General features: G+C 46.4%; 6 protein-coding genes across 11 annotated transcripts; 2 read left to right on the forward strand and 4 right to left on the reverse strand.

The window, feature by feature from the left end:
• Positions 1-3,466: 3,466 nt before the first annotated feature.
• Positions 3,467-26,155, reverse strand: LOC8033691 (UDP-N-acetylhexosamine pyrophosphorylase). Of its 6 annotated transcripts, none has more exons than XM_042289412.1 (13): positions 26,070-26,155; positions 24,113-24,397; positions 18,682-18,804; positions 17,126-17,289; positions 15,916-16,120; positions 15,508-15,667; positions 14,328-14,516; positions 12,344-12,537; positions 11,506-11,640; positions 10,205-10,390; positions 8,035-8,079; positions 5,890-5,962; positions 3,467-4,991 (listed from the first exon to the last, which is right to left on the reverse strand). In XM_042289412.1, the coding sequence occupies exons 2-13, from the start codon at positions 24,154-24,156 to the stop codon at positions 4,881-4,883; spliced, it is 1,629 nt and encodes a 542-aa protein (XP_042145346.1). In that variant the 5' UTR covers positions 24,157-24,397; positions 26,070-26,155; the 3' UTR covers positions 3,467-4,880. The 6 variants fall into 6 exon arrangements, with proteins under 6 accessions (XP_042145346.1, XP_042145348.1, XP_042145347.1 ...); XM_042289414.1 differs by having other exon boundaries at positions 24,293-24,397; positions 26,070-26,132; XM_042289413.1 differs by lacking the exon at positions 8,035-8,079 and having other exon boundaries at positions 26,070-26,152.
• Positions 23,053-23,595, reverse strand: LOC120839153. Its single transcript, XM_040209393.3, has one exon. The coding sequence runs from the start codon at positions 23,584-23,586 to the stop codon at positions 23,053-23,055; it is 534 nt and encodes a 177-aa protein (XP_040065327.2). The 5' UTR covers positions 23,587-23,595.
• On the forward strand, positions 25,878-46,036 carry LOC8033670 (cell cycle control protein 50A). Its single transcript, XM_029974861.4, has 8 exons — positions 25,878-26,269; positions 31,945-32,078; positions 34,149-34,283; positions 36,592-36,781; positions 38,276-38,398; positions 39,873-40,079; positions 40,655-40,820; positions 44,763-46,036. The coding sequence occupies exons 1-8, from the start codon at positions 26,227-26,229 to the stop codon at positions 44,803-44,805; spliced, it is 1,041 nt and encodes a 346-aa protein (XP_029830721.2). The 5' UTR covers positions 25,878-26,226; the 3' UTR covers positions 44,806-46,036.
• A 1,763-nt stretch (positions 46,037-47,799) lies between these two features.
• LOC115315634 (U6 snRNA-associated Sm-like protein LSm4) lies at positions 47,800-51,302 on the reverse strand. Its single transcript, XM_040500613.2, has 5 exons — positions 51,224-51,302; positions 51,066-51,107; positions 50,869-50,967; positions 49,467-49,647; positions 47,800-48,004 (listed from the first exon to the last, which is right to left on the reverse strand). Exons 1-5 carry the CDS (start codon positions 51,224-51,226, stop codon positions 47,895-47,897), a joined length of 435 nt encoding a protein of 144 aa, XP_040356547.1. The 5' UTR covers positions 51,227-51,302; the 3' UTR covers positions 47,800-47,894.
• Positions 51,303-51,382: 80 nt separating this feature from the next.
• On the forward strand, positions 51,383-64,347 carry LOC8033671 (prolyl 3-hydroxylase OGFOD1). Its single transcript, XM_029974854.4, has 11 exons — positions 51,383-51,689; positions 52,174-52,322; positions 52,394-52,440; positions 52,511-52,611; positions 53,835-53,994; positions 54,766-54,943; positions 57,072-57,185; positions 58,279-58,358; positions 59,868-60,175; positions 60,890-60,948; positions 62,079-64,347. The coding sequence occupies exons 1-11, from the start codon at positions 51,518-51,520 to the stop codon at positions 62,232-62,234; spliced, it is 1,524 nt and encodes a 507-aa protein (XP_029830714.3). The 5' UTR covers positions 51,383-51,517; the 3' UTR covers positions 62,235-64,347.
• Positions 64,348-66,402: 2,055 nt separating this feature from the next.
• On the reverse strand, positions 66,403-69,154 carry LOC8033673 (phosphopantothenoylcysteine decarboxylase). The gene has a single exon (XM_002405240.5). The coding sequence runs from the start codon at positions 69,021-69,023 to the stop codon at positions 68,427-68,429; it is 597 nt and encodes a 198-aa protein (XP_002405284.4). The 5' UTR covers positions 69,024-69,154; the 3' UTR covers positions 66,403-68,426.
• Positions 69,155-69,243: the final 89 nt, after the last annotated feature.

Consider the following 69,243-nt stretch of genomic DNA (forward strand, 5'->3'; position numbering starts at 1 on the left):
CGCTTTTTTGGTAGAAAAAGTAAGAAATTTAGTTTTCGAGATATTGATGGTCATTTGCCATTTCTCACACCATGATGATAGAGCATCTAGATCATGCTGCAGGGTGAGGCTGTCGTCTGTTGAGACGATACGCCTATATATTACGCAATCATCCGCAAAAAGTCTGACTTTTGAACAAATGGAGTTGGGAAGATCATTTGCATAAACTATGAAGAGCAGCGGGCCAAGGACCAATCCCTGAGGAACTCCACATTTTACCAAAATTTCGCGTTAGATGCTGAAACGGATTCTAAGTTCTAAGGGAGAGAAATTCCCTGTTCCAGTTACCACGAGACTGATGAATGTTTAAAGTTTAAATTTTAGTAGTGCAAAACTCGGTCAAACGCCTTTGTGAATCGACGAAAATAGCTTCCGTCTTCACCCGTGAGTGAATGTTCTTATGTATATCAGTAATGAATTCAAATAGTTGAGTTTCGCAAGATCGTTCCTTTTGGAAACCGTGCTGGCTCGGTAAAAAGAAGTTAGTATCGAGAAGGTAATTAGCGAGGTGGGTGTAGATCACATGTTCCAGAAGTTTGCAGGGTATGCTTGTTAGAGAATTTGGACGGTACTTATTAGCAAGCGAAACGTCTCCAGACTTAAAGACCGGAATAACCTTCGCGTGTTTCCAGTCTTTAGGTAATAATCCTTGATCCAAACTATGTTGAAACAAAAGCTGGAACAAATCACTGGAAAATGTCAGAGTAAGCTTTTGTAGTTTAGGCGTAATACCATCAGCTCCTGGACTATCTCGCAAATCCCGTTGGACTCAACGTGCGTTCGACCTAAAAAAAATCAAAAAATCGATCTCTCTCCACGAGCCAGTTAATCCGGCGTGAGCGCCGTTGTCAGGGTTTGTATCGCCTGCGCGTTAAAAATATGCCTCTGCGGGTCGGGGGTGGTGGCCTTGGTATTCCTTGGGCGCCGCCGGCCAGTGTTTGCCCTGCCCAGTGGCGGCTGTTTCAGGGGGGCAAAACACATGCCTTGCCCCCCTACTCCGAGAACTTGGGGGGGGGGGGGGGGCAAGCGCCCCCCTTATCCCCCCGGTTGGTACGCCCATGGGTGCACCCTAAAAATAGAATCCTTGGGAGACCTTTTACGAGCAGCAAGTTTACGAGCACACTCACAAAAGTGTAAAGCATGCGCAACATTTGACGGCATTCTGAAAAAAAAAAAAAAGAAGAAACACTGAATTTAGACGAGTTCTTTTGGTTTGGGTTTGCTATCGGAGCGCATCTTCGCGCAAGTGGTCCTGCTACTCGTGACCAAAGCACGCGCGACTACCTCCTCGTTTTCCTTGTAAAGGCTTTGTAGAAGGCTTCTTGGGTTCACCTGCATCATGTAAAAAAAGTGCGTGGCAGCGCACGTGAGTTGCGCGCTTTGGTCACGTGGAACGCAGGGCCGCTGGCGCGGAGAAGCGTCTTGAAAGGAAACCGAAACTTTGCTTTTTAACGCTGTAAAATGCTTCCAGTGCCTTTTATTTTTTAAGTGCGCGGATTTAGCGGTTTTCAAGGATGCCCAGAATGCTTCTACTTGAAACTATGCCTTTAGATTTACCCATTAAAAAGTTAAAATCTCGAAAATAATGAAGAACCTAACACCGGACGTTATTCATTTCCCCGCCCTTGTATGCAAGAGATACATATCCTACATCAATCTCTTATCTACGTGATGCATGCTTTCCACTAGAGTGATTTGGCTCGCGTTCAGACAATACGTTTCGGCCAGTATTCGTGGTACCGCCGTCTTTTCCCAAACCACAATCATCACATTAAAGGGATACTTCAACGAAATTTGAAATATTCTCGTCGTATTCAAAAATAGGTTGAATATGATCCACAATATTCGTAAAAGACAATCGCACGTTTGTATCTTGAGCCAGGTGGCTGTATTTTTCGTTATAAACGGCCCACTCTGGCAAGCGCTCGGAGAAGGCCCAGCGGAGACAACGTGACATCCAACGCAATCGTGACGTAGGTCGTCTCAAGACGAGCAAAGCTACGGCGGGGCTGACGTCGGGAGGATGGCCTAGTCGTTCCAGCCACCGAAGCGGCTGCTTTTGTACGAATTTTGAGTGACGGGTTAATCTTCTATAATCTTGTAGGGGGACAATAACGACTTCTGCGACACACAAAAGGCATTCTCGGGAAGAGGGGAGTTCCCCCTTCCCCTCTTCTTTCGCCGTGGTCGGAGACGAGACAACCTCCGTCACTAGCTGTCAAGGTTCCTAGACGAGCATTACAAACGAGGCGTTAGCGACATCCACCAGGCGCTCTTTTCTAATCGTTTAATTCATTTTAAAATTCCTTTTTGTGACTTTTTTAACAAGATAATGGTATGTTCGATGTGATACTGCTCCTTTGAACACATATAGACCAAAAAATGAGCGCCGAAATTTCGTTATAGTATCCCTTTAAAGGGATACTACAACGGAATTCCGGCGCTTACTTTTCGTTCTATTCGTGTTCAAGGGACCAGTATCACATATGTGGCACACCAATCTCTCGTTGAAAAAGACACGAAAAATGATTAGCGAAAAGCATCTGGTGGAGTCGCTAACGCCTTGTTTGTAATGCCCGCCTAGGAACCTTGACAGGTAGTGACGACGACTGTCTCGCCTCTGCCCTTACACGAGAGGGGAAAGAGGAACTCCCTTCTCCCCGAGACTTTCTTTTGTGTGTCCGAGACGTTGCTATTGTCCTATACAAAATTACAGAAGATAAACCCGTCACTCAATATTCGTACAAAAGCAGCCTTGGGGTTAGTTGTGGTGGCCCGATTGCTGGCGTGCTTCGGCCGCTTCGCTGGCTGGAAGGACTAGGACATCCTCTCGACGTCGGCCTCGACGTCAGCCTCGACGCAGCTTTGCTGGTTCCGAGACGAACTACGTCACGATTGCGGCGGATGTGACATGCTCTCCGCTGGCTGCTTTCCGAGCGTTTGCCAGAGTAGTCTGTTTATTACGAGAAATACAGCCATGAAACTCAAAATACAAACGTGCGATTGTCATTTACGTATAGACGCTTTACACACGCGCCAAATTACAGCCGCCATTGCTGACCTTCTCTTGTCTTACCGAGATGCCGAGCAACTGAAACGGTAGTTGACGATCCTCTACAAAGGTCGATGCTTTAGAAAAGGACACAGATGAATCTTATAGGGCAATAACCTGGCCTGCTATGGTAATGATGAAGTGAAATAAGCGAAATAGGAGGAAACAAAAACTAAAGGTCAGTTATGGCGGCGTCCATGCACAGCTGCTGCAAAGCGTCTATATTGTGGATCATATTCAGCCTATTTGTGAACACGACGAATATATTTCAAATTTCGTTGAAGTATCCCTTTAAATCCGGCCATCCGAAATCCGACTTGGAAAATATAACACTCTGTGATCCGTGGCCAAGTTCAAGAAAACAGAAGCCAAAGCTTTTTCCAGATATATTTATTTTGTACGAGGCAGTGAAAAATGTAAAATATTTCTCAAACTAGCCTAACTTTCCACTTTGGGCGACAAAGGCCGCCATATTAGCTACAGGGATTTCGTGACGACCTACAGTGCACACCGGAAAAATAATCCTGCACGACACATAAATGCATGGAAATTGCACAAAACAGGGAAAGCAGTGCCACCGTCAGCATCAAAAAATTAAAAACAAAACTTACAAAAACGAGTAGAACTTTAATTAAAAACGGTCTGGCAGCCCGAATGCCCGACCAAGTGACACAATACATCCCCCAAGAATCTTATATAACCAATGACAATTTTTACATACTCTAAAAAGAAGAAAAAGATGCATAACAGATACCATTACACCACCCTCAAAACATGCGCGAAAATAGCTGTAGAACCACCCGAAAGCTTAGGTTTTTGCCAGATGTAAGATGCAGTGCAGCTCGAAAGGACTGCGAGAACAAGCAAATCGTCTTCAAGCCCCCAGGAATCCCACTGTAGTACCGAAAACTTCCCAACCAGGCATAACAAGAGAAACATGGTCTCGGAACTCCTTCACAGAAAAAACGTCCGGCAGTCGAGAGTCGATACATCGCTCGTCGAGGATGAGTATAGATTGATCTCGGCGAAGCGAGAAGTTGGGAGTAAAGCTATAAAATATACAGAAGAGATGGAGAAACTCGCACGAAAAACAAAACGACTCGCGTATCCACCTTACAGCAACACACACAAACAGCAAGTCGTTGCTGTATCTACCGAAGTCGCTCACCAAATGAGGAGGCAGAGGCAACGGTTGGTTCCTGGCGACATGGTCGAGCACATTTCACCCGCTCGTAATTCAACGGTCGGTGACCAGGCTAGGAATCCAGCAGGTGCCCCACGGCTCGTGGCACGACGTGTTGACAAAAGGCAGAAAGCTTGCACTCGAGGCCGGTATGTTTAGCGGGTTCTTAACCTCTCACCGATTATAGTGAAGATCGTCGTAATCTCAGAACCTCATCGTTTGATAGAACTCCACTGCAAACGGTAACGAACGGCTGTAGGTGTGCCCTGCGTAAGGCAAAACGTGTGGGTCTTTTTCGTGCAAAGCATTAACTCGAAGTTGAGTTAACGTAGCTCTAAGAGCTCACGGCAACCCTACGTTCGGCTGCAGGCGTGTGCCGGCTTTAAAAAAACGCCCCGTTCTGGAAGCGGTGCACCCTTTTTTTCCCCTATGTACAGCTGCCATATTTACAGTGCTACGGCGTTCCCGGGTCCCTGGAACCATCTGGCAAGGACGCCCTTGTGCTGCATGGCAGTACTCGGGCGCCTCTACATGAAAAAAAAGAAGACGTCGAAGGAATGTTCCGGAGAAAAACGTAAATGGATTTCGATGGCCGGTCTCGAAGACTCAGTCTTTTCGGCTTCCGTTCTCGCCGTTTGCGAAGATGGACTCCTCGTCGGGACACTGGAGAAGCGTAGGGGGAGTGAACTTTTTGTCCTTGACGTACTCCTCGAGTCCCTGCGAGAAATGTAGCGTTTAGACGGATACCAGTTTCCACGCTGTGAACGTCAAATAGTCTTCTTAATTTCTTGTGTCGTTTTCCCGTTTGTCACTAAACAAAATGAACCTTAATCCACCTTGATTCGATTCTAAACCCGCTTCATCGCCACAAATGTTTATAAAGGCCCGTTCACACTCTTGCGACCGAGTACGACTGAGAGAGACGAGATCTCTTACAACTTCTTAAATGTTTCTAGAATGAGGGAACACACTGACATTGTGGCGCCATCTATGCGGTGACCCTAGAACTGCATTTCACAAAAGCGAAAGTTTTGCAGGATTTCCGAGGTCAAATGTGCGTAATACCCATAGAAAGGCTCGTTTATAACATTGACAAAAGTTTTTCGAGCCAAAAAAAGAAAGGATATTGCGCGAGAAATGAAAAAAAATATGCCGGACCGCCGAGTTTACACTGCTTCCCAATAGATGGCGCCAGTGTGTTTTCTGGTTTAAGAAGTTTTAAGGAACCCAGGTTTAAGAGGTCGCAAGCAGTTGCAAGAGTGTGAACGGGCCTTAAGGCCGCTGAGATTGTGCCCACTGAGATGTTGAACCTTGTTTGGAACATTACCAGAGGGTCGCAAATAACAGGCAATGGCAACATTCAACATCCCAGCTTAAAGTCACGTTTTTTTTTTTTTATTTTAGTTTAATTTTTACCTCATGTTGCAATCAGAACTGCTTTTACTGCAACCCTGTTTTATTCCCGACAAAAAAAAAGTCAATGTCCCAACCAAGGATGCTTCCATCGTCTCAGTCTTTTGTGAGAAACTCTCACACTTATTTCTCAGCAAAGCATGCAAGTGAATGAGTGTTTGCCCACGAACTCGAAGGGTGATCGCCAAACTGTTTTACTCACCTCGCCGTCATAAGTGATAAGGGGCGAGATCTCACACACCACGGGGTTTTCATACTTGAGGTCCTCTTTTTGGCTGCGTGAAGGGAGAAAACAGAAACCAAGAAATTAGCACAAACCAGATTTCAGTTAGCACTTGTAAAGCTCCTGCCTCCGCACTTTTGGCACACTAAATGCTTCGCACAACAAGAGTTCTCAACCCTGCCCTGGCCCGAGAACGTAGCACAGAATTCTTTGCAGTTAACACGGATTTTGAAACAAATTCAACTGTGCAGCATTGTGGAGCGCACACAGAGATAACCCGTCACTGCTGGCTACAGAATAACCTTGGCAAAATATGAAGTGCAGGAAAGGTAAGTGCATTGTTCAAATCTTCACTTCCCATTTTTGGGACAAAGCATTATTTGCACTTCATTCGCAATCAATTAATAATGTGCGAATAGTGGACTTCGTGTTCCAAGCAAATGTGAAGCGAGTAGTGGTTTCTTGGCCGAGCAATGTCAACTCAAATATTGAATAGTAGTTTCTCCAAGCCTTTCACTACTGTTGCACCATGCTTAAATGAAATCCCAGCTAAACTTGCGAAGGTTCTTTCCAAGCTTCCACTTTTCCATTTTAAGCTAATTTTAATCTATATTTATGCACTTTGACCTTAGAAAGTCCCATGCCTTAGGCTAGCAAGTAAACAACAGGTTTGGCATAAAATAAAACCGCTACACCTATTTGAGTTGATTTACAAATTTTGCTATGTGCAAATACTCATTCCTCAATCTCGAACTTAAAAAAAAAAAAAAGAATCATGAATGATGAATGCAGGTATGCGTTCATCATTCTGCCTAACACACTCTTGCATAACAGTCACAGTTCAATGTTGAACATTTTACTGCAATGCAGATATCAACATTCACAATTTGTTTGTTTCTTGTAAAATACATGAGGCACGCGCGTGCACCATCCCGTTCTGAACGTGTGCTTTTCTCCCAAACATGCAACTCTGATATTATTACTTTTCTAAGTGTACAGGGTGTCACAAAAAAAAAAATTTACAAGGTTTTCTTTTTTTTTTTTTTTTACCACAAAAATTAACTAGGCATCGCCAAACGCTCATTCTCCATCCAAAGGTCGCACTAGAGGTCACAACCAGATGCCAGCTTCAGTTTCAGTATAAAGTTGTGAGTGATTTTCTCAAATTTTCAATGGGAAATTGGCAGCCGGCGGAATTTTCGAATACATGGGGCTTTATGGCACCAGAAACCGAACACGGGCTCCATTTTCCCATTGAAATTTTCAGAAAATCACTCTTAACTTTTGAATAAGGTATCGGATCAAGCTGAAACTTTGGCATCTAATTGTGACCTCTAGCGCTACCGTTGGGCGGAGAATGAGCGTTTGGCGATGCCTAGTTTATTTTTGCGGTGAAAAACCCTGTGAAGTTTTTTCTTTTTTTTGTGACACCGTGTAGATCGCGGCGGGTTACCCCCCTGAGTGCGCTTCATACCGAGCACCGGTGCACTGCGGAGAAGCAGCACCCACGAAGCTTGCTTCCGCAGGTGTTGCTTCTCCGCAGTGCACCCATGCTCGGTTAAGAAGTGCACTCAACGGGGCTAACCCGCCGCGACCAACACTTCGAAAGATACGAATATCGCAGTTCCTCTGGAAGCGAATGTCGAATAGCGTATTATTCGAAACTACTACTCGAAATTTTGAATATTCGCACAACACTAAGTTTTTTATATGATGGCCACCTTTTCTCCTCGCACGTTGCAAAAAAGACGACACGTCTGCATTCAGTAGTATTCCGCACATAACACGTGTGATACACTGCCAGGTCCAGAGAACTGCTCTAGACAACCTGGCATAAATGGGTTTCCGATTCCGCTTCCCTGAGATGCCGAAAATCCCTATGCCAAAGGCCTTATTATACGCTTTAGTCGCATGACTAGACAGGTTCCCGGTTCTGCTCATGTGAGGCTTCATGTTGCAAAACTGTGTAAGATTACTAGTGAAGTTATGCAGCAAGAAATGCTACCACCTGACTAGAAACATAAGAAAACTAATGCCAATACTAAGGTTTTAGAAGGTATGCAGCCCGGGAAGTAAAAATTGTTTCACAATGACTTCGACTAAAGAAGGAGGAGCCCCTGTTACCTCTTGTGATCGCCGTGTCCGTTCTCCGTCGACTTTTCCGCAGAGCTGACGTGGGGAAGGGTTCGTGCAAGGCAAGGCATGCGTGTCACTACACTGCACATTCATGCAACAGTGGCAGAGCTATGGCAAGGCTCAACAAATTTATACTAGATCCAAGCATGTCCATACAGATATCCAATCTGTGCATCAGGCATGGCCATGCTCTCTAAAGCGGATCCCTAAACATATTTATACGAGTCTTTCCTAAGTAAATCTGCATTGTGTAGCTTGTCGCAAAGTACACAAACACGAAAAGCCAATCATTTGCAACCTTTCTTCAATAAATGATTGATTGGTAATAGAAAACTAAATTAAGAGTTCGGGGAAAACTCCTCCCACTTTAGCAGAACAAACGCTGGAGAGGAGGTCGCCTCCTTTCAGCATTTGCTCTGTTTAATAGGAAGGAAGTGGGAGAAGCTTACCCCTGAACTCCTGACCTGTCACCGACTATCAATACAAATAAGTATGCGGGTTCTTTTCATAGAGCATTATAGAAACATGCCTTATATCAGTGCTTGACAATACAGAAAAGTTCAGGAAGCACTGCTCAACAGAATTGCCAGCTTCTGAATCGGGGTTGGAGGAAATGATCGCAGATTTCTTTAAATGGCATGCACACTTCTGTTGTGCTCGGTTGCCCTGGTTACGCTTGTTTTATTTCGCGTGGAGTTTGGACTTTGTAATTGTGCACCGCACAATGGCATGCCCCTGACGCGTGCGTCGAGTTTCCCCTCATTGCATTGGCACGCGCGTCGAGTTTCAGCGCTTTGCACCGGCGCGCTAGGAGAGTAGCGGTCGACACGGGGGAGCCTCTGGGTTAGCTCGACACAATCGCAAAGCTTGCCCACTTTTACAGGTCGACATTCTTAGGTTACTACTACAAGTAGGCACCCAATTTTAAGTAACAGTTCTAAAAAAAAGTTAATCTTTTTTTTTCAATTAGTATTATAGTTTTCCACAGCAGTAAAAGCATGTGCCAAATAAATTGCTCCATGAGAATTGCTTTCCGCCTCATCTAAGGTTTAAAAAAAAGCACTATCGATTGTTAGATGGTTATGTATAATACATTATATTACCATGGTGCCCTGAAGAATGTATCGATAATATTCTACCTACTTTAACTATTTTAGCTGTTAGTTATGTGGTTAGTAGCAAACTGTTCAAGAAATATTTTGCTTCTGTTATTAGTGGCCATTCATTGCGATACACTGCAATTATTTGTGCTTTCATGCACCTACCAGTGTGTATGTATGATGCCTATAAGCTAGCATAGGCCTCGTAGTTAACGACTGCACAAGCACAAAGAACTTCATACATAATTTTTTCATCAGTGTCACTACGAAAATCACAATCATGGCATTACAGCCAGGGTCGGCAAGAGAAAAGCAGAAGCACGAAGAGGATTCATCGAAGGAATGTCTCGTTGAATTATTTGAGAAAAATTACCTTTGCAAACACAAGATGCAAACATCACACACACAAGCATGCATTGCACTATAGTGTCAGTAAGGTCTCAATACTAGTTACGGAAAAATTGTTAACTATGCATTATTCTTAAAATTATCAGTCAGACAGATTAAGAACATACTAATTTGAAATCATGAGACTGCTTTCATCTCCGTAACAAAGCAGAGGAGTCTTTCAAAACTCCATCTAGAACCTCAAACTTTCAATGGAAGATTGCCAGTTTGAAATCGAGAACAGAATCGTTCCAACGATCCCAGCTCTTTTGCTCGCACCACCAGAATAAAAACATAAACTCTAGGGAAAAGGCATTGAGGTTCCATCAAAACACCACTCAGCTCCTTCACTTCAAATCTCCACATTACCAAAGGAACACATACTGGTTTACACCAAGAAACTTTCCATGAACTTTCAGCATTCAGCACTAAGACAAACTAAATTTCAAAACAGCCCATGCAGAAACATCAACATTCCTTAGTTGCTGGGAACAAACTATTCCGCAGACGACAGCTTCGAAGCAACGCTGTCAAACCTCATGCAAAACACACAGGAATCAAGACAGTGTTCACGTGCCATCTTTTTCCATCTTTCCAGGAGTGCAAGGTACCAACGACAGTTCGAAAAAACAAACAAAAAACAATTGAGTAATAAAAAGAAAACTGCATACCTTGGGATCAAAGAGATGGGACAGCCGTCGTCGTCCACAAACTTTCCGCCCGCCCCAAGCACGTAGCGTCGGTGCAGTCCGTACAGAGCGTGGCGGGCAGTCGTGGGAGTGTCCTTCTCGGCGCCGTCCGCGTTCTTGAGCGGCGAAAATTCGTCCTCTCGCAGCACCTCCCAGACGTGGAAGTTACTGCCATGTAACAAACGTTGCAGTGACTACCATCAGAAAATGTTGTACAGCTTCACCAAATCTCTTAGAATCCTTTGAAATAAAAAAGGTGAGAGACGTTTACGAATCTCTGTAATGCGAAACTAGAGCACAGCTATTGAGGAAGAGGAGGGGAGGGTGCGGAGGGGAGGGTATGCCCCACCTTCTCTCTTCCTCCTTTTTTTCTTGCCGCTGTTTTCGTTCATGAGTGGGGTGACACGAAGTCGTGACGTCCTTTACCCCGCTAAATTTAGCGGGGAAACTGAATTGGTGTTGAGGTCATGGGACGTCAATTTCCCCGTTAAATATAGCGGAAAAATTTCCCCATTACATTTACCAAGAAAATTTCCTGCTAAATTTAGCGGCAAAATTCCTCCACTAAATTTAGCAGGGAAACGTCCCATAGTACAACGTGCGCGGTTACGCCGACGGAGACGCCACTCAACCCGGAAACTGGCGCCTAAGAGCTGCGCTCTAAAATTAAATAAATAGGAAGAGAATATTCTGGAGGGAAAGCTGGCAATAAGCCAGCTCTCCTGTGGTACTTCTTGGCAATCCAAAAAAAAATCAGCTTACTTCTCACTCTGCACTCTTACATAGAGCTGTATTCCATACAATAATCAAAAAGGAATTTAAACAGAACTCTAACTCCCCCAACATAACACCCTTATTTAAAAAAAAAAAAAAGTGTAGTACAGTTTCTGAATGCTCAAGGCGACTTATATAGCAGTGTGCACAATATTTTTTTTAAGAAAGTGTCAAATAGCTTTGTACTGTCCTAACAACACCATTTCCTCAAAGAGGGTAATAGGAACTTTCACAGCGCTGAATACGACTGAAATAATCCAGAAGTAAACTCAAATAGCTCTCTACCTTTCTAACAACACCCTCTCTTTAGAGAGAAGAGTCAAAACTTTTACACCGCTTGAGACCACTTCCATAGCCGTGCATGAATGGAACAGTTCAATAGGAAGTCAAATAAATGACATTCTAACCCCTCAAAAGCTCCCTTTGAGGGGTTAGAAGTATTGCAAGTTTCCTCAAACAAAACTTTCCCTTGTTAATGACTTCAGGATGAATGTCTTGGCCGCACTCACTCTGCATACTCAAACACATCAAAGACGAACATCTCGAGCTTGACGCCATTGGGCTTTTCGGGGCGAACAATGTCGCCCTGGTCGTTCACGTGCGGAATCTTCTTCTTGGCCACGTGGTACTGAAGGCTGCTCCCGCTGGGGTTGCAGAAGACAAAAGGGCACCACGTCAGAAGTACGTACTCAAAATGATTGTACATAACCACAAGCTTATTTTTTCTCACGTGAAAGACTGATTCGGATTGTATGTGACAGCTGCCTTGAGCTTTACTATCATTACAACCACGATTTGTTATTTCGGAAATCTCTTTTGACACCTTTGCCTTGCCTTCATGTTTCACAGAATGTTGTAACTGGTTTGATACAGTTTGGTTCATCTCTGTGCTCAGTTAACTTCCATGCTTGGTTGCAGTTTTGTAGATCTTTTATTTGTATTAAAATCTGCCTGCCACTCAATGCCCTTGCATTTTCTAGAACTTGGGCACTGTAGAACTGCACTGTATCATTTTACGCAAACATTAGTGCCAAAGTTGCAATCTAGAGAAACTAGGTCCCGTAACAAGCCCTTAATCTTTCACTGTTTCTCCATGTGTATTTTTTTATGTGTAAATAAATGTTGACAAACAAAATACTAAATTTCAATTCATCCGAGATTAAAAAGAGGGTGTTAAAGAAATTCAACATTTACACAGTGCCAGTTTCATGCCTGCTGACTTTTCTTCATGGGCATCAGTTTGAACTCAGAGAATTGATGAAGCCGCACAGTGTAACGCGAACCAAAGAGACAGATCTTGCCGTCGAAAAAACGGAAAGGGAAAAAAACGAAAGGGCACAGACGTACGCGGAGACTCGCTTGAGGAAGTCCAAGGTGAAGAAATGGTTGCAGATGGAGCCCGCGTTGAACGTGAGCCGCCCGTCGGCGTTCCTCCGCTGCGCCGTCCGCAGCGACACCTCGCTGTACTCGACCACCCGGAAGCGGCCCTTCACTCGACACACCACGCCCACGGCCTCCGTCGGAAACGCCTTCTCCACAACCTGCCAAGCAACCGCGACCATTCGGGGCTTCAAACAGTCCTTTTGTGTTTAGTTTACGATTCTTAAAGGGGTTGTGAAATGATTTTTCAACATCTTTCGCTTTCCTCCTCAACTCACAAACCGTGCAACGTACCAAACAATTCAAGAAGAGAGAAGGGATGAACTCCCCTCTTGCTCGAACCCTCATTTGTGTACCCGGACATCGCCATTCTCCCCCTAGAAGATTAGCCCGTCGCTCAAACTTCGGACAAAAGTTGCTTTGCCCACCCTGTTTGTCCCTAGGCTGACAGTGCTGTGGAAAGCTACAAGCTCATTGGGCCAGCCACACTTCTATCATTTGCCACGTGATCATGCTCCCTGGCGCATACCCACGTGCAGAGAACGCGGTCAGGTGATGAAAGGGAGGCGGCTGACTGGTCGGGCAAGCGCGTAGCCCCTACCGCACTGTCAGGTTAGGGGTGAACAGAGTCGCATAGTGACGCAGTCCTCGCGTCCAATGCGTGAGCTGAGCCTGCGGATGTATCACAATAAAAAGGCAAAGAGCCGGTGGAAAGGCAGAGAGCTTTCGAAGGAAAGGAGGTATGAAATAGTCCGCTATGTTTTCAAAATTTCGTAACGAAAAGCAGGCTTTTGACTGTCTACCTTCTTTCTTTTAGCCTACTAAACATTAAGCTATTAGTGAAATCCCAATCTAAATTCAATTATCCCAGCCCAAAATTTGTTAATTAAGGCCTGTTCACGCAATCGCCTTACTTGCTTAGGACAGAGTTCTCACTGTCTCTTACGATGAGAGAACACGCTGGCATGTTGGCGCCACCTATGAGGTAGCCCTGCAACTGCATTTCACGAAAGCAAAGCCTCTGCACTATTTGCAAGATCAAATGTAAGTACTCAAATAAATACGAAGAATGACGCGCTAAAAAAACAAAAAGGAAATGTAACTGCGAGAGTTCCACGGCTACCCAATCGATGGAGCCAGTGTGATCCCTCATTGTCAAGAGCTTTGAAAAGGTTCTGAGGCACACGGTCGTAAGAAGTTGCAAGTAGTATGTGAACCAGCTTATAAGCTTTGAACAGTCCTCTTGTGCATAAGTCACTGCTCTTTCTGCTAGGGTTGGCCGGCGCAAAGTTCAAAAGGCATTCGGGATAGTCGGTGACCAGTGGCGTATCAACTTGTTTTTGAGTGGGGGGCAAACCAGCCCTCCCCCCCAGGGCCGAGGGCAGTGCCCCCGGTATCCCTTGGGCCTAGGGAGCCAAATTCTCATCACAAATCCTCCTTGGAGTAAAGCAACGACTCTTTGCATATGCATGACAATTCCGAAAAATAGCGTATGCTAAAATAGCGTGCGAAAAGTGCAAAACATAGTTAGCGTTCGGTGCATGCGCAGTGGCGACGACGCTATTCTTTGCATACGCAAAGCTTTAGCATTCACTATTCTCGAACTGTCTGTTAACGCACTCAATCATTTACAAGGTCAGGAGGAAGGGGGCCAAAATTCCACTCCGACTTTGCGCATCCCCCAGCGGGGCACCGTCGGGTTGTGGCTCTGTGCGCAGGCACGATCGCAAACCGTACGGCTTTCGCACAGGCGCGGTTGCAAGCCCCACGGCCTCGAAAATGTGGGCACAAATAAGGACAACTCCTTGAGCTCCTGTCATGCTGCGCCATCTCACGGTGTTTTGCAGAAACGGGAGCGGGTCTTCGACCCACTTGCTCCGCGGTGAGGCAACGCGTTCCGACTAACCGCGACAGGGTGAATGCAGAGACACGATGATGCACAGCGACGTACCTTGGCGGCGCAGTCCGCCTCATTGGAGACGCAGTATCCGACGAAGGTGGGGTCGGCCATCTTGACCAAGATGTTGTCGACGCAGTAGACGTGAATGTAGCGCACCCCGCGTCGCTCCATGTCCGCCAGGATGCCCTTGCGCTGCAGGACGCTGTACAGGCCGCCGTTCCCGTCAGGAGACATCGCCACCTGTGGGTGACGATTCAAAACATTTTCACACAATGTATAAAGAATGTGTATTCTGCTGAGAATACAAAAGGGGCAGAACGCGGCTTCTTCAAAAGTTTCGAGATTATTGACTGTACTTTGGACGGCCAAGCTGTAAAGTTAGAGTTCAAAATGAACGATCAGCTCAGTTTGGTGGTCAGATTGAGTGTGCCTCTGTGTGCCACCGAAAAATGTGTCTCAGATGTCCTATGAAAGGCTCTGTTGCCAAGTGCTATCGACTTGATGAAAAATCATGCGCTTCGTTTGGGGTTGAGTCCCTCGTTAAAAGCACAGGTATATGCGCATGCTTTCAAACGATGATGCAATGTGTGCTTTGCCGCAGCACGTGGATGCGCTGCGGCAAAGCAAAAAAAAATCTAAAATTGCAACGCCTACTACGTGACTGTCGCCTCACTGCTGTATACCACTGCACAATGACAAGCACACTTAACGATGCTAGCTATCCAACCAGAACAGACAATGAACACGAGAAAAATTGCGAAACTTCCGAGTACTGTCAATGTTTGATACAAAGATCAAATCAAATAGAATGTTATATGGGCGACAATCGAGTTTTAAAAATTCCCACCAGCCTACAATAACGATCTGGCCGTGTAACGGAGCTTTATTTATTATATTTTCAGTATGAACAAAGCGAAAACCAGTTTTGGAGCAACGCTGGCGCGAATTCATCCCATTTTGGCAAAATGTAGCGGGATGTAGCGGAGTAAGCGCTGTGGCGCAAAAGGTGCAGGGATCGCATCGCTGCCGTAAATATGTTTTGCCGCCGCACACTGTACACTGTTTTGTAATATGCCCACATACTTACAATTATTAGGTATCTTCGTTACCTTCCTTTTTAAGGTCAAGCGACGGCTCCCTGTTAACACCATAGTGCCCCGGAGAATGGAAGTTCGGGCACGCTTCGACGCCTAGCGGCGGCTCATCGTGCAACTCAGGTCGCGTCACTCGCCTTGCAGGGCGTCTCAAGGATGATCTTGCCACTGAAGGTGAAGGCGGGCATCATGTTCTGCTCAAACACCACCAGGCTGTCCTCCTGAAGGCCGAAGAAGTCGTGCTTGGCAAAGAACTCCAGGGTCGGCTCCTTGGTGTGCTCGCTCGTCATGATGTACCTGAACATGGAACGAGAAAGAGAGAGTGATCAGTCACAGTCGCAGCTTCGCTGTTACATGACAGCTATAATGTAGTTGCACGAAGCGCCACCAAAGGCAAAGGGGCGAAAGTGTGACCCAAACAGTTGGAGAGGAGTGGAAAAGGCAACACATTTGGTCATGGTCGAACACAAAGGCGTGTAAAGAGCTACGTCTAGGTGTGGAGCGTGTAGAGGCGGTCCAATAAAGCGTCGGTGCGGGGAACTCACCAGGGCACGTTGCCGCGCTTGCCAGTCACTTCCTCGGCGAGCTGCGCGAGTCTGTAGAGGCGCTCCCCCTGCAGCTGATAGAGGGTCTTGTGGGAGGGCAGCCCCACGTCGTACATGCCCTTGGGGTACGGCACCCCGAGGCGCGTGCCCTGGCCCCCGGCGAGCAGCAGCGCCGCCACCTTGCCCTCCGACACCAGGCGCAGGCCTGCGCAGGCGCGACGGCGTCAGTCGCGGGGCAAACAAACTGCCACAAGGGTTGGTTCTATCTACGGCATGTACCCCCAAAATTTATTTACGCCATTTTCATCGTGGCAAAAATGGGCTATGCATCGCCGAATGCACAAATGTAGTATCAGTGGTCCAAAGCAGCTGCCGATGTTCCATAAATAATCGTTATATCGGTCAAAAGTTATAGGTAATTTTCTGAAAATTTTAATGGGTAAATGGGGCCTGGTTTCGGTGACTGGCGTCATTCAGCTCTATGTATTGGAGAGGTCCATCAGCCGCTAATTTTCCGATAGAAAATTTTAGAAAATTGTTTATGACTTTTGAATAAGGTAACAGTTAGTTCTCAAATTTTGGCATCTAGTGTGGACTGCTAGGGTTACACTTGAGCGGAAAATGAGCAATCGGTAATGCATATTTTATTTTGGCAACGAAGAAAACCCGGTAAGTTTTCTTGAGGGACACCCTGTACTATGCTGCCGCAAGTTTTCTGTCGTCCCATTTCCCGTCACAGCTGTTTCCCGGTCCTATTTGCTCCCGCAAGTGTTACGTGGTACTATCCTATAACTGCCGCGAGTGTTACATAGTGCCATTTCCTGTGGCACCACCGCAAAGTGCACGTTAAAGACCTCAGGCTAGCAATTGTACCGCAACGGCTAAATTGCTCATCTACTGCCGAGACACCAGACGCCCACTACGGCAGACTACCTTCCGGCTGTATAAACACACACACAACAATTTGCTATTTTGCTGTGGTAAGTGTTGCACAAACACAGTTGGTGCTTACAGTGTTACATGTTCCCATTTACTGCTCCGAGTGTTATATGATCTCGTTTGCTGGCTGCTGCATTCTACGATCTCATTCGCTGTGACAAGGTGTTTTCTAGTCTCACCTGTTGCTGCACACGTTACATGTTCCCGCTTGGGTCCACGCTCATGACATAATGCCGCTTGCACGGCACGTGCACACAGGCGGAGCACCAACCTTCATTCCGGTAAGCCTCTAGCTTCTCCCGAGAGCAGCGCGACACCGAGCCCTGCTGTTCGGCAGGGATGGGCTCCAGGAGGTCGTCCAGGCTCTCCGGGTCGCTGGAGCCTGAGTTGGTCGCCTGCTTGAACGCCTTCGAAGTCCGCTCAAAGTCTATGTACCTGCAAGCGTCATGCCACTCTCGGAAACGGTGCAACCGCACATACGCGGGAGCTACTCCTCCGAGACCAGTCCTTGACCTCGCTGCCATCGACCGGTGCCGAAAACCTTTCTACGAAAACAAGATGGTTTTTTGGGTCCTCATCTTACTATAGCCTGTTACAGGCTTAGAATAGTAGAACCAACCCCTTCCACAAAGCACTCTGCTCTCCATGATTGCTGGTCTCCTCCTTTCCAGCGTTTGCTCTGCCACAGTGGAAAGAGTGGAAGGCTTTGTGGAAGGACCTTATAAGGGTGATTGACATTGAGGTTACGTGACAGTGAGTGGCCCCTCACCTTTTTTGTGCTTCCGATGGCCCCACCCCTGAAAGATAGCAAACCTCTATTTTTCGGTTGATTTGCCCTTTTCTTTTAAACACCGAAAAATAGCCCGCTCAATCGTGGTGTTCAGATCAATGATGACCGAGGTGTAAACGCAGTCAGTCAGCTGTGGCAGGATATAAGCGAACATCACTGACTGGGAAGTACGGTCCTCTTTCCTTTTTTGTCCCTCGTCACGATAACAAGTTTGGCAGGAAAACATGATCTAAAAATAGCCTTTGCTCAACTTTTCTCAAATGTACACCGAAAGATAGTCCATTCCTTATTTTCACCCGATTTGCTCTCGATTTTAGGTGGGCTATCTCTAGGGATATTACCGTAGACTCATTTCCTCCCAACCTGTTCTTTCCATACGTAACTGGGCTGACCCCTGGGAGGATGTTTTGGCAAGGTTCGTGCCCCGAAACAACCTTAAGGATGTTAAATTAACCTGAGACTGGGGTAGAGAAGAAACATCAAAAACGTAGAAGAGACAGAAAATAGACAGGACGACGTCTCAATTCTCTTCTACGCTTTGATGTTTCTTCTCTACCCCAGTCTCAGGTTAATTCAACATGGTTATTATTCACCAGCTCGCCTGCACCCTTACAATTTTTTCTATAACCTTAAGGAATCTGGAAAACTTCAGCGAGGCGCTGAGGATTCATTTAGACCACCCGGAGATCCTTGACACAACTGAAATCTCAGTTGCATGGCGCCTACGGTGCAAGAAGCCCACGTCCACACAGCGGGTGCTTCGGCCGAAATATTGGCACAGTGACTGGCGGGGGCGTTGGAACGGGGGGTGGGGGCAGCAATCACCCGCTCCTGCCAACAGCATTTCTAGAGACGAACGGGTAAATGCGGGCCTTTTCGTCACGTAATTAAGCTCAGATTTATGGGCACTTTTTTTGTGGGAATGAAGGTGCCAACATTAACGAGACATCGCCGTAATTCGGGGAAAGGAGGGGCAAAATCCCCCTCTCGCCCATCTGCCAAAAACCTCGAGCAGAACATGGCATATGCAAACTAACCTCAGGTCGGTCATCAGCTGGCAACGTTCGTCGTCGTCCAGCTGCGGCCAGAACTGCAGGAGGTGCTCTTGCCCGTGGGCATTGAGCGTAGCTCGCATGTCCTCCAGCTCCTCATTTGTGAACCTAAAATGAGACACGAGCAAAAACACGTCCTGACCTTGGCACGTATCTCGTCCTCTGGCTGCTTTGAAGGAGCCTAAACCCTTTTGTTTATTTGAGCGAGGTCACGCGAGATAGCGACGGCTCTGTTTGCCTTCGGCTGCTGGCTACGTGGAGTACCACTCCTCCGCTTGTGCGGAAACGATGCGTCATTAGAATAGAGCAATCCTAGTTTTAAAAATAATGTGCTTAAAAAAACAAATGCGCGTTTTCGATGAGCGAGGTTGCTACTTGGTGCGTGAAAACAAGCTAAATTGGTGGGTCCGACGTTCAGAAAGAGAGTTTGGACTCGATAGGTTGCTCTATTGCTACTATTTTTCGAAATATGCGGACATGGAATTTGTGTGGTAATCGTAACGTGAAACGATACTTACAAAAATCTGGTGGTTATCCACATTGGAGAAATGCGACTGGGTAATGCACAAGTGGGGATCGAGTTCCATCTGTTTTGCTTTCCCTCTTTATGTTACATTGTCTTAGAGGGGGTTGAAGACCTAACAAACCTGCCAATATGCCTAAAACCGGCACCTGACATTTTTCTTCGGTGGTAATTGTTTCTCGGGAAGTTTCTTCTTCAAGTTCTTCCTGCCAGAACATGCCCCTTGGATTAATAAAAATCTATTTTGCCTTTATTTGACGTGAACGTAGAAGACCCCGCTTTTACAGGAACATTGACTACTACATCAATTTGAATTATGCTACATTCCGGCTTCCAATCCGAGAAGCTACTCCTTTTCTTCTCGTTAACCTAGAAACGATATGGATCCACAGAAGTGGCACTCGTGTCTGTATCAGAACCATAAACAAACTATGCAGAAATCTACCGAAACTAACGAGCAACAGCTGTGCGTCTGTCGTGTGAACACGTGGGGAAAACAGTTTTGTTTTTCTGCGTTGACAGCTGTAACGGTCACGCCACCAAAGATGGAATATCCGCTTTGTATCCCAGATCCGTGTCCGCCTTGCCCCAACAAGCTAAATTCATCGCTACGACAGACGTAACTCCATCACGTATGGAACAACGTCGGGCGCGACACAAACAACACGTAACTGGGAATGTTGTCTCCGACAAAAGGAGGCGTCGTGGCTTTTGACAGGGGAAGTGGGCCGCTTGCGGCAACGAGAAGAGGAGCTTGTGGACTTCTTTTATCTACACTAGCGAGGCACTTTCTCGAGTGCCACAAAAACGTCTTGGCATAGATTAGAAGACTCGATCCACTGCCACTTATTTCTTACTTTTTAAATATGTCGTCGTTAACAGATGTGTGAGGGTGAAACTCGAGGCTTGTTTGAACGAGAAGCGCTTCACAGGAAACAATTGAGACTAAAACAATTTTTTCAGGTGATTATATTTTTTTGTGATATAAATGTATAATTGTTAAAAAAAAACAAGCTGATACACTTTAGGGATACCCAAAAAATATGTTTTTTTTTTTGTTTTGTTTTTTTCACACAACAACTGGTGGTTGAAAATATATTCGAAATTGTTTTCCGTGAACAAGACTGACGAAGATAGCAATTTGTTTTGTATCCTTCTCCTCGTCTTTCAATCTTAGATTTTTTTTTCTTGATTTTTTGTGAGCTAAGCAACTCGGCAAATGAAACCTGCATACGCGTCTGCGAAGCGCAAAACAAAGGAATGCCTGCGTTACCTTTCGCCTGCTAAAATCAGATATCTGTTAAAATCTGATCGTCTGTAAATACTTGATCGTCTGCTCAAAAAATTTCGTCTGCCAAAAACGAAAACAGAAAAAGACTGTTTTAAAACAGCTATTTTCACAAACAGACGTCTGAAAACAGCTCTTCGCGCATCATAACAATATGAAGTTCAGTATTTGCAGCCCCCAACAAACTTTTAGAAAATACACTCCAACTAGGCGTTGGTTTCACGTGAGCGCAGGACTAGCGATATCAGATCAAAAAGCACACCGAAAGAGGGTACGTGGAGCAACGCCCACTGCGCTACTACCCGTAGCGCTGAACACGACTCACGGTCTTGGAGTTCGCCAGTCGTCGTCGTCAACGATGATTCCGGCAGTTCCAACGGTTTCGGGCACAACCGACGCAGTTGCCGAATGTACGCGCTCAAAGCGCCGTCCCCGCACCACGTACAAACTCATCGTTCACGTCCGCACGGCAGTACGAACTCGCACTTGCGGCCAGGGTGCTGTAAGCTTGCGATCGGCCCAGATTTCCGACGGAGAAAAAAAAATTATCTGTCGGTTCCGCTGATCGCCCACTCAAACGCGACTCGTGCCTTAGTTGAAAGATTGTGACACGCTGCTATGTTATCGCAAGACGACGCTGATCGAAGTTATTGCACTCCCAGTGAATTATGTTTTGTTGTTTCTTGGCGCTGAGCTGATACGTGTGTGGGGCGCGGAAACAAGGCGAGAGGCAGACGAGGCAGACGCCGCGCGTACTAGTGGATCGATGGAAGCGTAAAGAAAGAAGCAATCTCATTGAGTGGACAACAGCTCCTTCTCCTTTGACTTGAAGTTTTACGGTAGCTTGCGCCATCTTGTCTTCGTAGTACAAACTAAAGACACTTATTTCTGTAAAGACCAGATGTTTATAACGGAAGAACGTAATATTATAATTCATTATGTAGTTAGGAGAATTAGGTAGATATCGGCCTTCAAACTTCGAATCCTAGTTATCGGCCCGTCGGCGTTAGTTTCGGTTCTGCATTCGAAGCCGCATCAGCAGCGCACTTTTTTTCTGACTCAGAAAAAAAGCGCGCTGAACAAAAAATGACTAGAGTGCACGACATTCTAGTTAGCTTCCTCGTTCACTGCGGAAAGTAAGTGACGAGGAATAAAACAAGAAGCGACAGCCAGTTAGGAAGGAAAAGTAAATATGCTGGATACGACAAAAGAGCGTGTCTGTCTTCCTTTTCTTTTCATCCATCTTGTCTGCTACTAGATACCCCGCTCGTGCGCGGTCTGAATGCCACCGAAACCTAAAAAAACCTGTCTTTGAGCAGAAATTGCAAAGACCTCGGCGCTTCGGCGAGAACCCAAGGTAGTCCGGTTCTAGTTCCGGAAGGCTTTTACTGCCCAGACAGCGGAGGCCGAACGTATACTGCCATTTTAAATTCCAGACCACTTTCCACCGACCCAGATAAAACTCTTAAAAAAAAATGCTTCAGTCAATTTAAGTTGCATTCACAACCAAGTGTGCGAACCAATGCACTAGCTCCGAACAACGTTGCATCAGCTCAGCAGTCGGCTCCTTCGAGAAGTTCTGATTCGGATAATCCGATAATTCGAATAATTTGATAGCGACTACCAATGTTGACAACCCAACTTCATTTATTGGTGGGACTGGGTAGTTACCGAGCGCCATTTTTGTGACTGCCGATGTTGTCAAAATTGTGTTGATCAAAAGTGTGCATATAAGGCGGGTGGAATGTAAACAAGTTGAATCTCTCATTTGGCGAGAAAAGCAGATCGTGTACCTGTTCATTTCTGCTATCACGAAGTGAACAAACAAAAAGGATTGCCCGCCTTTATTTCTGTTTCAAGAAAGAAAAAGAAAAAAAAAACGCAGTATAGGAAGAAAAAAAAAATGGCTAGCTTTCTCTCATTACCATACTGTGTGCCGTGCGTTCGCGCGCGCCAGGGGTATGCGGTACAGATTGCATCGTCTGCACGTCGTCTAGCTTGACGTCGTCTGCTCGTTTCACTACCATTTACCAGCGCTACGAATATACATTAAAAACAATTATTGCACAACGTACAGCATATAAAACGTCGCCTAATGTTTGTAGGCTACGATACTGTCAACAAGTAGAAATTTGTATTTTATAAATATTGTTTTAATGGGTGCTCGTAACTGTGCAAAGCACAAATCGCCTATATGCACACTGGGAGAAAGTGTACGTCCAGCTCATGATATTCACGTTCGATGTCGAATGCAAACGGTATTACCCTAGGATCGATGTTCGCGTCACTGCAGTGGATGACTAAAACTATGCTAGAGCCGCCACATATTGGCGAGGAACAGATCTGGATGAAGCGGCATATAACTAAGGACGCGATATTACCCGTGCGTATTTGCTCGGATACAGTGTTATCATAAAGTTCACATCAGTTTTCAGATAAAAAAAAAAAAAATCTGTCCACAACACAAGACCTCCTCTCTTGTTATGCACCGCTTCTACAACGTTTTCAGAACTCGGCACTAAACAGAAAGATAAGGAAGGCTATCTCACCGTTCGCTGTTAGCTGACGACATGGTAGAACCAGCGAAAGTGACGGATTGTCCGAACCGTTCAAAAACACGTCGGTCTAGAACGAACAGTGTGAACGCTGGAGATGACTTTCCAGAGGTCCCACGTGTGCTCGCGAAAGACACAGAGTTCCAGATCGGCAAAAACGGTTCACGGCAAGGCACCGACTGAAGGCGGCAGAGTGTGGGAACCACAGGGGAGAGCGCTTCAAAAGCCAAGAAACAAAACAAAATATAAAAGAAAAAAGGGATCAAGACCTGTAGACACTCGCAACCGCAAAGAAGAGAGAAAAGGAAACGTAACAAATTGAAGGAAAGGGGAAGGCGAGTTGTAGAAAGGAAAGGTGCTGGTCGTGAGAGAGTTGAAAAACTGCGAGGACGAGAATTAAAACAGCAAAAAAAATCTGACTTGACCGACTTCGAAACTAGAAAAAGGATGAGGAGGAAGTGTGGCTTTCTCGGGTACGTGCGTACGCCGATTGAAAGTTGATATAAACCATCAACAAATAACATACCAAAAAAAAATACAAAGAATATATATGTTTTTCTTTTGAGCAGTCGCTGCCGGCATTCCGCTGCACCGTTATAATGATTGTGGCCTCCAGACGGACAACACGAACTCTTGTGTAAGAGCTTTCCGGTGCGATGAATTAATTCACAGAGCCCGTTCACGCTCGGACCAAGGTTTACGGGGGTGAGCAAAGGGTAGGTAGATCGTTAAACTTTAACCTGCCGCGATGTTTCTCAGGGGGTGAGAAAGGTGAATTTCTTTTTTCTTTCGTTCGTCGTTTTTAGTTTTTTTCGTCAACAACAACGGAAAGAAAGTAGATTAAGTACGACCCGTTCTACAGGTTTCGCGCTATCACTCACGAAACAAAACGACTTACGGCTGCTTTGAATCGGGTCTGTCATGTTTAAGCAGTTTCCACCAAAACGAAGAAACAGCATTTGTTTTTCTTTTTTCTTTTTAGACAAAATAATTGACTTTCTGTGTCTTTTTTTTAATTAAATAATATAAGAAGAATCATGAGGACGTTACCATTCACCGCTGTCGCCGTGACCATGAACTTGTTCAACTGGCATCCTCTTGTTAAAAAAAAAATAATAATATTGAGACCACAGCACGATATTGTAGCAGACGACACGGAGCAGACGACGCTTGAGCAGACGGCACTCGAGGCGCCAGAGCAGACGACGCAAGGCGCACGTCAGCACGCACCTTGCCTTGGTGGGCTGTGTCTGTGTGGGCAGTGTGCAGCCCGTGCCGCCTCAACCTGCGTAGCGGATGGCTCGGGAACCATTGCCGGCGACTAATAAGCCGTATCTAAAAAAAAAAAAAAAAAAAAGAAAGAAAGCAAAACATGAGTCATAAAAAGAAAATAGACTTCCGAAAAGGCAATTAACACTTTACGTTATCAGACGAACTCCCAGCGGCTTTATCCACGACACGTAATTCGAGGTGTTGGCGCGCGTTAACCCTTAGAAGATATGGAAAATGATCATTATTACTGGAAACTGAACACTTAACTGAACTAGATGGTAATAATGGTCAATGCACGCCATTCTGTTTGCTATGTGTTATGATTTAATTTTTCTCGTTTTTTTTTTTTTTTTTTTTTTGCGAGCAGTGTATAGAGGGCACCAACTTTTTGTTATTTCTTTTTATACTCAAGCTTATATGTAAAGCCCGCGATATATATGTCAGTTATTAGAAAACAGTGTATATATCGAATAGCCAAGTCCGCGCTAGAAGCTAGTTACATAACCAGTTTAACTTATTTTTCTTTGCTTTTAGAAACGGGTTATCTACTTAGAAATTCCGACCCTGAGCCAAAAATTTGCTTCCAAGGCAATAACAAACTTGTTCCAAAACAAAACCCATAAAAAATATTAAAAAAATAAAGGAAGATGTTATGTACTTTACCAGGATCTATATAAACCCGATATAATAATACAAAAAAAAAAAAAAAAAACCTGAATGTATACAGATACACACACAAAATCTGGGTTACCCAGTCTGCGAAACCGGTTTCTAGAAAGCAAAAACGAAAAAACAAAACAAAAAAAACGTCGCAGTCTTTTAATCGCAGAGAAAAATCAATTGATCAATTACCTCATCGGCGCGCGCGCCACACGGATGCAAATGGAAACAAATTTCGTGTTTTCTATGAAGGCAAACATTTTTCCATCACGCCGTACACAGACTATTCATCTATGTTACTTGTTGTCAAATAATTAGAGTTCACAAATCTTATACATTGATATCGAGCTCGCGATGTTTCAGGATGATAGCCTTGACCTATGCCATTGTTCCACACGTGTGGCATTGGGAGCACAACGCGGAACCAATCAACTAAGTGCACCGGCAACCGGGCACCGCCTAAGATACTTGACATTCTCGCTGTAATAACTCGGGGCCGACAACGAAGGTATGTCAAGGCAAATGCATGTATCAGATCAACATACCATACCGTTAGCTAAAAAAAATATGTATATAAATAAAATATCTCTTTTGATATTCAGAGAATTTTATGTGAGATATCAACATTTCCATACCTCGCAACCGGTACATTCCTACAGACTGGTTGACCAGCTGTAAAATTCATTTCTATAAAAAAAAATAAAAAAAAATTATAAAAAAAATTAAGACGGAATTTATTTGACGTTGTTTTTAGTGCCCAATCTTCAGCTACCCCGCAGATATATATATATATATATATATATATATTTTTTTTTTTTTTTTTTTTTTTCTTTTCCTTACGTAAATTTAGTTGCACGATCGTGGTTTCGTCTGTGACTTCCTGAAGCGGTTGACGTAAAGGTATATCCTTCAGCGAGGGTTTTCGGAAGGGTCCTAAGCTCCTCGGAAGGGTCCTAAGCTAGCCTCTCGGTAGAAAAAGTACGATGACCGCTAGCCAGTGCCGGTTTGATGGCCTGCTAATTGAATCGAAGAGCGAGGGAAATTCTTGCCACGGTGGAAGCAACGTATCTCCTACCTTCGATTCCGGTTTCCCTGCTCTCGCCACATCCCACACGGCGGTTCGGGCGCTCGGGTGTAGCGCCGGAAGTTGAAATGAATGTCACGTGGTAAAGCATCACGTGGGCCGAGAAACCACGTGACTCTGTCACTTCCGGCGCTCTTGAACGCTAAAAATGTCCACCCCCGAGAGGCGATCGAAGAGCAAAAAGCCTTCGAGTGAGTATACTCTTCGTTCGGATGTGATTGTGCAACTAGAATTGTGTTGCCAGAACGGGTATTTAAGCGTAGACTACGCTCATCTTCAACAATAACGTCTAGAGTTTGAAAGGAGGACTACAGATGTAAACTGCCTGTAGCTTCCTCAAGCCCGCACGGCCTTCGATATGTAATAGAAGATTGACGGGAGTTTATTTCTGCCACTCGGCTGCAAATATTCGCAGCCTTCCGTGAGCCGCCTCGGCTCACGGAAGGCAACAAATTGTTGTCGAAACTACACAGCAAAACCAGTGGTCCGTACGACACCTTTTTGTTATGGCTACTTCGAACCCTTTGCACCGTTCAAAAGGTGATTACGGTGATGGTAAAACGGATTACGTCAATGGTGAAAGGCGGAGCCAATTCCCCGTAATCTAGGTCGACGCAAGCTTTGGGAATTCTCTGATAACAGAGTTTGCGAGCGCTACGATGTTTGTCTCGTCGAATGATTTCGTGGAATAGTTGCATGCTGAACTGAAAACCTTTACAGGGTGTATCCGCGCATTGAAACTTTTCTCAAGGCTGTCTTTAGGTGGTGCATTTATCATGCTCAAATTTTGCGAGTATAGGTTTCCAGAAACCAAAACGAGAAAGAAAAAAAAAAACGCTATATCTCTGCGCGGGGTAAAAGAACTTAAACAAACAGTGCTCACAGATGGCGCCACCATACCAGAAGAGGTTATCAGCGTGAAACGTTGGAGGCGCTGCTTGTGTGGTTGTGTCAAGAAAACGCCACAACGCTAAATTAAAAAAAGAAAAAAATCTCACTACAGCTCAACATGTTCACTGTTCAGTGCAACGCACTTGTGCAATCGCTGTTCATATTTATTTAGCGTGACTTACGCATACGGTCGCTAATAGTGTCAAAAGGATGCTTTAATGCGGGCTTTCAGCTCTTTCATAGATACTATCAGGCCCGTGTACGCTGTTGCCTTGATATAGCCCCAAACAAAAAAAATCGCAAAGGGACAGGCTGGGCGAACGCGGGGGCCATGGTATGTTGAAAGACCCGCGACCCATCCAAAGACCCGGGAAGGTCTTATTCAGCCACTGTCGCACTGACATGGCGAAGTGCGCAAGTGCCCTATCCTGCTAAAATGTGCACACTTCTTTTTGCATATGGCCGTGGTTCACGTTTACTGATGTTTTGGAGGCCCGTTCTGGATCGACAGAAATGATGGGGGACCCCATTCACCAAAAGGGAGTGGCGGGTATTGGATGATTACGCATACAAAAGAGTAAAGGAAGGAAACTAAATGCGTGCGAAACAATTTTGAGGCTATAAAACTGAGAATAATCCACCCTACTCACTCAGTACACGTGGTTTGGTCTATTTAGCTTTGCAAGACAGCCAGCACTAATAAAAAATTTTTAAAAAGTTTTGTGCGCTTGGCTTGACTGACGGTTCAAGGCTTTGGGGACCCTAAAGTGTCCACGGACCCTCAACTGAGAACCACTGGCATATATATATAGTATGCCTCCATCTCCGGGAATACTTGCTCCTGTAACATTCGGAATTAGGCATCGGTGCTCACTGTCTCCGAGGAAAGGAAGTGGCCAACAACCTCTTCTATTCATACAGCACGCCAAACCATCACAAAAAAAGAAAAGAAAAAATACAATAAAAGGAGCCGCGACTTTAAAAAACACGTAAACTCCGGTGTAGGGGGTGAGCACCAGAAAGGAGGCTTAGTGACAAAGCCGACGATAGCAAGGTCGTTTTCGGCGACAACGTCTGCTTTGCATGTTGCTGAAGGAATCCTTTTTAAAACATGGAATTACTATTCGAATGGAAACTTGAGGAAAGTTTCCTTTTATTGAACACCCGAAGGCAGTTCCCAGCAAGTGTACGGTCAGATCGTCTGCATTTCGAATGTGCATCGCCAATGGTGGCACCATTTGTGAGTGGCACCATCAACCAGTTTGTTTATGTCCCCCCCCCCCCCCCCCCCTCATGCATAGATATATATAGTGTTTTTTCTTTCTCGTTTTGGTTTCTGGAAACATCTACAAACGAAATTTGAGTATATGATAAATACACCATCTAAAGACTCCTTTGTGAAGAGTTTCGTTTGCGCTCACTTTATTGGCCGATTTATGCGGTTAATTTTACGCTCGAACATCGCTCGAGAACACTTTGTAGTTTTCTGGACTAAATATTGTGATTGAAAAAGAGGTTTTTTTTTTTTCTTAGACTGGTGCTTAGTCGGAACGTAAAAACTTCTCACGCACAGCACATCTTGACAAATGCCTCCTTTATTAGGTCATAAACAAGCTAGCATCATACATAGATCATCATTAACATAATCTGCCATTAACGAAATTCGTCATGTCATAATGGATGTCTAAAATTCGAATCCTTGTATGGTTCACATCCGTGCAAAATTTCAACTCTTAGACATGTAGTGCTGAGAATACGGGAAAAGACTTCCGCATCTGTTCATCCATTTATAACCGAAAATATGCAGATGAATGAACCGTACTAGGTAGAACGGATCAAAGTCTGCGATGCAGCCAAGAGACAAAATTATTGGAGGAGCCGAGATTTAAACTACTACACCACTATAGAGTGGCGCAGTGGTTAGCATAACCGACTGGATATTGGGAAACCAAGAGTTCAAATCCTGGCTCCACCAAAGATCTTGTCTTTCGGCAGGCTCGTAGACTTTGATTCATTCTATCAAGTATGGTTCATTCATCTGCATATTTGGATTATTGCCTTTTCAGAGACCACGTACGATGATGAAAGTGCCCGTGATGTGTTCATCCGTTTGTAGTCAGATCCCTTGGCCACATCTTTGTATATTTTATGGTAGAGTCACGCTGTCCGTAGCTATTTGGCGAGGAGTTTGACTGTGCGGATGGGAAGCAAAAGCAGAAATATTGGTTGCCTTCTAAATAAACAACGTCGAACCTCGTTCTAGACTCTCGGCAAACCTTGTTGCACAGCGTAATGTTGCAGGTGTGCATAACACGCTGCGGCAGTGGTTTTAATTCAGAGCATTGGGCTCCAACAGACGCCGACTCAAATTTTGTGCACTTTCCTGGAGGGGCATTGGGGGCGAGGGTAGCGCAAGTGGAAAGGGAAAGACTGCCCTAATAGAGTGGAGAAGGTAGCAGAAGTGAAGACAGTAGAATTGCCTTTTCTTCATTTGCACCTGTTGCTCCCTATGTGCTCCATGGGCCAGGTTTCAAGACGCACTAAATTTTTTTTTTTTTTTTTTTCCGGTTTGCAACTAACATTTTTGTACATCCCGCTCTTATGTTGCAAAACATCAAAGACCCGTCTTGAAAACGGGAAGTGGCATAAGAGGCTTGAGAGGAGAAGGGTTAGCATTGCTGTTGACTTGAAATAGCATCTTGATTAGTAACGCTCCACCATGGGCGCTACCTATTGTTTTCACTACAGTTCTTGTGCTAAAAGTAAGTATAGAGTGGTTCATACACGATTTCAGCAAATGGCTATTGGTGAGTCGTCCAACCCCAAAGGAAGTGCAGACTTAATTGAGGTCGTGCTAGTTCTTATTTTATATGTGGTGAAGAAGGAGAGCAGCACACTCACCATTCACACAAACGCACGGTGGTGTACGCCAATCCCTGCGTTCTTTGGAGCTGGGTGGTGTACACCAATCATTGCACTCTGTTTTTTTTTCTGCTTTTCTTTTCGTAGAAGGTTTGTCTTTAGTCCTGAAAAGGGATAAGGCATATAAATCCTGTGATGCGCTTTTCGTGCACGAGTGGGAAACACATGTAGATAACGTGGGGATTTTTAGAATTGGTGACGCACACTGATCAAGGTAGTCTAAAAAGGACGAAGTCAGAAACAGTGTGTGAGAAACGGGTGCCGGAGCTTGCCGCCAAGAGTGCTACACACCTTCCCAAGAAACACTCGACCCCAGGGGCAGCAAACCGCTTTCAAGCCCATCCGCTGGGTTTGAGGCGAGACTGTCACTGGCGTCCCTGTTAACCCTAACCGAGTGGGCTGTGATCTCAATAGGCTCAGCCCGCATAGGCACAGTCCGCGTAGGCACAGTTTCAAACACTGCTGGCGGCCAAGTTCTCGTGTTATCCCGCTGTATTTTGTGTTTCATGGTGCATGTATTTTCCCAAGGTCATTGAGAAAGCATTGTACCATATTTGAAAAAAATAAAAAGCAATAAAAACCTATAAACTATTTTTCTTAGGTACGTGCGCAACAGAACAAATGCGACGGGAATGTATAGTTTTAGTTTTTTTTTGTTTTTTTTACGATAAGTTGTGAAGGCGCCGCGCGATTCGCCGCATGTCAAATGACAAAGTATTTAGCTGTCAAAAATAATTTACAGCAGAAGATAGCCGAAAGGGGTGCATTTTTCACGCACACAAATAACGTGTTTACCGATGGACAGGACATAGACATACGATTTAGCGAGTGTTAACATTCAAACAATATATTGTATGTACCACACGATGCAGTGTTATCTGAAAAGAATTAATTTGAAAAAGATCTCAAATAACACAGTCACAATCCAATGACAGTCACATCTTGACGATCGGACGGAATCCAAGATGACTTTGTTTTGAAGCACATTTTGTGGAGAGTTTCCTTTTTTCCACAACAACACCAAGGCAAAGGAACGAACGCAACTGACTCGTTTCCCACCCCAACCCGGACAACTGTTTTTGGCTATGACTGAGAAGGACTCTACGCAGATTATCTTCGGGAGGGGGAAGAACAATGTTCGCAAAATCGCGATCATTGTTCCCTCTTTCCCTCCTTCATTTCCGGTGAATGTTGAGCAGAAACGCTTGAATGGCAGGCACTTACCAGCCCTATTTGTCACAATGGAAGATAACACAGAAAGGGTATGCAGCTCCCATAAGAAAATTAGGTGGAAACTTTCAAGAGAGTTGAGAAAACGTCAAATGCAAAAGCGCAAAAACGTAGGTAGAGAACCGCGCTGAGCGGGTCTTCACAGTCCAAGAGAGTGGCAGAAAATTTCTAGCTGATAGAGGGCGCGAGAGTCGCACCAGCCGCATCAGCCTCAGCAACATGGCGGCGGCCTAGGAGCGTTTTTTTGGAAAGGTGTATACTCTCCGTGTATTTGATTTTGTATAGCAGACTAATTTCAGCTAGCAGCTGCATCTTAAGTGCACGCCACAGTGTTTGCAGCGGCACATAATCATTATTCGAAAGACAAGGTTAAGGTACACTAATGTCTCATTAATATGGACGCCTGCATTCCCCCAAGACAATTTCAGTCGTCCATAATAACGAGACAAAAATGCATGTATTTGCCCAGTTCATCCTTGAAATTCTTCTTCATATAGCTTGCTATGCATATTAATCTGGGGTTGGTATTAAGGAGACACGTCTGTACAACAAATCTGGCACAGCTTGGGTACGTCTGCTGCTTTTCACTATCGAATAATCCAAGCCAAAATTTGGAAGCAGGTCCACTACTTGCAGCACTATTTAATGCTTCCGTGGAGCGACGCAAGAGGCACGTGCAAACTTACTCGAATGTCATTTTGCGTGTTTATTCCCGCCTTCTTTTTAGCAGTTGCAGCAGTAAGTATGAATGCCTGCATGGGAAGTGAACAGAAGAAAGGATACAAATCACAAGCTTGCGTCTTCCTTTTTTTTTCCCCTGTAGGCAGTGCATTTAAGCAGCAGCGGCTGTCGGCATGGCAGCCCATCCTGACGGCGGGCACGGTGCTGCCGACCTTTTTCGTGATTGGCCTCGCCTTCATACCGATCGGGATCGGTCTCCTGGTATCCTCCAATGAGGTATGTGTGTGGGCTCTACGTTTCGTTGCCGTAACATTGTAACGCAACTTGATGGGTCTCTTGATTTCCGCTCAAAAGCAGAAATTACAATTTAGAAAATGTCTCAATCTCACATATAATTATAAAATGAATTGGTGGACAGGCAGGATATAGATGCAGGTCAGTACATATGTGCCTATATCAAGGTGGTTGTTTATTAAGTTGAGCGTGTTATTGTCGTGAAAATGAATGGCACTCTGAATTAGTGGGACCGTATTCTTGAAGAAATGCTGAACTCCCCAAAAAGATGTGTTTTAAAGTGTCTAGATGAGATGTATTTGTAACAAAACTAAATTTTTAAGGAGGAGGAAGTTTTTAGCTCAATATTTGTGTCACAACACATATTTCGAGCTAGGAGGGATTCTGGAAGGTGCTTCTGTTTTGGTTGTTAACCTTGAAATATACTCTAAACGACGTTCGCAGGCTCGGTATTTCGCAAATTTTGCCGTGTACAAAAGATTGCAATATGGTGGGACGTGCTATGTATCTGTTTCGATGAAGTGTTCTAATCACGAGGTCAATTTTCTTCAAGTCGTTAGTTTTGTTAAATATAAGTTTTTCTAAAAAATTAAGTCATTTGCAGTAAGTTCATTTCTCGATTGTTAAAAAATGGTCTAAAAAAATATCTTGTCAAAACTTTATTTTGTGGTGTATGCATCCTGTGATTTTTTTTTAAGTTCAGCGTTTCTTTAAAGGCATACTACAACGAAATTTCGGCGCTTATTTCTTGGTCGATTAGTGTTCAAGGGAGCATTATCACATCGGACGCACCGATCTCTCGTTAAAAAAGACACGAAAAGGACTTTTAAAATGAATTAAACGATTAGCAAAGAGCACCTGGTGGATGTCTCTAACACCTGGTTTGTAACGCCCGTCTAGGAACCTTAACAGGTAGTGGTGGTAACTGTCTCCCCTCTGGCCACTACGAGAAAAGAGGGGAAAGAGGAACTCCCTTGGGGTTAGTTGCGGTGGCCCGATCGCTGGCATGCTTTGGCCGCTTCGGTGGCTGGAATGACGAAATGACTAGGACATCCTCTCGACGTCAGCCTCACTGCAGCTTTGCTTGTCCCAAGACAACCTACGTCACGATTGCGTCAGATATGACGTGCTCTCCGCTGGCTGCTCTCCGAGCGCTTGCCAGAGTGGGCTGTTTATAACGAAAAATACAGCCATCAGGCTCAAAATACAAGCGTGCGATTGTCATTTACGGATATTGGGGATCATATTCAGCCTATTTGTGGACATGATGGGTATATTTCAAATTTCGTTGAAGTATCCTTTGAAAGAAACACTGGCGGCCTCCCAAAAAAATGTTTTTATTTTTTGTCGGGCAATACATTATAGCATCAGAAGACTACCCAATCAATATTTTGCTACAGCATCACATATATTTTTAGTAAAGTAATTAACTCCAACTGCTTGAAATTGAAACCGAAACTCGACTGAAAAGGAAGAAGAAATATAGAGTAGAAAGTTACCAAAAGTCACGTGGCTGTGCAACTTCCTTTTTTTTTTTTTTCAATCAAATATTTGCAGCTTTTTACAAGCCACAAAAATGGATATCATATTTTTTGTCTGTTTTTAGCATATAGTATCTGCCTTCTATTACTCACGACTTCGATTATCTTTGGTGGTTGCGTCTAAACTATAGAAAACGGCGCATGACCACAAAGTAGAAAGTGAGGGCAACTCAAACCGGTGAGTTCTCAATTGGCAGTTTTTGGGCGGACGAATTTCGAGCTGCAAGTTGTGTTCTGGGTAGTTGGGCTCTCATATGTCATGTATGAATGAAAACCTTGGCGAGCATAAATACCCTATCAGTGTCCCTTTAAGATGCCATTTTCCACGGTTAGTTTTTTGACAGGGGTAGTCGAGGAACAAGGGTGCCACAGCCGTCGTCGTTCCGTTTGCCGTAAGATTGAGAGGTCTACTGGCTCCTGCATCCGTAGAACCGACTTGAGAAGTTTTCGCTCCCCCGGAACGAAGTGGCGACCGACACGGAGACGTTCCATTTCGCCCCTGCATTTCCAGGTTCAAGAGTTCCAGTTCGACTACACGGAGTGCAAGGAAAAGGGGAAGAACGTGACATGCGCCTCGGTGCTCCAGCGCGACGTCAGGCAGACGTGCACCTGCCTCGAACGGATCGAGTTGACGGAAGATTTCAAGGTGGGTCGGTGCAGCTGGGAACGGTGTCACATTTTGCCAGTTAAGGCAGGGGTGCGTCACGCTCTCGGACGGCGTGATCCCGCCGGTTGGTGGTAGAAATGCCGGCGGAAAAGGCGAGCGGACGCGAGTGTCTGATGCAGTTTTCGTCGACCGCCTGGGTGCAGTGCGACCTGCAGCATCTTGCCATGTTCGGACAAAATGACAGAACAGTAGAAACAAACCTCTAAGTTGGGATTGTCCCGGCTAGAACGGGGCGGCTGGTCACTCTAACAATTACCATACTATTGTGATTTGGGCTGTATCATAATAAATGATATATAATGGTAGGCCCGTTTTATTTATGTTTTAACATCGTCGATGCATTATACAGTGCGATCCCCTTATAACGATGTACTGCTTATAATGATTAGTTTGTGCAGTTTCTAGACTATTGGGTGTCCCAAATAGTGGCCAGGCTCTTTAAATTGACCACCAAATTTGGTTTCTTAACCTATCTCACTATGATTTTGTGCAGCATTTTCCACAAATGGTGCATTTTTTTTTTTGTAAAATTTTCAGAGCAAACCTATTTGAGGAAAAAGTAAAGAAAGGAAAAGTTTTAACTCCTATGGAAACGCAACGAAGCCACCGGTCTTCGAACAGTAGGGTGCCCCACGGTTTGATGACCAGTGGCTTCGCTGCGTTCTCCTAAAATAAGGCTTAAAGACCGACGACCGAACTAGTTCGCGCTTTCCACTTTTCCCCCCTTCCTCCTTTCCCCCTTCTACCCTGTTGACCGTTGCCTGTTTCCCCCTCCCCCAAGGTGAGGAGGATGTTCTGCCTTGCAGAATCTCGCGTCTGGTCGTCGGCCTTTAAAGGGCAACTCCGGCCAAAACTTAAAATTAAATAAATTACTGGTATCGCTGTAGTGACACAAAATACGACCCCAGCCAAAATATTAGTCCGTAGGACGCCGCATTCTCAACTAATGCGGATAACAAAAATGCGACCCGCCGCGAGCCGCTGCTCCTTAGCGGGTGGCCAGCGGGTTGCCGATCACTAAAGCAACATTGGGCCGTGACGTCCATATCATTCTCTTTTTTTTCCTCTGGTTCGGGCGTTGCGCAGAGTGCGCTTCTTTGAGCCGCTACCACCGCTACTTCGGCTTGTGATTGGCGTGTTTAGCCGTTGCTTTTATCTGTAGCCCGTGTAGCTTTTGCATGGCCTTTTGTTTATTTGCTTGTGAGGAAGACTTGTTTTAGCGAGCAACTCGGTGCGCCCAAGACTGCCCAGCTGTTCCTCGAAAGATGCCGAGTGCAACTTGTAGCGCTGTGGGCTGCTAAAACAACCCGCTGCGCAACACGGAGGTGCTTTTTCACAAGTGTCTGTCGGACCCGAAATTGGAGAGGGTGTGGGTGAACGCTGTACGACGAGTGAACTTTGGACTTCGGCTTTTACGCGCCCGAGGGAAAAAAAACGAAAAAAACATTTGTGTACAGCCCAACACACGTGCTTTCGGGCGCCGCGGCCCGCGCCGGAGATCCTCAAACCTTCTTGTCTGGGACTGACCCGAAGCGCGAAAGCGAGAGGGCCCCCAGTACTGTACATCACTGGCAGCGCGGCATAAAGCAACGCCGCTCCATCCACGGAGCCCAGATGACAATTTAGGCCTAGCGACGAGTACGGAAGACCACACACACGGCGACAGCCGCCGAGTACGGCACCGAACCAGTTCACTCGTTTTCCAGTCGCTAGCTTTTGGGTATACAAGCCACGAGTAGGGCATAGCGCACGCACGGCGGTGACCACCGAGTACAACACCGTACGTGTTCACGGGTTTTCCAGTTGCTAGCTTTTGGATATACGCACTAACTCTTGCTACATATGCTCGATAACTACCACATATACAGAATTAAAACAAAATCAGCTTACCTCCTATCTTTAGACGGCTAGCGCAACAGAGGTAGGTGGCGCTCAGCCTGCGTACTCGTTGAACGAGAACGATCTTGACGTCACGTTCACATAGCGGCTGATTTCCAGTGTTGCCGGGGCCTCGAGCGGCTAGCTTCGGTTTTGTTGGCCGCGCCCCAAAAAAAACTTTTAGGCGTCAATATCTTTAAAACTACGCACAATAACAAGAAAAAAATTACACCTTGCAATTCAGGGACGCTGACTGCACTAAAAACAGTCATAATCCCAAAATCTAAAGTATGGACCGGAGTTGCCCTTTAAACTGGATTAACGCTTTACTGGGGGGCAGGGACGGCCAGGGAATTTCGGGGGGCAAGGGTATGTCCGTCTTCTGATGCCTTCCCTCCTGGGCTTGCAGTCGGAGGTTTACGTCTACTACGGATTGACCAACTTCTACCAGAACCATCGGCGCTATGTGAAGTCACGAAGCGACATTCAGCTGCTGGGGGACCCGCTGGTGTCGAATGCGGATTGCGAGCCGTTTGCAAAAGACGCTCAGGGCCGCACGATAGCGCCCTGTGGAGCCATCGCCAACAGCATCTTCAATGGTGCGTGTCCCCCATCCACTTCGAGGCTTCAGAGGTGGTATCATTGCGCCAGTGTTGCCGAGACGAGAGTAATTAAGCCCTTTGTCCTTCACTCCGTGTGGCAGAATGGGGCTGAATATGGCCACCTATGTCCGTTGCAACCTAAGAACGAAAGGCGAGGGTAAGACGGGCCGGGGAGGAGGAAGCAGACGGAACGCTAAAGAGGGAAGGAGGTTTCCCCCTCTTTTCTTCAGCATTCCGTCTGCTTCCTCCTCCCCGGCCCGTCTTACCCTCGCCCTTTGTTCTTAGGTTGCAACGGACTGTAAGTTAGTGTTGCAGGCCGGTGGGGATATATGTTCTTATGTCTGGGGACTTTTAGGAACTTTTCGGGGGGTCTAGGGACAGGATTTCGTGTTTCTAGGGTATTCTAGGACTCTCCAGTTCTAGAGGGGAGCTTGGACGATGGTGCATGTTCACTATGGAACCATGTCCTTGTAGATAACACACGGCATTAAGAAAAAATATATTTGTGGTTTGTTTAGACTTTCGTAAGCACTTTTGTCAAGGCGTTATATTTGTTCTACGACAAAACAGAAGGGGGATGCGAGGACGGCCTAGGTTGGGGGCATTTTCAAATTTAATAAAGCAAATAATTTACCAGGTAGTTTATTTCACATTGTATAAAATGGTTACCTATGTTTACGCTGTGTGAAAGCAAACATATCTACTTTTGATGATTTCGTTAGTTCACTAATGTGAAACCATAAAACGACATGTTCAACGAATATTGCATGTTTCCTCTGCCAGGTGGCGGCATCAGCTCGTCTCTAAATTTTTGTGCATGTGTACAAAAGTTGAAGTTTTGTCAAGCTTTATGTTGGAAATTCTTAAAGGTTAAACCTGGTTGATCTCGAACATTAACGGGTTCGTGAAATCCTTATTCGTGGCACGGGACCATATCCTGGCTCGGCGCATCCGCGTTTTGGACCAATACTAGACCCTTCCCGAAATTCAGTCTGACAACTTTGATCACTATCGTCATTTTAGTGAATGGCGCCTGTGCCAAACTAATGGTGACTTCCTTGAAGACTGCAAAGGAAGAAGTTGAAGATTCTACCAAGCGGAGAATGCATGAAGGCCCGTGCATTAGAGATGTCGGTAAAACACGACACGACGCACGGGGTAGATGTAACGGCCGCGTAAGCGTTTATTTTAAAGTGCAGTCCAATCAATCTTTTGATACTAGTTTGGCTCTAACGTCCTTCGATGGCGGAAATATAGTCAAGAGGCTTTTGGGTCTCCGCTTTGTACCAGTCGGTTCTCGCGTCCACACTGTCGAAGCTGAAACAAAATCACGAAAGAATTACGAGGGGATCGAAGAACCAGTTTCCGTCTGCCATTGACGCGCGATAGTGATGGACGAAGTAGTTTCACGACCGCCATCAGTTTGTCGAAAGTGAAACTGCTTTTCGAGGCACCAGGTGGCGCCGAATTTCATCCTGTCTTGCCGTGCAGACACGCTGATGCTGAAGTACCACAACGCTCACGAGGAGATGGGCGAGGTTCGGACGGTTCAGCTGCTCTTTGACAAGATCGCCTGGCCGACGGACCGTAGGGTCAAGTTCAAGAACCCCGCAGGTGAGCCAGGGGAGCGAAGTTCAGCGGCGGGAGAGTCGTCCGTCCCTCGAAAGGGCCGCTTCACGGCATTGTACGAGCAGCTTTGAATGCGAGCTCGTGCTTGCCTTATCTGCGACTGCATTCAGTTCTTTTACGCTGCGCCTCGATAGGCCAGTCGTGTTACCGGCGTTGTAAAGTGCCCCATCTTCCGGTCCAGATCGCACCTTTGTATGAGTCGCACATTCCCTATAAACGGCTGTTTTCAGAGGAAAGTTGGTATATAAGTCGCACCTAAATATTTGTATGGTCGATGCGGCAAAACTGCGTTGAAAAGCCCGCACACGTGTGTTATTATTGCAATAGATGCGTAAGCGAGAGCAAATTTCAGCATTCACGTCAATGAACTGAACGAGAAACATGACCCCCGTGCTGAATCTCCGCAGGTAACGTCCATACTTATGAAGAAAAATGTGCATACATCGCACGGTTGTATAGAACACTCCGAAGGAACTTCTCGAAGAGTAAATGCGACTTATAGACCAACACGCGGTCTTGACGTCACACAGCTGCGGTGGCGCTGTCGACGGCACTGCACATGCGCAAACCATTCAGTTTTCCCGAATTTGATTTCTGCGCACGCACAGTGCCCACACCTGGTGTGGGAAAACACGGACTTATTTGTAAACAAAGTGTCGGTCTATATGCTGTAAAATATGGTACTTGCGGGGTTTTTAAGTAAATTGTTTTCAAACGAGTACTATTAATTTGCTTTTGAAATATACTATACAAGATACCTAATACTATATACTTTTCACACAAAGTAGTACTGAGAGGGTTTTTTGTGTGCTCAGAGTTTGCTCCGAATACATTTGAGGAGTTCAAACTTGTACTTTTTTTGGTGTCGATATTTCTTGTATTTTCAGCGGAAACTACGTCAGTGGACTTTCAGTGCCATTTCTCAAATTTGATGCATGATAAATCACTGGAACTGTCGACAAAGCTGTGGCTAAGTAACGCAGTAAATATTTTGTACATTGTTCCATTGAAGATGTGTGTAGTTGGGACGAGAGCTTACCAAGACAGATACAATTGCAAAAGTACTCGTAGTACTTCACTTTAAATGCAGTACATCATGTCCGATGTGGTTAAATTTCGCACGCAAAGTCTATGACGTCGCGGAATGTTGGCACACTCTTCCCACCACAACGAGATGGTCAGTCACTCTCTTCACCTCAACATGATGGCCAAGCCAATCCCCCTCTCCTCCACGCGCCCGCAATGCTTGGGAGAAAAGTACACTTCTAAAGCGGGATAATGCAGGTACACGCCTGGATTAATTAAAAAGAATTAGAAACTTTATGAATGCAAACGAAGACGCAAGAGTGTATTGCTCAAGCGTATCGTCACACATTCGTACGACAAGGAGTGTATGCTGTACATCCAAGTGTGTGTCATGCACTGCCAGAACTCGTCCGCGATGTTCTTCCACACGCAGGCATGAACTTCAACGGCACGGCCAAGCCGCCCAACTGGCCCCTGCCGGCAGAACAGGTCGGCGGCTTCGAGAACGAGTCGCTGATTGTGTGGATGCGCACGGCGGCGCTGCCGACGTTCCGCAAGCTGTACGGACGGGTGGATCACACTCAGGAGTACTTCATCAACGCCCTTCCCAAGGGCACGTACGACCTCGAGATCCAGTACCGTATCCTTTTCCCCCGGTTTGCCGAGGCCGCGACGACGGAGGCTTGTTAAAGAGCGGGGCTGTTCAAGGGAGCATAAACATCAGCTCGCCATCCCCTTCGACCCCATCTTCTCACGGCGTCGCTGCAGTCATTGGTTTGCCCGCGTCACGTGGCTTTTGCTTACGGCCGAGTTCTCGTGATTTCTTACAACGAGAACACGCTGGCGCCACCTACGAGGTGACTCTGGAGCTGCATTTTGCTAGAGCAAAGGTTTTGCGGCGTTTGCGGCATTTGCGACATCAAGTGTATGTGTTATTTCTGAAAAGTGGTGTTTTATAATATTGTCGCAAGTTTTTCGACTCATCGAGAAGAAAAAAATGATGCATATCACCTTCGATATTTCCATTCGATGCTTCCAAACCTGAACAACTTGCAAGCATTGTACTTGCTCCCAGCAAATAATTAAGAGAACACCCTCGCATTGATTCCTTTTTTGGAAACAAAAACCCGACCATTGCGAAACATCTTTGGGGGGGGGAAGCCCGACTGTCGGAGGGTCATTCTCCCTGACTGGGGGGCCCACCCCGCTGCCAAGGCTACCCGGTGGCGCCGTTCAAGGGCAGCAAGCGCATCATCCTGTCCAACACGTCCTGGCTGGGCGGCCGCAACCCCTTCCTGGGGATCGCCTACATTGCGGTGGGCAGCCTCTGCCTCGCCCTGGCCTTCGTCTTCCTCGTCATCCACAACAAGTTTGGAAAAAAGTAGGCAGACATTCTCTTTTATGGCGACGCCCGTCATTGGCGAAGTTTCCTAGCGTTTCTGGTACCTGTACGGTTTGGCCTGCCAAGTTTCACACGAAGCAGACATCGCATGAAGTATTTCCTCGTTAAATTTAGCGGTAGAATTTCTTTGCTAAATTTAGCGGAGAAACTTTCCCACAAGATTTGGCGGGGAATATGTGGCACCATTAAGCGTCGTGCGACACTACGATTGATGCCACGTGACGTCGCGTGAAACTTATACCCGCTACATTTAGCGGGAAAAGTTTTTTTGGTAAATCTAGCGGGGAAATTGGGACGGGCGACGTCGCAATCGACGACGTTACAGTACAATCCTTTCACCCTTGCCAAATTTTAATTGATGATGAGGAATGATTGTGTGCTGTATGGTGTGCAGCACCTCAGTCCATTTGCAATATGCAAGAAAGTGGCAATTTTAAGGAGCATAACTGGTGAACTTGTTTTCTGAATTTTCGTGGCTTTTTGCATGCATCTTGAACGCAAGCAAAAAAAAAACTTTTTTCAGATTATTATTTTTTATTAAAAAGGGGTCTAATTTCCGCAGTTCCTTTCCTGTCGCTTGACACGGGTGTCGTACTGTATGTTTCAGAAAAATAACTGGCCGTTATCATTACATTTTCTAGACTATTCTTTTCCTCGGGGGTGCAGTGTTTGCTTGGCATACTTTTATGGGAGTCTTGGAAGGATAAATTTATAAACCTAGAACTTTGCATATCATCCTCTTTCCTAGCTATGATTGTACCCTGAAAATTTCGTTCGTACAAATGACAGGCGGTTAATAGGTGTGCCTTCCTGAGTAGTGTCCTGTCTTAAAGGGGCCATGAAACGATTTTTCATCTTTTTCCTTCTTAGCTTTCCTCCTCAACTCACAAATCGCGCATCATACCAAACAGTTCAAGAAGACGGAAAGGGGGGTGTCCCCTCTTGCTCGGACTCTCGTTTGTGTACCCGGACACAGCCATTCTCCCCCTAGAAGATTAGCCCATCGCTCAAACGTCGGACAAAAGTTGCTTTCCCCACCCTGTTTGCCCCTAAGCTGACAGTGCTGTGGGAAGCCACGTGCTCACTCGGCCAGCCACACTTTTGCCACATGATCATGCTCCCTTGCAGATACCCACGCACAGAGATTGTGGTCAGGTGATGGAAGGGAGGCGGCTGATTGGACCGGCAAGCGCGTAGCTCCCACCGCACTGTCAGCTTAGGGGTTAAGTGAGGTATGGTGTCGTGCAGTCTTGGGTGGTAATGCATTACTAGTAACGCGTTACTGTAATTTCGTTGCTTTTTTGGTAACTTGTAACTGTAACGAGTTACTTTTTTAAAATGTAACTTGTAGCTGTAGTTCTATTGCTTTTTTCTGAGGTAACGATGAAAGTAACGACGTTACTTTTTTCGTTACTTTCCAGTGTTTTATGAATAATATATCACTGAACGAGTACAATTTAGATTTTCCTTGCACTTTTCAAATCGTCTATTCCGACATTTCGAGTGTCAAGTTGGCCTTGCACAACCTTGTGAATACATTCTTTCTCACAAGTCACGACCCGAATATAGCCACATGTTAATTTCATGAAAAAAAAACCTAGTTATCGTTACGCATGCGCTTGTACTTTGTAACTGAACACTTGAGGCTCGTTCACACAGACCCGTTTTCTTACGTTACGTTACGAAAAGTCACCGGGAAATGTGTGCTTCGTATTAAGCGTGGCAACCGACTCAAGGAGATAGCCTGGCGCACGACATTCGAGACACGGAATGTTTCGGTAACTTAGACGTAACGTAAGAAAACGGTGCAGTGTGAAAAATTTAACCGAGCTCAACTCCTTATGTTATGTTACGACGAGCCTTGTGTCCTTCGTTGCCACAGTAACTCACCGTCCTAGCTCGTCGTCACCGAAACATTCGCGTCTCGAATGTCGTGTGCCAGGCTATCTCCTTGAATTGGGTACCATGCTTACTACGAAGCACATATTTCCTGGTAACATTTCGTAACGTAACGTAAGAAAATGCTTTCTGTGTGAACGAGCCTTTACATCTTAGTGTCTTGAAGCAATACACCTACGTTATGGTTTTTCTTTTTTCTGTGCAAACGCTTTTTAATCGAGTGAATCAACCGTGAAACAACAATACACGCGGAGGGCACTGCGCATGTCTCGTATTTTGATTTGAGCCACTACTTTGGCGTGGAAATTTTCAAACACTAACTTAGAAAAGCAACTTCTGCTAAGTTACAATATGAAGTAAAAAGCGTACATTTTAATTTTATGCACCAAAACTTTGTGAAAGGCATTTTCTATTTTTTCCTGAAAAGTAATGTCGTTACTTTTTAAAAGTAACTGTAACGAGTTACTCTTTGGTTGCAGTAGCTGTAACGGTAACTTACCTACTTTTTTTCTGAAAGTAACTGTAACAAATTACTTTTTAAAAGTAACTTACCCAAGACTGGTGTCGTGTAGCGTGCTTTGGGGCAGGGTGACGTGCTTTGGATACTGCAAATGTATCACAGTGAAAAGGCAGAGAGCTTTCAAAGGGAAGGAGAAACGAAACATCCAAGTACGTTTCCAAATTTTTGTACCGAAAATCAGGCTTTTGATTTTCTACCTTCTTTCTTTTGGCTCACTAAACGATATGCTAATAGTAAAATCCCAATGTCAATTCCTTCATCCTAGCCCAGAATTTGTTTCATGACCCCTTTAACTCCTTTAACGAACAGCATAAAAAAACAAGCGCAGAAATTAATTTTAGGGTTGGGACTTTCCTGACAACGAGAAGGATTGTTTCCGAGCCTGCACGGAATTTGTCTGTCCTTGCATGCCGTCGTAATCCCTGCTCTTCCCTCCTGCATGTACCCCAGACTGCGCCTCTCTTGCTTCTTGGGCGGCTCTGCCTTGCACACTTGCGGCTCTCTTCTGCCTCACTCTGGGCTTCGCTTTGACTCTTGCTGAACATGCCACGCTTTGACCCAGCCTGCTTGCAGCATGCTTTTCCTGCTTCTCCCCACTGAAACCATGACGTGCCTTGGTAAGCACTGCACATTGTTTGTTTGCCAAGTTCTTTGCTTTTGTGTGGGAAATGAGGGTGCTACACATAAAGGCTTATAGAGAAATGCTAAGTGCTGCAGTTCTGCTGTAGACCAGGGATAGGTGCCTTTTTACCTCGAGCGACCCCTTTTGGTCTCAGGACTGATTCTCTAATGTAATATAAATAATATAAATTCTGTAATGCAGTGTAGAACCCTCTTACAGACTTTGGAATCGATAATGCACATTAGGAGGGAGTGTTCGGCTGGCTCAGATCTGCTGAGACAGTGTTTAAACTGGAAAAACACTTTACTTGGAAGCGGCGACGATAGAGGAAGGGCGTTGTGATCCCGCGAATTTACACTGGAGTATCCGATATCCGACGAAATTTTAGTTCCTTGCACTGCGGCGGTTATTATTGTCACGAACATCCGTACTACTCATTTATTGGTGAAGTTATATTTAGTTCAGTTTAAAGCAAGGTTTAAACAGTTTGCTGGTACTGAGACCAACTTTCTTGTTTTCTCAAATAGAACTGTTCTGGTCCTAACCATATTTGAATGCAGAACGCTTTTTAATGGAAGCGGAGTTGGGATCTCTTGTGACGTCGCCACAGACGTTCTGCGCTGTCATGAAATAAGTTTAACAAAACGCCACTGCGTGTCGCATAGCCACGCAACTAATGCCATTAGGGGTCACACGACGCAAAGCGGGCCATACCAGACCCCGCGACGTCGCGCAACTCGCGGTGCGAAGTTGTGGTGTCGCGCAACATCACGTTGCCCAGTTTTGCATATCTATCGCTACCGCGTTCTTCACTCGGGTCATTTGGGCAGCAGACGAAAGGAGCGCCTCAATTTTGACTATGTCCTCTTTGGCGTTCCAGCACACACGACCTGGTGAACATCACCCAGAGGACGCCGTACTGACGGGACCCGAACCATACTGTCGGATCCTTGCGCATTCCAATGTCGGCACTGGACCTTGGACTGCCCTGAGGGCGGAGGAATTGCACCCTGCATCGCAGACGGCGCGGCGGCGGGACCAACCTTCAACGTCACTCCGTCGGCTCTTACACGTGCGGAGGGGGTAGGGCTGGTGGCAAGAGGGAGACCTTGCGACAAGCACGCTCTCCATAGTTCCCGGCAATTGACGGAAGCTTCGTGCTGGAAGCAACTGAAAACCGCGCCTCCCACTGAAAAACATTTATTTTTGTTTCGTGAATGCGGGCAGCAAATTCTTGCCATGCAATTTGTCCCGTGTGGGCTCTTCCGATATTTGCCCCACGTTGGCCCACGTGTTGTCCTGCTGAGGAGAGGTGTTGCTTTTTTTCTTTACAAGCTTTGATTCTGTAATAACACTAATTTGTCTCGGATTTTATTCAGTCGTCTAAGCTGTGAGCATGGGTTGGCAACTGTGAGAGAAGAACCTAAGTGCTCTTGCAGTACAGTTAGTGTCCGGATTACGGTGCAGTCAATGACGAGATGCAAGGAGTCAATGCTTTTGCACACCGCTTTGTTTTTAGTTCAGCCGTGCAGACAGCAGTTCGAGAACAATCGCATTCAGACAACGTGACTGGTTTTGGAAAAGACGATAGCGATATAAGACAATTGTATCGGTAATCTTGGAGAAACAAAATAATCTATGACCGTTACTCGCTTTGTCACCCACGTAGGTGTTGCCCCAAGAAAGAGAAGTTTGCCATAAAGCCAGCGAAACGTACCATTCCCCTGCGAGAAGTGTGAGCTTGCACGCATCTTGGAAAAGATTGATTACTTTAGGAGCACTTTTTTGATTTCGTGGTATTCACCGTGATTTTTCTACGCAACCGCTACCATATTTGCTAAGCCTCGTCTGTCGGCTTGCCTCGTGATGATTTCTGGTGATGGCAAAGGACGTCATCTAGTCATTTTGTTGTTAAACTACGGCTTTGGTACTCCTCGGACATTGCGTTTGAGTTAGGGTAGAGCGTCGCATCTTTCTATTCTTTATTTTTTTTTTTCAAAGTTTCTCGTTGATGTTAGCAAGCCGCTTTTTGTGGCAGCGGTTGTCGACTGCACAGCATAAGCATTGGCAAGTTTTAGCGTGCCCTCTTTCTGTCGAGCTCTGTACATAGTAACTTATTCCCTGGAAGTAATAAAGTATGCCCGTTTTCCTTAAGTTGGGACTGTAGTTGCGATGGTCATTCCACTAAATGAAGTTCAACATATGTGGCTTGCCCAGATTCCTAACACACCTTGTCATCAACGCGTGTTTCACAATGGAGATCACTTCTGAAAAGCAAAAGACAAGAGTTGTGGCTATGTCGCAGGTTTTCTGTTTTAAGTAATAAGAAAAATTTGCCAACGTCTTTCAGTATTTTGTTTTTAAAATATTGGCATTGTGGTTTGGCAGCTTGTCTCCCGCAGCCATTAAAAACTGAGAATAACGGTAAAAAAAAGTTGCCAATGGACATAAAAATACTGAGAATAAAATAGTTGTTCTATTCACAGTTTGTATACACTGTTAATGCATATCTCGTAGAAGCATGTCTTCATGCCTGGTTATAATAAATATCCACAGTGTGTTCAGTTGTCCAATGTAATGTGCGACCATGGGCACCAGACGTTGCCTACGTCGTCTGCTAGTGCAGTCTTGCTGCTTGCACCGCTGTTCTTTCCTGCATTACACCCTCAGTATGGACGGAATGACCGATGCTTGCTTAGGGGGTAACATAACAAAACATGTTGCCTTTTCACTTTCTATTTTTGTTCTGTTTACACTAGGTTTGCCTTTATCGGGGAGTGTTGTAAAACACAGTCAAATTCCGATAAGGCTTGGATGCTGTCAATGTGCCAAATATAAATATAGCCTCCTGCTGTTGTTTTTCACCGTCGTATCAAAGATAACTGCAATGTAGTTGTAGTAAAAAATTTACCGAGGTGGGAAAGAAAAAAGTTCAAATTTAAGGCGAGGTTGACAAAAAAAGAAAAATGACAAGGTCATGCAACTTGTATCGGGAAGTGGCAACAATTTCGGGAAGAGCCGTCTTATTCTCCGAGACATCTTCGTTACGTGGCGGTGATATCAGTTTCAGCCATCGCTCGAGCGTTACATTTAACAGTTCAGCACACTGTACATACTATCAAAGACTAAAATCAATTCCTGCAGGTCCTTGCTCTCAGGGAAGCGACTCCCTGCCATAGGTAGCACCGGGACGAAACTGATTACCATTTGGGAAAGCTTTTGTATCGCCGTTCTATCGCCGGATGCGTTGATGAGTAACGGCACTGAAACGAACGAAAACATGATTACCACAACCATCGTGCCTGTAACGTGTCTCTGACCGATGTGCTTGCTGCGTCCTAATAAGTAGTCTCTCGAATTCTCCCCGGCGACTTAGCAGAAGCGTCACGTTGCCGCCAGCCCCAGTTCTGGCGATGTCGCAGCAGGGGCGGTGCATGTGTTCTGCTGCAGGTGGTTCTCTGGCTCGACAGTCCGCAGAAGCTTTGTCAGCCAGAAGTTGGGACGCCGCAAAGACGTTCGTCTTCGCTCACCCTTTTTGGCAGGACTTCGAGCACCTGCTACCAGGATCGCGACATTGGACGACACGACACCCCGGCTTCTGCAACGCCATTGGTTGCCACGTCGGGACCACTTTCGATGTATGGGTTGGATGGGACGGTAAACGTAAAGGCAACTGCCCGGTATTTTCTAACAAGATTGAAAGCGACGGATTTAGACGTTACCATCGAAACAACGCTTACACACTTCCTTGGAGATATTTGACGAGCTGGGTTTCGAAGCGGGTGCTGGTTGCATTCATTCCACAACCCTTCTTTCCGAACCATGTAGCGCTCGAAACGCAACGGCCACCGGACACTCACTTTGCAGCCGATGTCAAATCCGATTCGCCGAGTGAGCGAGCCGGGAGTCTGGGCGTATCAGGAGGGGCGATTTATTTACAGATGAGGCGATCTTCTTCGCACACTGCAGAACGGGGGATGTGCTAAACAGAAACCACTGCCCGGACGCGAGTCTATCCCAGGCCGGGACGCCCTCCCCTTCCTCCTCTCCCCTGTCCACCGCCACGGCCTCCCCCGCCGCCGGGACCTCCCCTGCCTCCGCCCCTGCCTCCAAATGGCGTGCCTGCAAAAGAGAGAGAATGGTGGTATGGGCATTCAATGTGCGCTAGACTTTTCGAAATTCAGTTTGGCAACTGTGATCACTATCATCATCTCAATGTATGGCCTCTGTGCCAAACTAATGGCAGCCTTGAGGACGATGAAAGGTATATGAGGCCTGTATACGTTCGAGATGTCTAAACAACATGACGCACAGTTTAGATATGCAGCCATTTTGTATCCTCATTACCATTTGTTTGTAGAAAGTTAAACTACCAACTTGCCTGTGACTATAGAAACAAAAACTAACTTGGCCAGTCTTGTACCACTACATCGACCGATCCGAAAGGCTCGACAATGCCAGAGAATGCACACGTACGTAAGGAAGAACAAATTGGCATCCACTCAAAATGCAGCGCAACCCACACCCTCCTGCTAACTGGTGGCCGCCGAAAAAATCCGGCTGATTTCGGGGAATCAATTGCAAGACTTCGCCAAGACTGGCGGAGTGCTCTAGCTATCACAATACTACAAAATGTTTTCAAGCCACGAAAGCACGACAAGAAATCGGCTACTACTCGTTACGGTGCGCGCAAGTGCATGCAAAACAGGCGATAACCCCGCAGATGGCGCTGTATCCCCCTACGGTCTCACATTTGTTCGAGCCCAAGGTCCAGGTTTCACCAGATGACTAGCTACTGGAAAGTGCTCCCAATGTGGGCGATTGCAAGTACCAGATTGGCTTTTGAAGTGTGGGTGATAGCATATACCAGACTAGCGTTTGAAGTAGGGGTGATTGCAAGCACCAGACTGGCTTTTGAAGCGTGGCTGCTTGCAAACGTCTATAGTGACCAAGAGGACAACGAGCGCTGGACGTCTCTTTCAGATGCCGGCCTCCAGCATGCACCTGTCGCATTCCACCATACTTCCGCCACATGACCGCCCTTGAAGTTAACGAAACACCAAAGCGTCGTTGAAGGTAGGAAACTTGTGCCAGAGGCAGAAAAACTGAAAGTCCTCCAGGTCATTCTTATCCTGCCGGTGACCATAAAAGGCCAGTTCACACACTTGCGAATCCTTACGACTGGGTGCTTCTAAACCTCTTGGAATCTTATGACGAGAGGCTACACCTGCGCTATCTATCGGGTGGCTGTGGAACACTCGGCATTTTTGTATAATTCCCACATTCCTTCACGCGTCGTTCTTTCTTTGTTGGCTCGAAAAACTTTCGACAATGTTATAAGCGACCACGTCTCAGAGACGCTACGTGCACATCATCTCGCAAATACAGCACAACCTTCGCTCTAGAGAAATGCAGTTTCAGGTCCACTTCATAGACGGAGTCCACGTGCCAATGTGTTCTCTCGTCGTACGGGATCGCAACTACTTGTTCGTAAGGAAACGAAAGTGTGTCGACAGGCGTTAAGAGCACCTCTCCCGTCGTCGTTCGAGGGGCGGGACTTCCGCATCGAGGGTTAGGTACTGACCCCTTCCGCCCCTGCCGCCACGAGGGCCCATGCCTCCCCGCTTGTTCATGTCTCCCCTGCCCCGGCCCTTGACCAGCATTTCCTCCTTGACCATGTCGATGACCTCGTCCGGGATGCGGAGGTACTTGATGGTGCTCCCGCGGATGTAGCACTCCGGCATCCGCCAGAACTTGTCACCGTCCTGAGCGGGGAGGGACAAACACTCGGTGTAGGGTGATATCAATAATGAAAATATGTGCGTTCCGAAAAAATACAACGTGCTGCGCAATCTATCCGGTAGCCCTGGAGCATTCCCGACGGACGTTTATATTTTCTCGTTTTTGACGCATCATTCTCACGCTGTGGGCTTGGAAAGAATTCTGACAATGTTACGAGTGACCATTTCTCTTCGATGCAGCGTAGATTTGATTCCGCAAATACTGCAAAACCTTTGGTCTAGTCGTACGCGGATCGAGAAAATTCCAGGGCTACTTGATGGATGGCGCCAGTGTTCCCTCATAAGTAGAGAGCCTAGATTACGTAGAGGGTCCGTCTCAAACCATTGAAAGCTATAGCAATTTAATGGCGGACGCCTGCTGCGGAGATTTGTTTTCGCGCGGCGGGGAGGAAAGAAGACGGAAAGGCAGAGATGTTTGCAAATGATAAACAATTTCGACAACTTGTCGCAGCTCGCACTGCAGACGCGGCCCATAAACCACGTGACCCCCATCCAGCAGTTGGAAACTCTCTGTAATACACGCTCTCTACTCGTAAGTTGTCGCAAATTTTTTTGCTGTTTTATTATTGAACAAAATATACTTCCCAATGTCGTTGGAATTAAACCCATTCCTTCCCTTTCAAAGTGCGGAAACTTGACTCAAAATGTAGGTTAGTGAGGTTATACTCCTTTAGATTTTGCTCTAAATTCCATCTCGTTAAGTTGTCTAACCGGCCAATTTTGTGCGACATGATGCTTAATCTTTTCCCACCAATCTTCTAACCTCCTCTTTGTGACTGTAATCCTTATTATAAGGAATGATATCTATAGCATCATACTGTGCATGATATGTAAACTGTGCATTATTAGGTTTGTTCGCATAGTGCTTTGACAACATCATTAACCCCTGCCACCACACCTAACACATCCCACAGATGCTTCTCAAGTCGCGGGAACGTGAAGATGTGGTGATGCAATGTGCAATGCAGAACTCCTACTCAGCACAGGTGTAACAACAGAATGACTTTACAAGATGACGATTGATTACCAGCTCGCCTGCACTCTCTCACTGCTAAGAATGACTTGCACTTTTTTTTACTAACAATTCCTAACAAAACGCTCACTAGTCCAAACGCCTTGGCAGGTATGTCAAGCTCCCTGGGCTATGTTAAACGCTTTTGTTTGTTTTTCTGTGCACAAACATACCCTCGAAGTGCAGATGACTTCTCGAAGGTTGATATTCATCCAGTTGTCACAGCTCACCAGATGCCCGTTGTAGGTTTCTCCGTTTTTGAGCTCTACAAGCTAAAAGAAGATAAAAACACATACATTTCGGAGGCGCTTTCACCCGATCACATAGTTACCGAACTTAACTAGCAAACAAAGCTGTGACGCTTACTTACCATGGGATGATTTTGTGCAGTCCGAAGCAGGGACAGCGGTAACTGTGGGAAGATACAATCTCTTAACTTTCGTGCAACTTGGGCCTTCATTACAAGCCACCGATGTTGAGGCGCGTCTCGCGCAAATCTGTAACTTTATAAACTCAGTTCGAACTTACCATTTTTGGCTATGAAGACTTTTCAGCGTAAATTACAACAACTCACCGGCTCCACTCCACTGAACGCAATCGAAACGCCGGACGCTACCGGAAGTATCGTCAAGTGGTGGCCAAGTCCGGAAGTTGCGTACTGGAAGTTAAACTTAATGTCGTCACTCAAACTTCCGGTGACATTTCTCACGTGGATCGTGGGTCCGTGTTTGCGGCGTGCAGCAGCTATTTAAAGGGCTAAACTGCGCAGAAACTGCGAAAACTAGGAATTAAATAGAGCTGTGTCTGCTCTTCAATGTTATTATGAGTTCGTCAAAGCGTATGAATAGTGACAAGCCGAAGAACCAGACTGCCACTGTCGAACCGAAACGCAAAAAGAACAGCGTCGTGTTGGAAGCGAACCGCAGCTTGTTCCTGGAACCGACGAAAAATGACATTCGAGAAGCGTTTCGTGATCAAAAGCCGTGTGAAATCGGTGAGTTACTGCGTGATTTTATTTTTGTTGTCTGCGTTATCTAGAGCCATGTTGGTCGTCTGCTACCACCCACAAATGCTAAAACGTTGGTTAAAAAAAAATAAGGTATTGGCAGCCCTGGAACACCCCCCCGCTCCAGTGTGACCCTGTCTAAGGAATGTCACTGGAGCGCCAGTCATTTGACCACAGGCTAGTGGCTGTTGTTTTGAACAGCGCTTGCACAACACTACCAACTGCACATGTACTGCACGAACGCGCACGTGCACGGCAGCTACGGTCAAAGCATGGGGCTCGCGCACAAGCCTAGTGCCCCCCTTAGGCCCCCTAGTGCCCTGACGGCCGAAATGTGAACTTTTGGTTGTGTTTCCTCGCGTAAGGCTTGCACAGCCAACACCTAACCAACACCTCCTTGGAGCTGTTAACACAGCACTGGGAGGAGCGTCCTTTTAACTGAGATTATAGTGAGACTTTAACAATGTTACAGAAAATGTTGCTGAACTCACTTCGAAGCCCTTTAACTTCTGTCTCCTGCATCATTTCTTGGTCGGAAATGACAATGTGGAAAGCCTGAAGAATGAGCTCTTTGACATCGACTTTCACCAGAAGAACAATGATTTGTATAAGTTCCAGCAGGTAAGCAGCATAAACATTCATATGCGCATTTCTAAAGTGGGCTGACAGACATCGTCATTTTTGGTTTTCAGTCTGATGATTTGCAACAGTTTGACACACCCTACATAGAGGCATTCAGGTAAGCCTGCACCTGATCATGCTAGGCAGTCGGGATGGATACATGGTTGACAGCATCTTTTGCTTCACAGAAACTGTCTGACTGAAAAGATGGTCCCTTGGCTACAGGATGTGACAGACATCCCATTAGATGGGAAGATCAGCTTGACCTGCTCAAAGTATGCCCACACTGGTAAGTAGGTGCCCACAATGAATCTTGGCGCCTATAAAACTAGCCGAAAAAAATCTGCTTGTATACACAAAGAAAGTTTGAACTTTTACTGAACATGTGTTTAGATGGTGCGTCGTACCTGGCGAAATATCAGGGCGTAGCTCCCTGGATCCTGAAAAAAGTGAGAGGGACAAACTTGCCAATGTGAGTGGCAGACGTGTTTGCAGGCGACCGAGTTGACGATGGTTGTAGCTTGTAGCGCCATCTCCCGATAAACACAGCGAGCAGGCAAAAGAGTGCCTTGCCTGCCCGCTGTGCTTTTTGGGAGGCGCCACTATCACACCATCTCACAATAATGCGTCTTTGATTGATGTGTTTACCGCATGACGCAGTATGAACACACCAATCAGAGGCGCATTCTACCATCTCTTAAATTTACAAATCATACATTGCAACAAACTGCTAACTTAATTGGAAAAGATATTGCATGTGGAGTGTGCAGCACTGGCAGTGGCATAGCCGGGGGGGGGAGCAGGGAGCAGCTTATGAAGCTTCAGCCCCCTCCCCTCTCCTCAAAAAGAAATTCCTGGCTACGCCACTGAGCACAGGGTCATGGGAAGTGCCACGCCCTGGACCCCTTGTAGATCGACGGATATAATGGAGGACCCCATTTGTGGTGAAGGGAAGGGAAAGATATAGGTTAATTATGATAGCGATTTATTAAATGAAATAACTAAGGGCTATTGTGAAGTAGACTTCTCTTATTGACATATACGCGAAAAAACTCACCGCGAAATTGGAATGTTTCGTTTCATTCTAAGAAAAGACACCTTTTATTGCCGAGCTTGACTGATGAGGCTGGGCTTCACGGACCCCAAAGAGTTCACGAACCCCCATTTGGGAACCACTGTCCTCGAACAAGCTACAAGCTAGAGACGCTTCAGTACATTATCGACACTCTTTTACTTGTTAGACGAGCAAGGCGTTTCGCATTCGCCTGCATGAAGAAAAACATTGTACCAATTCTTTCCTCTCTAACTATATATTGTTTCTCATATGAAGCTTATTGATTCCTGTTGAAATATTTTGTTACTTTTTCTGGCAAGCTGCTTTGTTGCAATTAATTTTTCCCCCTGTCCCCTTACTCCCATTTTGTATTCTGGGTGTAAGATAAAGATTAAATTTGAAATACCGGTTGTGAGGGGGCTGCCGGTTCATTAAAAGGCCAGGTCCTTCTGTTTCAGACGTCTTGCTGTGCCACGACGACGAGCTGGAAGGCCGTCGCATTGCCTTCATCCTCTACCTCACTTTCAACTGGAAGGAGAGCGACGGCGGAGCGCTCGACTTGTTCGACGTGGACACCCACAACTGTCCAAGGGACATCGTCCGTTCGGTCGTACCCAGGTGCGTGCCGATTGCTCAGTCTTGCACCGCCTCCTGTTTGTCCCGACAAAGATTTCAGCGAGCGTGTCGAGGCAAAGATGCGGAAATCAAAGCTGCTTGTCGTTGGAAGCAGGGCCGTACCCAGAAAAAAATTTTGGGGGGGGTTTTCGGGGACAACGGCGGCCATTTTGTCTTATTTTCGCCTATGAATCATGTGCATCGGTGGCATATAATGGAGAGTTATAGCAAACCGAAGAACTGGTCCCGGTTTGGTACCCGGTAGCCGACCGGTGCCACTGCGCGTGCGCAGAGGTGGAGATTAAAATCGGCTAGCTGCAAGTGCACCGACCAGGGCCGTACCCAGAAAAAAATTTCGGGGGGGGGTCAGAACCCCCTAACCCCCCCCCCCTGGTTGCGGCCCTGGTTGGAAGTTTCACCAACAGCTTGAGGATGGTTGTTGTTTTTTCTTGTTTAGTTTCTCAACGATTCTTCTATTAAGCAAACACTGGCATTTCTCGCAAAGAATGTGTAATCTAATTTCTTTTACTCCAAGCTACGTCCCACGCAGTATTTGCACAACAAAGTTTCGGTGGAGCCATTGCATCATGCGATAAGGCTGACAAAAACACAGAGTGGTGGAACCAAAGGCAAGAACGAACCCGCAGACTTTTTCTGCAAGTTGACTTCTGTGGCCCGCGTTTTAGTCGTAGCACATAGGAACGTGTTTGGTCCTCTCTTGGGTGTTTGTGGGACCTGCGCGGCCGCTTCGCTCACCTCGGCTCTGGCGTGCAGGTACAACAGTTTGGCATTCTTCGAGGTGAGCCCGGTGTCGTTCCACCAAGTGGCCGAGGTGCTGAGCGAGGACAAGCTGAGACTCTCTATCGGGGGTTGGTTTCACGGACCTCCGATCCAGAGGCCTCCGCCCTACGTTGGACCCGTCGAGAACCGTCTCGGCTACTGCTCCGTGGAGGTAAGGATCCCGAGAGAGTGTCTAGGCACACTTTTATTGTCCCTGCTTTAATGTGGAATGTGTTCAAACGGGCTGGAACCGCGGAGGAAAGTGCCACGTGACGCCATGAAAAACCTCACTCTCTGAACGCGCCCACCATGTTTAGCAGACGTCAATCACATAATGTCATCAGCACGATCACATGTGGACCAGTTCACTTGACATCAGGTCGTTGTCATGTCACAGTGTCACGTCAGTGTCCCATGACATTACATTAAGTGATGCAGTGTCGCTTGACACCTTAAAGGAACACTAACACCCGCCAAAAAAGATGCAACTGCTCGAAACCAAAACTGAAACTTGACTGGGGAGGAAGAAGAAAATATAAAGGAGAAAGTTATCAAAAGTCACGTGGCTGTGCAACTTTTTTTTTTTTCTTTTTCATTCAATGCATTTGCAGCTTTTTACAAGCCACAAAAAATGGGTATCATATTTTTGTCTTTTTTTTTAATATTGTGTGTGTGTGCCTTTGATGACCCACGACTTTGATTATCTTTGGTGGTTGTGTCTAAACCATAGGAAACGGCACATGACTAGGAGAAGGGAGTGAGCCCGACTCAAACCGGCCAGTTCTTGATCGGCGGTTTTCGGGCAGAAAAAAACCGAATTTCGAGCCGCAAATTCTGTTCTGGGCAGTTGAGCTCTCATGTGTCGTGTACGAATACAAACCTCGGCGAGCATAAATGCCCTGTCAGTGTCACTTTAAAGACAAGTCTTCCGCATAATTAGTTTATTTCGGCGAGCAAGGTACCCCTCGCGTGTCGAGCACTTTAAACAAATATTTTTATTTGTCTAAGAATATCTGCTTCGAAAGCCACTTTTGCTGCTCCAAAGCACTGTTTTGGCTGCTCCAAAACACTGTCTTGGCTGCTCCAAAGGCCACTTTTGCTGCTCCAAAACACTGTTTTGGCTGCTCCAAAAGGTACTCCAAAACGGCTTACGTCAATCACATCACTGCCACCCCCATATAGTGCCTGTTTATTTCTGTGCGCCAAGAACCTGAGGGGGAGGAGGAGGCGAGGGCATGCAGAGACGTCAGAACACGGAGCTCTGATTTGAATGATTAGTGTGTAGATCTAAAGCTAGATCCCCTTGTCTCCTCCGCGCTCGTCGAACGCATTAAAACGCAGAACGCCGGCATTTGGCTCTCGCATCCGAACGCGTTCAACGAGTGCCGTGCATACAAAGGAAGCTAGCTTTAGTGCTTCCCACTGATTGTTCGAATCAGCTCGGTGTTGCGACGTCCTCGCGCGCTCTCGTCTCGTCCTCTCTCTCAGTTTCTCGGCGCATTGCCGCGAGTTTGCGAGGACATCTTGCCATCTAGAATTGGTCATTTTTATTGACTGAAGCCCAGCAAACGATATTCCATCAAAAACAATTGCTTCTACAGAAAGTGCTCGTGTGCCCCTTTCATGTCATAGCAGCACGTGGACACCTTCCTTTAAATTCAGCGAGGCATGAGCACTCTCAGTTGGTGTATATACACCCCACGCTTTGCTTACGCGATCACGTGGCTTACCTAGCTGTATACTTTTCTCTCGCTTGATATAGCTTCCTGCTACGGCCCCACACAAAACACGCTCGGGAATCCACTGCAAAACCTTGCCGTTAACAACCGTCGCCATAAAAACGAGCGATAGTTACGTGCTCCCGAGTCATTGGCATTTACTGCAATGCCTGGTGCCCACGCCAGGGTTGCTTGCATCGAAGAGTTCGAGAAAGTGTGCTTTCCTTGGAATGCTTTCTGGCATCTGGTACACCTGTAATCTGTTGCAGGTGAAGAGAAGGCGGGACAAACTCATCTCACCCAGGCCTTCACTCTTTTCACTTTAGCAGAACATTCGCCAGAGAGGAGGTAAGTGGACTCACCTCCTCTCCAGCTTTTGTTTTGTTAAAGTGGAAAGAGTGGGAGCATTGCGGGAAGGGCGTGTCCCATTTTCCTTATTCTGCAACATGTACTATATTTGACTTCGGTACTTTCATTTCTCATAGTTTACCTTACATATTTCATCCGTGTATCAGGCTGTTCCGTTTGGGTCATTGCTCTCCTCTCTGCTTACTGTTGCGTGCCTTTTTCTTGTGCTGCCAGTTAGACGTGTTCCGTTCGTGGATCAACCCAATTTACTTGGCAGACGAGATCATCCAGAAGATCCGAAAGACCTTCAGATCAAATTCGGAGATATTCCTCGAAGACTTTCTGCAGGTTTGTGAGACGTTGTCTTGTCTTAGCTTACGCTCCATGTTTCGAACAACCAATCGATTAAGGACGGCAGTCTAGTTGTAATTAAGAAACTGCTTGATGAGTAAGCCCATTTGTTGTATAGATGAACAGACAGCAGGAAGTTAGTCTTTTCAAAATGGAATCTGACCTCTCTGTTAGACAGATGAGAAATTTAGTCAGTGCACTATTACTGTTTTTCTGGTGTCTTTAACATGCGTCATGGCGTAATGATATCATGCTCATCGAAGGGCTCTAAGTTGGACGCTCGGTGAGGGCGTTGACCGGAACAGCTGGCCGGTGCCGCGCTGGCCAATTGCGGTGGTCGCCAATCTTGCCGACTTTCTCGTCAAGTGTCTAAAGACCCGTTCGCACTCTTGCAACCGAGTACGACCGAGAGAGAAAAGACCGGTCTTCAAGCCTCTTTCGACATCTTAGGACCAGCCCCGCTGTGGCGCATCCGGTCCTAAGAGGTCGCAAGAGGCTTAAAAACCGGTCTGGTCTTTCTCGGTCGTACTCGGTTGCAAGAGTGTGAACGGACCTTTACTCAGAGCCCCAAACCGAAACAAGCAGGGGTGGAGATCGATGCTTAATTGCAAGTAACTTACATGTTGCAAAAATATCTAGGGGCACCAAAAACTACTTGATTGCAAGCACTTTACAAGTTGCAAGCAACTGATCAATTAGCTTTCTTTTCTGAACAAGCTGGAACGATTAAACGAGGTAGTCTGGATGCCTCGGTTCGTCGTAGGTGGTGTGGAGAACGACCCCTACAGTTCTTATTACGACAGCACCTTAGAAAAATAAGATTGTTTTACGGTGCCGTAACTTTTCTTTTATTGTCGTTCTGGCATCTGGCAGCTGCAGGTCTTGCAGTGTGGGCTACTCACCTTAATTCAGTACTATAGGCATCCTGAACTAGATACAGTAGCTGTTATTGTGAACCAACGAAGATAGCAGATAAAAGTTAAGCAACAAAACACAATCCAAAACTAGTTATGTTTTTTTCGAGATTGAAGAGAGATTAAACAAGTAGGACAAATATGATGCTACTGCTTCTTATTTTTTCCTTTTTTAGGAAGAGAAGTTTAAAGCTTTGGAAGAGGCACTGCGGGATCCTTCAATCATATGGCACCGGATGGGTCCCTGGAACCATAGGCAAGTGCCTTTCATCACACCTTTAGTTCCGTTGGTGGCAAAATTCTTCATTTTTTCTGTTGCACGTTGGCGGAAGAGAATTGGCCTCGATTTCTTGGCCGTCGCTCATGACCCAAACCAAGCTGGGTTCTTCTTGGGAGAGCTAGGCAAAATGAGAAAAATTACTCGTTTAGTGTAGGCTTCGACGCCGGAAAGTCGTATGGACCTCCGGTGTCCCTGCTCTGCACGGGGACAGTCCAGCATGACTGTTAACCTGGCTCCCGTAACATGCACCGCGCAGTAGTGTTCATGCGACTGCATGCCCTTGGGAGAACTAGCAGCGTAGGTGGCCGACAATTTGGCTCCAGCTCCGAAGGAAAATGCCCTCACTTGAAATCCAGAGGTGCCGTACGAAAGCTAGGATTTCATACTTTTGCTACAATGGCTGTAATGCGTCTTTGACTGGCGTATTTCTCATCCTACCCCACCCATGCATCAAAAGTGGTCCCGAACTGGCAACAAACGTCATCGCAGTAGCCGGTGTGTTTTGACGTCGGACGTAGCGATCCTGGCGGTCAATTGTAGAAGTTCCGGCGAAAAAGACGAGCGAACGCCAGAGTTTCCGTCGTCACGACGTCCAAACCGGTTGATGCACAAGCTTCCGTGGACTGTCGAGCTAAGAACGGGCCGCAACGGGACAGGCGTCTGCCGTGTCTTCACCGCTGCTGGGACAACGCCAAAATTGCACCTGGCAAGAACGTGACACTCCTGCGATGTCGTCGGGCGTAAAAGTTGAGGGACCACAGTTGGGACACGGTGAACGCACGCTAAACATATTGAAGATGCATGCCGAGCACCACTCTTTCGCTATTTGCCACGTCCCATATAAAGTCACCAAATGCTGGGACAGTAGCGCCAAGGTGGCCGATGGGTGCAGTTTTGGTCCATCGAATGAGAAGTCTCTTTTTGACCTCCATTCTCGGTGAACCGTCCCAAATTTGCGGGGACGGGTTGCTTTATGAAGACCTTTCTTTCATGCAGGAATTTAGTTCGCCAGACACTCGCGAAACAGGCGCACATCTTCGCGTCACCACCGCATGTGGCGTCGATGCATGGAGGCATTGAGAAATAATTTTTCTGTCTCTAAATATGCGAAAAAAATAATATGGTTGTAAGAGACCTATGGAGATAAGAGACCTATGGAGACACTAAGAGACCTATGGAGATAAGAGACCTATGGAGACGCTTATGTTGGTGAGGAACGGTTTCAGTGCAATGGCGCTCCATAGTGATCTTGGCGCAAATGGTTCAAAACGAGCCTTGCAAAAATCTTAAAAGACCAAAACGGTGATTGCCGTGGCAACAGAAACCGATCAGCCAATCGCCTCTCAAGGCTTTGGTCATGTGTATGTTAGTTGGCTGTGTCCAGCTAGTGGGCGGGGAAGGCATTAGTGCCGCTTTCCCAGGATCCAGCGAGTTCAGTCCTGTAAAGACGCCAAGTTTTGAAAAGGCGACCCGTTCCATTGGCAGGAACACGCTGCAGGACCCGTTACCGCTGCCGCCCGTCGTGGAAGAGTGTCTGTCGGTGTTCCGCTCGGACGCCATGTTCCTGATCCTGTCGAACCTGACGGGGCTCCGGCTGCACCGACTGGCCCAGCGCAGCGACGACTCCTCCTCGGAGGAGGAGGAGGAGGAAGAAGAGGAGGGGGACGAGCCGAGGGCCAGATGCACGCAGAAGGTCTACAAGTGGGGCCACGGCAACTACATCCTGGCGCACGACGACGACCCGAGCTCGCAGGAGTGCTCCCTCGACCTCAAGCTCTACCTCAACGTGGGAGGTGAGGTCCGGAGCCGCCCCACGCTCGTCGGGGGACGCCGGCGTGGCGTTTTCTCGTCCGCGTTGCACGCGCGTGTTCAGGTGTGAAGGCGGGTGAAGCTTGATGCTAGAAATCCAGGAGTTCCAAAGGCATACTTTGTAATTTTCAAATGTCTGAAAAAGCTGGAATGCTAACCATAAAAGTGTGTTGCGATTTGAATCGAATACCGAACACCGTTCGTGAATTCTTCGAACTTTCGAATATTCGCGTGCCCCTACTCAGGGTGTACGTCGGCCTGGCCATTCATGACGTATTCGTAAGTTGGTTCTCTTCTTACACTGCTTCCACCTGGAAATCGTTTCTTCGCAACTACTAGCCATACTGTGCAAAATTTTCGTGGGAGGTTTCATGAAACTGCTCATTCCAAAACCTTCACTGCTGCGATTTTGAAAACGAGTTTCCTGTGAGCCACGGATTATAGCGGTCAATGTTTCAGCAACGGATAAAGCGATATGTCAGCTGCCACTCTGAGGTTTCGCGGAGAGTCTTTTAGTAGCTTCGCGTTTTGTTTCGGCTCCATTGCTGCGTCCTGTGTCGAGGCGAGCCTTGTAGGCTTCTGTTCCCTGCGCTTACAGAAACACAGGCAATGCAGGTTGTCTTACTTGCAGTAAACAGAAGGCGCTCGTCGTCTCACAAACTCGGATACGACATGAATTTTTTTCACCTCTTTTTCAGACTGGAAGATGGAGTACGGGGGATTCACAACCTACATCGTGAAGGACGAAGACGAGGAGGTATGTCAGCCGTACCGCCGGCCGCTCACCGTAACATGCGGTGCCTCGCGCCGTTCCCCACTTGTAGCTTCTGTTTCGTGGTCCCCGTTGCATGGATGGTTCCGACTCATGCCACTAAATAAGCTTCGCCTTGCGGTAACGACACTGCAGCCATTTAGGTGCCAGAAATAATAGTGCTCGGTTATCTCGAGCTTCATTTGAAACCGCAGGAAATGCCTTTCCATCCTCCAGAAATGTTAACACAGTCCGCAACAGAGCAGAACAATATGGCCTTAGCTCCCCGACACCGCATCTAAAGATCAGGACATCTCACCTTCGAACCGTAACTGCAGTGTCTGGAACGCGTACCGACTAGTCTGTCTACCGCGTTCAAAAAAGTGGTTCCTCGACCTCCCCCTGATGGCGTCATGGACGTGTCACGTCGTTGCAGGATCGCATCGTTCGATGGCGCCTTTGCGACGTCGTTTGTCGCCACTTCGGGACTGTTTTTCAATGCATGGGCGGGGCAGGAAGCCAGACACACCAGTCAGAGATACTTTTTAGGCGCTGTACCATAACTCGCCGATTGCGCCCGCCGTGTGCGATAGTCTGTTGCAGGTTAAGTAAAGCGAGTCTGGCCCCTCCCACTAAGCCTTCTGCTTGCCACGATTGGAAGGTTCCTCCTCTCCGGCATTTGCTCCGCCGAAGTGCAAACAGTGGAGGCCTTTGTGGGTGGAGCTTATCCCACATCTCTCAACTTGCAGCAGACGAGAGGGAACAGAATGGCGGCGTTCAGTCACGAGACATTCGAGCGAAAGATTGTGGATGCCATAAGCGTAGATAAGTTAGCGATCCCACACTTGGTTTCAGCTCAAGTCCAGACGCAGCCGACGCCACGAGCTAACGCGACCAATCGAGGATCGTCAAAAGCGCGAGTTACTGTTTCTTTCCGTTTGTGATTGGTTCAGCGAGGTTAGAACACGTACGAGAACACAACGAACTCCACAACGGTGCGCTTTCTATGCCGTCCGATTGGTCCCATGAGTTTGTCGTCTGCGTCTCGACTTGGAATGAAACAAAGCATAGTTTTGGTAGGCCCGTGTTTACGGAAGCTGCAAGACCGTCTCGAGGTCCGTCCCTGCCACTCGCAGATCCTGACGATAGAGCCCAGCAGCAACTCCCTGGCACTGGTGTACCGAGACAACGGGCTGCTGAAGTTCGTCAAACACATCAACCACCAGGCGGTGAAGAGACTACCGGCGGGCAACGCCTGTTTCTACGAAGTCTCCTTCGCGTACTACGAGTGACGGACGCGCCGCTTTGTTGGGACGCATTTGTACAGGTGCCTTACCTAGGCTCGTCGTACCCCCCTGCCTGGCACTGGAGGCTGCAAAGGCCGGCTCGCGGAGCATTCGAGACGTCGCAGTAAAGACTGGTTCCCACGCCCGCAGCTGCTTAGCTTCAAACCTCTTCAAATTTCTTGCAACGAGAGTAGAATAACTGTGTACGCTCCTCTCGCAGAGCGGAGTATCGCGACGGTGCTCTCGGGTGGCCATGTCGGATCCAGGCTGCGCTACGGGAAGCGACCATTGCTTCTGCGGGAGATCCAGAGGCGCGGATGACGTGGCCATAGGGAGGCGTGCCGCGGCGTCCGAAGCAGACAAAATATAGTGCGGCCGCACGCCGCGTGTGCGCCGTCATCCCGTCATTTGTTTGCCGTTTCTCTCTATGCCCTCGGTAAAACGTAGTGGCCGACGAAAACGTCATCCCTTTGTGAGCCGTAGCTGCGCGTTTTTGTCCGGTCCGAGTCGCCCAGATGTGCCGGTCGTGTATCACTCCGCAAGCGCCGCAGACGCGAGCAACGCAATTGTCCTCCTTGTCGTCTGCTTCTCGCAGACTTTGGAAACATGTTTCAAAACGTTGCTTGCATTATCAATTAATGCAATTATACCGTACTCAGCGGCTACAGACAATGTTCAACAGTCAAAAAACGTTCCAGTTCGTTCAATTTTAGTGTAGGATGTATATTTCGCAAACGTAAAGCGAGAAACGCGCTCCACTCAAAACTCGGCACCTGCAGGTTCGCTTTCCCGCGCAAATATTGGATCCAGCTCGGCGCACGCGACCGCTCTCCACCAATACGAAATTGGCGGCGAAAGGAAAATTAATGCGATACTCTGGCTCTGCCACAGAGCTTATACAGTTACTCTAAGCAAAGAAAGCTTTCTTTTTTTTTCCACATAATTTTTATTTTTTGGTTTCAAGTGTTGGAAACGACCATTCCTCGTAGACAGTACATACACTTGGTCTCACAAATATCATTAAATCTTTGCTCTGGTGAAATGCAGTTCCTGGGTCACCTCGTAGATGGCGCCAGTTTGTTCTGTCATCGTAAAAAACAACAAGAACTCGGTCGCAAGCGGTTGCAAGTGTGCAAACGGGCCTCGATTCTCGGCAATGGATTCGCTAGATTAAGCGACGCCCGGTTCAGTAAGTTCACTTACCGACGGGACGAGAGCATTGGGTGGGTCTTCCGGTTGTCCCGCCACCGGCGCAAGCTTCCTACCTTCGATGACACTTCGGCATCTCGCGAGTTTCGAGCGCCCACACGGGGGAAGGCAGAGGGCGCGTACTGGAGGCCTGGCATTCGAAAGAGGCGTCCGGTGTCTCCTTGTCTGTGACTATGATTTACCAAAAGTTGGTGGCAAAGACAATACTACTTTTTTTTTTTTTTTTTTTTTTTTTGTAAGTTAAAATTTTTATGTAGTTTTAGAGGGGGTTCAAAATTCCGCAGGAATGCCGTCGGAATGTTTCTGTCTTGCGACTGGGATGCTTTCTTCCCGAATAAGTTATTTTTGGCATGCCAGAACCTCTTGAAGGGGAAAAGGGCATTTTGTCTCGGTTTCGCTTTTTCACATCTGATTTCGGTTCGGGAAAGCGTTCGTTTTATGACGAAACGATGCACTAAGCCGCGTTTTGGAGTTTGCACACTTACGTGTTGTGAAGTTTATGGCTGTCAACTTATTTTCTGCGCTTTCATCCTGTTTTGTGATGAAATCTGGCACTTCCTTCAACCTAATGCTCTCAAAAAAAAAAAAACTATCCTTTTTATTTTTTTTATAAAAAAAAAAATTTAATTTTTGTAATTTCTACAGCCTTGTGATACAGCTGTCCTACTGTATGTTTCACACAAAGAAAACTCCAGTGTTATTGTTGTTTTTTAATGATAGTTTTCCTCAGTAAGTGCACTTTTTATTGGCATGGCGTTCTTTGTGCCACTGCCACGAGTATGCCCCATAAATTTCGTACAAATGAAAGAGAGCTGTTAGGAAATTTGCCTTTTGGAGTATGCTACACACTCCTGAAAGTCATTGAAGTGTTGTTTGAAAGTAATTAAATCGTTATTTTGCCAAATTCTACAGCGTGCTTGATCATATTCTTTGGTCGCAGAGATAGGTTAAATATTATAAGCGGAGACACTTTTCGGAGTCCGTGCTCTGGGCCCCACGTGACCATCATCATCATCATATCCTTTTCCACCACATTATATACAGTGTGTGCTTGCTGCCTTGAAACCACATTTCAGCTGTGCATGCCCAGTGAAAGTGCAAGCCCACCGAAACAGTTAACTTCTTGCTTCGCGATTTGTTCTTCTGCATTCTTATCAGCATATGTTGCTATTTAATTAGCTGCAGAGCGATAATAAGACGCTCGGGAGTTGTTGGCACCTCCATTTCTCCAAGTATCCCCGACTGTAGACTCCCTAACATTCTAAACCTGCAAGTAACTCTAGCATGTAGTATGGATTTTTCAGACAAGTGGAGTGTGAAAGTGCTTAGGTTCTTTGGAGATTCTTTTTAGCTGCCCTAAATAACTATATTTTCGGAATCGCGGGCCTTTACCTTTTCCGGTATGCTATTTAGTATCACTCGGCAAGTGGAAATGGGGGTGCCAAAATCAACATTCAAATATACCGGGTGTTTGTGAAAAACCTGATCCCAGATTTTTGCACCGCAAAAATAAACTAGACATTGTGGAGCGCTCGAACTCCGTCAGAACGTAACCCCAGCCGTTCAAGCAAGATGTTATCTTTTTCACAAGTTATAAGCGATTTTCTGAAAATGGCAATGGAAAAATGGTAGCCGACGAAGCTCTTGAATGCTTGAAGCTCTATAACGCCATTAATGGCACCCACTTTCCCAATGAAAATTTTAAAAAAATCACATAACTTTTGAATAAGATAACGGTTGATGCTTAAGTTTGGCATCTTGCTCAACGGCTGGGGCCACATTCTGACGGAGTTTGAGCTCTCCGCGATTTTTAGTTTGCTTTTGCGGTGCGAAAAACCGGGTTCGGACGTTTCACAAACACCCCGTACCTGTGCCGTCCAGTGCCATGACGTCGTAGGAAGGCAGGCTTGCAGGTCGAGCGGGCAGTCTAGAAATGAACTATGCGGAGCCTTTGTTTTGTGCTGCTGCGTGGGTGCTGAAGCAAAGTTCCACACCATAAAACTGCTTGTAATCGGTTCGGAATAATGTCTACAGTCCAAAGGGTGATCCCGTATTTGGTGATCCTCTGTAGATCCTCTGCCTTCCTTCGACGTCGCCTTTTTCATTGTTGCCAGTAGAGGCTTTCACTTTAAGAAAACGTAGCGACGACCAAAATTGTAAATTAAATAACTTTCCAAGAAAAAAAAAAAAAAAAACTTTCAGCTTTTCCACTTTGGTGAGGAAGGAAGACCAGCGAAGCTGTACTATGATGGGACGATCTCAAGCACGACTTCTTGGACGACCTCAAGCACGACGCCTAGAGGATGACATCTAGGACGACCTCGAGGACAACCTCGGGGACGACATCTAGGACGACCTCAAGGACGGCGCCTAGGACGACCTCTACGACAACTTTTAGGACGACCTTGAGGACAAAGTCTATGACGACCTCAAGGACGACCTCAAGGATGGCTTCTAGGACAAATTCAAGGACGTCTAGGACGACCTCAAGGATGACTTCTAGGACGGCCTCAAGGACGACATCTAGGACGACGCCTGGAGAAATTCAGCCTTTTTACTTTGTGAAAACCTGAGTGGAAAGGCTGGAAAGGTTGCCGCTGTCGCTCATAGATGGCAGTAGCCGTCCAGAGTTTTGTGTCAACATTTCTTTGTGGGGGACACGATTTTCGGGAAACTAGCCCTCAACAGCTCCGCAGTAAAAACATTTTGACACAATAATTGGAGGACTATGAACAAAATTCCAAAGTACCTCTTTAAAGTAGAAACTACCCTGTGACTACAGTAGTTTTGTTTGATTTACCTGCGCCTTCTGCACTGGTGCTGAAAAGTGTAGAGCACTATACTTCCGGAAGTGCGCTGCTTTACACTTTTCTGCACCAGTGCAGGAGATTCAGGTAAATTGTATGGAGCTATTGATACTAAAGCTCTGCATGTTAATGCAAAACATATCTGAATGAAATGACACTTTAAAACTTAAAAACGTTTATTCACAACAGTTTCACCAGGAGTCAGCTTCACCAGGAATTTGACATGAAGTAAAATCACCTTAAAAACAATTGGTGAAGGTATGAAAAAGGAAGAGATGTGGATAGGGTGCAACACGTATAAAAGAAACTGAGACAACACGGGAAAGGTAATACTAAGAAAGGGAACGAAAATAAAGGCCAGCAACAACGGATGCTCTACGAAAGTGTGGCATACAAGCAAAAGAAGGGTCAGAAATTCTAAACAAACAAGACAACTAAATTGGTCTGAACACCAAACAGCTTTCGCCTCTGTTGCTTCTATTATAAATTGGTCAGCAAGTTTCAAAGATTTGCTAAACACAAAACGAAAGCTGCACAAATTTTTAAACCCTTCCTAGAAAGCCAGAGGGGGGCCCATCAAGAACTAAGGCAAAAAAAATGATGCTGCAAGAAATTTGGATTTTGTTAAAAGAATCCAGTACACCATTCTGATTCACAATGTTGTGTGCTGTACTACAGACAGCTTTCCACTGTTTTCATTTAAGTCTTCGAATATTGCATAGAATTTGTAAGTTAGGTATGATTACCACGAGTGGTGCTTCTGGCAAAACTGGAAGCCCGACCATGGATACAGCAGCTGTTTTGAAATATGTGTCTTGAGGGGGCAGATTTTATGCGTCTCACAGTTAAAGCACAACAAGAACAGAATTTCTGCCTGGCCCTCGTCCTCTCTTCATCAATATTGTATATTGATGAAGACGGAGTCGAAGAAGAGGAAGTCAGCTGGGCATAAGACGTGGTTTTCCCGTCGTCAGACAACCCGCCGGACCAGTGGCACACGCCATGTCTTCGATCGACAGGGTGCTCCCGCTGCTCGGTTACAAGCTCGTCCGTAAGCTGGGAGACTTCTACGCTCGGTTTTGCGAAGACCGCTGGCCGGCCAACACCGGCACCAGCTCCTGGAGCCCCAACACACGGGTGCTGGACTCCCTGCGTCGTCGGAAGTTCGGCAGGCTTGTCTGCAAGCCGGACATGCAGGGAGCCCTCGTTATGCACTCGAGACTGTCCTGCTAGAAGTCAGCAGACCATGGCGGCCCCGCAAAGACAACCGTTGCAAGGACCGTTGTTAGGTCTAATGCTCCTCACCCTCTTCAACGTTCCATCATCAACATCTGTACAATACCATTTCATCATCATTAGAAGTGGTGCCGCAGGCCTTCACGGTATGGGCAGCTTGCCTTTCTATGGCGCTGCAGCTTTCTGAGCTCAAATAAATATCAATATCAATTAATGTATCTACAAATATGGCTGGATAGGATGATTCAAGAGGAATTGGCTTTCCAGTTATGGCCCGAACATGTTGGCATAATTTGTGGTCATTTTTTGCGCCCATAGTGGTCCTGTTTGTAATACAAAGACCAAAGTGATTGCATTCAAGCAATTGTGCAGCTGAGGCCTGATTATTGGTGTTCGGTGTTGTACAAACTGTTGGTAGCAGCTGCAGTGGCGTCGTCATGAGGCATATTGGTGTTGGAGCTCAGCAAAAATGAAGGTGGTGTGTGTCTTCAATACACCTAAATTACTCGAGCACCGAGGAGCATGCTAAAAGTGTAATTACACATGCTACACGTGATGGCATATGTGCGGCAGTAACTGTTCTGAAGCAAAAAATTAAAATTTGCCAATTTGCATGTGCATTTGCCACCTTTTTTTTTTTTTTAGTTATTTACTTGGAATATTTTAGACACATAGGGTGTACTTGGGTTCCCGGAACTCTCCTTGACACTTTGGATATTTGGCGAAAGGTCCATTGAGGCTATACCATAGATATAACTTGATTAGGATGTGTCAAAAAGGCACTGTTGGGTGAGATGATCTTCCCTCTATTAATGAGCTGTCTAATCTTTGTATTCGGGTACGCACAGTTGAAGCAGAGAAAACGTTGTGTAGCAAATATTATGAAGGAGAATTGCACTTTGGTTTTCATGGCTGTCGATGTGTAGTACCTTACGCAGGCCTCTCGCTAAGGTTTCGAAACTTGTAGGGCTCGAAGTATCTCAGCCACGATGGTGGGTACCTCGGCCATCGCCCCGAACCCAGTGTCTCCGCACGCCAGTTTCTTCTCGATGCAAGCCACCTCGCTGTAACCGAGCTCCTTGAGCACCTGGATTTGCCTGCCGGTCAGCGGGTGACTCCACATGTGGGTGTTCATGGCGGGGCAGAACAGCAGCGGCTTGCCCATGTCCCAGGCCCGAGCGACGCAGGTGATCAAGTTGTCGCACAGCCCGCATGCGATCTTCGCCAGGGTGTTGGCGTCCAGCGGCGCAATCACCATCAGGTCGGCCCAGCGTCGGAGCTCGATGTGAAGTACGGGATCGGACATCTTCTGCCACGTCTCCCACTCGTGTTCGTCGAGAAGGAGCGGCACCGACGGCGGTATCTGCGTCCGGTCAAAGAAATGAAGCGAGTTCGTGGTCGCGACCAGTTTGAGCGTGATTTTTCGGTCGCCCGTGTCGGCTTCGGTCAGGAGCTTGCAGAGCAGCGGCACCTTCACGGAGGCTACGCTGCCTGTACAGCCGATCAGAACGTTTAGCGGCCTTCTTGAATCTACCGCAGTCATTTTCTTTTATATGCGTAAATCAGACACTCTGCCACAAACGTTTTCTTGCCGGCGCCGAGTGGGTCTCTAAATTTCAAAGCGAAACTTTTCCTGGTTTCAGGTTGGCGCCATGTTGTTTGGAACGCTGTTTTGGCCGGTCGTTGAGTTAGCGCGTTTCGCGCTATGAAAGTATCCCAATAGTTCAAATCTACATTCAGTATACGCTATTTAAGCGCCAGAA

The sequence above is a fragment of the Ixodes scapularis genome, unplaced genomic scaffold, assembly GCF_016920785.2.
Source record: "Ixodes scapularis isolate PalLabHiFi unplaced genomic scaffold, ASM1692078v2 PGA_scaffold12__126_contigs__length_90152505, whole genome shotgun sequence".
Lineage (NCBI taxonomy): Eukaryota > Metazoa > Arthropoda > Arachnida > Ixodida > Ixodidae > Ixodes > Ixodes scapularis.

Excerpts from the sequence above, each read along its gene's own strand:
- LOC8033691 (XM_029974856.4), bottom strand. The coding sequence starts at position 20,960 with ATGAGTTTGTACGTGGTGCGGGGACGGCGCTTTGAGCGCGTACATTCG. Across the intron at positions 15,668-15,915 it reads AAGCGCGGCAACGTGCCCTG|GTACATCATGACGAGCGAGC; the intron begins GTGAGTTCCCCG and ends TTCCATGTTCAG. Across the intron at positions 11,641-12,343 it reads TTCCTCAAGCGAGTCTCCGC|CGGGAGCAGCCTTCAGTACC; the intron begins GTACGTCTGTGC and ends CTGCAACCCCAG.
- LOC120839153 (XM_040209393.3), bottom strand. The coding sequence starts at position 23,586 with ATGTTATTTGTTGATGGTTTATATCAACTTTCAATCGGCGTACGCACG.
- LOC8033670 (XM_029974861.4), top strand. The coding sequence starts at position 26,227 with ATGTCCACCCCCGAGAGGCGATCGAAGAGCAAAAAGCCTTCGA. Across the intron at positions 32,079-34,148 it reads TCCTGGTATCCTCCAATGAG|GTTCAAGAGTTCCAGTTCGA; the intron begins GTATGTGTGTGG and ends CTGCATTTCCAG. Across the intron at positions 38,399-39,872 it reads CAAGTTCAAGAACCCCGCAG|GCATGAACTTCAACGGCACG; the intron begins GTGAGCCAGGGG and ends TTCCACACGCAG.
- LOC115315634 (XM_040500613.2), bottom strand. Across the intron at positions 50,968-51,065 it reads CTGCACAAAATCATCCCATG|CTTGTAGAGCTCAAAAACGG; the intron begins GTAAGTAAGCGT and ends ATCTTCTTTTAG. Across the intron at positions 48,005-49,466 it reads TGGCGGCAGGGGCGGAAGGG|GCACGCCATTTGGAGGCAGG; the intron begins GTCAGTACCTAA and ends TCTCTTTTGCAG.
- LOC8033671 (XM_029974854.4), top strand. The coding sequence starts at position 51,518 with ATGAGTTCGTCAAAGCGTATGAATAGTGACAAGCCGAAGAACCAGACT. Across the intron at positions 53,995-54,765 it reads GTCCGTTCGGTCGTACCCAG|GTACAACAGTTTGGCATTCT; the intron begins GTGCGTGCCGAT and ends TCTGGCGTGCAG. Across the intron at positions 54,944-57,071 it reads TCGGCTACTGCTCCGTGGAG|TTAGACGTGTTCCGTTCGTG; the intron begins GTAAGGATCCCG and ends TTGTGCTGCCAG.
- LOC8033673 (XM_002405240.5), bottom strand. The coding sequence starts at position 69,023 with ATGACTGCGGTAGATTCAAGAAGGCCGCTAAACGTTCTGATCGGCTGT.